We start from the raw sequence: 72,089 nt of genomic DNA, 5'->3' as shown, positions 1-72,089 counted from the left end.
AGTATTTAAGGGCTTTTTAGTTTTGTTAGATTTCAAATTCAAATCCAAAGAGCATCCAAACAAAAAAAAGTTAATTTAGATTTGAAATCCAAATCTACGCGTGGTCATCCAAACGGCATTATTTATAAATTTGTGAATTTTAAAATTCTTGATTTCAAATCCATGGATTTTGGAAATCCAAATTCATCTCCAAATCCAAATCCAAGGGGTATCCAAACGGGCCCTAAATGTCTCTAAAACTAGTCCTATCAGCTAATTGCTCACTCGACGAACAACCCGTAGTGCAAATCCATGCTTGCTCCTCAGGGTCTGAAAACATAAGATAATAATAGTATAAGCTAACAGTAAGTGTGGTAAACAAGTTTCATATAGCAAATGGATCTAGCATGCTATACAACACAACATGACTAAAAACATTTGAAAACAATGATCAACTTTGTAAATGTGCATCATAAAAAGAGCGTTTCAGCAACAACGTTATCAAACTCCCATGATACATCATGTAAAACAACCATTTAAAACCCAACAGTCAACATTATGGTCACTTTCACATCCCTGGTGAAGGATGATTTAGCTCCAATTTCAAATCCCCTACTAGACAAGGTTGGTGATCGTTGAAATGAGGTCTCGACCAGTTTTACAACACTTACTAGCAAAGGTATCCATTTTCACACCCGCTACTAGAGGAGGTAAGTTCTAGTTACACACCCCTACTGGACGAGGTAGTGGACCAGCCTATCGTGACCATGTACTAGTTTCATAGCCCCAACTGGCGAAGGTAAAGGGATAGCATTACATAGCTTGACTCAGGGCATACACGAACAATTCACATCACTACAGGCATACCGGACCAAAAATTTCCATGGAAAATCTCATAATACCACAATCATGCATAACAGCAACACGCCAATGCTTGATCCATAATTTTATACACAAAAAACATTATGAAATAATATTTTGAAACGTAAATCATATGAATAGGCAAAATTCTGAAGCATAGTACGAAATACATGTGCATGCCACAAACATGGTTGACAAAACAAGGATTCAACATAAAGATGCAATGAACTTTCATGAAATTACTTACGTGGGACGTTCAATCAAATTTCCACAATCCCCAAACTCTGTAATTATAATGATTTGTCACCTATAAATCAAGATTTATCTGTAACTAGATTCATAGTAAGAGGATAAGATAAAAGAATATGCCCTAGGTCACATGAAAGACAATCCCACGCCCTAGGCAAAACTTGAAAACCCATACACCGGTACCCAGGATGGTTGACCAAGCCATCCAACGGTCGATTGTTCGCCCCGGACAGTCGACTATCTGCCTTGAAGGTTGACCATACGCTAAAGAACACCTAATTTCGCCAAAAAACCCAACTTCCACTTTGAAAAATACCCTAAAGAACTTATTCTTAACCCTCACTTCCATCCTTCATTGGAATCGATACAAACGATCGAAATCCTTATGATGAAAGGATCCAACAAGTCAAAACAGGTCATCTAAATCTCACTGATCGGTGGGCAGCGACAATAATATTGCAAAGCTAATAATCAAACCTTAAGTTGTTCGTTCTGCATGGAATCGATGTGATTAAACAAGTATCAATGATTCCTTACCGCAAAATTGACTTTCCAGCATCACGAATTCTCTCCATTCAGACAAATCATGCCTTTTACGAGTATAAAGACAAAGGACCCTTCTCTCTTTTTCACCTCCTAAACTCCCTTCATGACAAGAGGGTTGAAGACTCTTTGGCAACAATGTAGAACAAAATCCAAAGTCTTCTCCTTCAAAACTTGGCGAAATTAAATTCTTAAGACGTGTTGTCCAATACCCTTAAGCAAGAATTCTTTCTACTCCTTTATTTAATCAAACCAAAGTGCCTTCTTCCCAAAACATGAAAAATCATTGTTAGGGGTTGATGACGCTCAAAATCTGACTGTACGAACTAGCTTCTCAGAACCTGTAATCCTGCGCTCACAGAAAAAGCGTCAGTGGGCCCGGAGTTGTGGCTCCGGACGGCCACTTCGACACTCAAGTCAGGGATGCAATCACAGACAATGGACGGGGAATGTGAGAGGACTAAGTCAAGTTACCAGACCAAAGGAGGAGAGGGAGAATGGAATGCCCTTTGCTTGAGTGTGTAGAACCCTTTTTATAGGGGAGGAGATTCACGATCTTGGAGATATCAGTTAGGCCTTTAATTTAGCCTACGTGGAGCGTGATGGGTGGAGAATGAGATCGGGGAGATATGATTCCCTGCGATTCCAGGCGGAGATCGTGATTTAGACGGGATGTTTTGAATTCAAAAGCCGCACCTTAAGTATAACAGCTGTCCGGATTAGTTGCTTTGGGGCGAGATCCCCGCGATTGTGTTTGATTACCCCGATAGCTCGGTACCGGTCAAGGGAGAAGTATCAAGGAGGTCCAACCAATGTTCGTTACTGAGTGTTGCTGCGGGGGTTGTATTGATCCAATTGAGTGGTGGAGAAGGGGTTTGAGGGTCGATGCCGGATATACCGATTTTACACCTAACATACTGCCCCCTTACTTTCTTGTCTTTCACTAAGGACTTATGTCATCCTAGCCGTTCTTGTTGACCTTAACAATGTAGCCTTGAATGAATCGACATGCGTTCCCAAAGTAAAGTAAGCGGATTAAAAACAAACACACATAAATGAACTCAAGCACTTGGAAAAATCCACAAAGTATATTCCTTCCAAAAAGAGCCCCATGGGCATGGTACATCTCGGCCCAAAGCCGGCGTAAGAAAATGATGAAGCAAAAAGAGAAGTACATAACAAGCAGAAGTGAGATCGGGATTCACTGAGCGGCGTCACCGGTCCTGAGATCGGGTCAAACTGAGTTGAAGCCGGGAGTTCGGGTTCGTGGACGGATTGACCCTGACCAGTCTCTTGGTCATCTTCGGTGGACAGGGGAAGTAATACGTCCTCGAGGTCCAAATCCGAAAACTTCGCCTTAACAAGGGATTTGCACTCGTCAAAGCCATCCCTAAACGACTCAGCAGCTAGTTCAATCAATTCGTCTTCTTTGGCCTTCACCGCTTTTTCCAGATTAGACTGGTATTTCAGTTGCTGTTTTTCCGCCAAACCAATGGCCTTTTTCGTCAGCTCTTTCTGGTCATTCAGTTCTCCGGTCAGGCGCTCTATGGTAGCCTTCGCCTCCGTAACAACCGTCTCTAAGCTGGCCTTGCCCTTCTCCAACTTACCGACCTTCTTTTCAGACGAAGTCAGTGTCTTGGAAAAATAGGCAGACTTAATCGCCAGATCAGTCCAGTAACATTGGAGCTGAAGAAAACAATACGGACTAAAGTAAGGTTCCAGGTCGTAAACCAAAGGCAGATAAACAAGCCAAACATTTCAACAAGAAGTACCTGATAAAGAGCACTAAAGCCCCCAGCCTCAACCGTCTCGTTCTTCTGGTGAAGGATCCGAAACCGATCCTTGTGCAACAACTCTTCGTAACGATCTCCTGAGCCACCCAAGCATCATCCAAGCCGCAGTCGTCCTTCTTTACTCCCCACTTCGGACGAAAGGCGCTATCCGCTCCAGCTCGGTTAGTAGGCGCTGCCTCCAAGCCAAGGATGGGCATATCATCATCTCCAGAACGGGTGGTTCCACCAGCCGACGACCCCACAGTCAACTTTGCGGATTTAGAAGCTGTACCACCCTTGCCAACAAGGACGGCCTTCTCTTTACCCTGAACAGTTGGAGCAAGCGGTTCAGTCGGCTTCCTCTTCTGGGCTCCGCTCTTACCGAGGACGGATTGGCGGACTTTTTCACGAGCCGATTGCTTCTGCATCTCTGCAAAGAATACAAGTAAATGAGAACGGCCTTAAAAAAATAAAAAATAAAAAAAAAGAGGGTGAAGATGAGGGACTAATCCCGATCTCGACCAAAACCTCCTCCCTGGAGAATTCCGAGCAGTAAATAAGACCGTTCTTATGGATCTCATCGCGGATCATTCCTAAAGTGACCTCATCCTCGTAAAGCTGGTTTGCGACTCATGGCCTTCGTATTCACAAAAGACCAATTGGTGGAGACCGGCCAACCTTCCTCGCAGCTGGCATAGAAAAACCTGCTCTTCCAAGTATGAATTGAGGTAGGAATGCCGGTAATCATCCTCATCTCAGCACGTTGGCTAATATAAATCCAACCTCCCAGTCGATGGCTTTTCAGTTGAGCGCACCTCCTAAAAAGGGGCACAGACAAGTTCCTTTGAAGACGGAATTGCACAAGGTAAACAAAGCCGGCTATAGTCCTCCACGAGTTCGGCGCTACTTGAGCGGGGGCCAGACCATAGAATCTCAGCACGACTGCTATAAATGAATTTATCGGCAACCTAAGACCGGCCTTCATGGCCTCCTCGTATATGCACAAATCGACATTATCATTACACGCCCTATCCCCCTCTATAGCAGCCCTCAAGGTAAATCGGTCAGGAATCCAGTACCGATCTCGAACGTCAACGAGTCGGGCTGTGTTTTCCACCTGAGCGGCTGCGGTACCCTCTCTAACACCGCCCTCCATTCTCGCTGAAGCCAATAACTCAACTACTCTACTCCCAGTAAGAGAGACCGACGCCCTCCTCTCAAGGTTACTTTCCTCATCATCGCCCTCGGCTCCATTACTGTCGATAGTTGGGTTGTCCGGATTCTCAACCCGAACAGGACTCAGATTAAGGTCAACAATGACCTCATCTAAACCTACGTCTACATCCTCCTCGTCACCCACATCGTCTGGCCAACTAGCCATGGACTCTTGCCCCTTCAAATTTGAGACCGATGTTGTCCTCTCCGACGAACCCGAACTGGTTCCGCTTGAGGAGGAAGACCCTCCTGAAGACGAACTAGATCGTGAACCAGACTCCTCCGAACTAGACCCTGAACCGGACTCCGAACTAGAACTGCCACTACTCATATGCGGCCAAAGAAAAATAAAAATCAGACTAGAAAATTACCTATGGGTAATCTGACTCCGAACTCAAGCAAGCCGCACCGAACTGACCAAAGGGAATAAACCGCGCTGGCAGAGCAAAGGTGAAAATAAAAGTTACGGATGGTAAAAATGAGGCCCCGCAGGCCCTCTTATACTCATCCCTATCAGACGGGCGATGTAGAATTTGTCTCAGCGGTTGATCAGTCATAACTTTGATGGTGTGGGCCTGGAAATACGGCCAGAGCTTTCTGGCAGCCATTACAAGAGCGTAAGCCAACTTTTCTGCCTTTTGATATCTGGTCTCGGCCTCATGTAAAACTTTACTGACGTAGTAGGTCGGTTTCTACTGATTTTGGTCTTCTCTGATCAGAACGGCTGCCAATGCTACCGGACTCGACGAAAGGTACAACGTCAGCTCTTCACCGGGTTCAGGTTTGCTCATCAGGGGCGGTGCCGATAGGTATAACTTCAGTTCTTCAAAAGCACTCTGGCATTCCGGAGTCCATGGGGCTGCTTTAATTCCCTTGATTGCGTTGAAGAATGGGAGGCATCTTTCTGCCGATTTAGAGATGAAGCGTCCCAACGCGGCTACCATCCCTGTTAGCTTTTGAATTTCCCTTATGGTAATGGGGGGAGTTAGATCGACCACTGCCTGAATTTTCTCCGAGTTCGCCTCTATCCCTCTTTGGCTAACCATGAATCCAAGAAATTTTCCCGCGGCGACACCAAAAGTGCATTTTGAAGGATTCAGCTTCATGTTGTGTTTCCTCAAGACCTGGAATGCTTCTTCCAAATCGGGTATGTGACTAGAGGATTCCTTGCTCTTCACTAGCATATCGTCCACATACACCTCCATGTTGCGTCCGATTTGTTCTCTGAAAATCTTGTTGACCAATCACTGATATGTTGCTCCAGCGTTCTTTAGGCCGAAGGGTATTACACAGTAGCAATATATCCCCTGGTCGGTTACGAACGAGGTCTTGGGGATATCCGCTTCGTACATGCGAATTTGGTTGTATCCGAAAAATGCATCCATAAAACTAAGAAGCTCGTGCCCCGCAGTGACATCTATCAGTTGGTCGATCTTGGGCAGCGGATAGCTGTCCTTAGGACAGGCTTTGTTTAGGTCGGTGAGGTCTATGCAAATTCTCCATTTTCCGTTGGTTTTCCTCACCATGACCACATTCGCCAGCCAATCGGGGTACTTGATCTCCTGTACGAAATCAGCCCTTAGGAGTTTTTCCACCTCCTCTCTAATCGCTCGTTGTCTCTCTGGGGCGAAATGCCTTCTTTTTTGCTTCACAGGTTTGCAAGTGGGGTCAACGCTGAGCTTGTGCACGATAACATCGGGATCTATCCCAGGCATATCAGCAGGCGCCCAAGCGAATACGTCAGCATTTTTTCCCAAAAACCGGACTAATTCTTCGCGGGAGTAGTCGCTCAATGTTGACCCTATGCTGACCAGTTTTTCCTAGTCATCTTCGTACAACGCGATTGGAATCAAGTCTTCTGCAGGTTGGCTTATCATAGTCCGGGTTTCATCTCTCAAGTCCTGCAGTTCAATCGGTAAGGCCTCTGATGCATTTTTTCCTTTTAGTGCCGTCGCGTAACACTCCCTCGACTGCAGCTGGTCGCCTTTCACTTTCCAGACACCGCAGGGTGTTATGAATTTCATTTTCTGGTGATAGGCTAAGGCGATTGCGCGGAGTAGGTTCTGTCCCGGTCTTCCTAGTGTAGCGTTGTAGGCCGACGTGGCCCTCACTACCAAGAAATTAACCATTGCGAAGGCCTGGTGGGGAGATTTTCCGACTAGGAGTGGGAGTTCAATCTGTCCCTCTACCTTGACTATCTCCCCAGAGAATCCGAACAAATCTGAGTTCGCCGGCTGCAGGCGGTCATATCCGACCATCATTTACTTGAAGGCGTGGTAATATAAGATGTCGGCCGAACTGCCGTTATCCACCAAGATTTTCTTTAGTTCCCAATTAGCAACCAGCATGGTTATGACCAGGGCGTCATCATGGGGGAGTATCAGGTTGTCCAGATCCGCGTCCTAGAATGAGATCTCGTTTTCTACTTTCAATTTTTTTTGGCTGGTATGGACCGTGTTGATTTGCCTAGCGTAGGCTTTACGGGCGGTCGATGAGGTTCCTCCTGCTGCCGAGCCACCGATGATGGTGTTTATGACTCCAGCAGGCTGCGATCGTTGCGGCTCTGACCGCGGGCTGCGAGGAGCGGTGTAGAGTTTCGATGGGCTAGGGGTGACCGTGGCCGCTGAGGGCTTCTTCTGCCTTGAGGACTTCTTTCTTGGCGCTATCTTCTGTCACCGCCGTGCTCAACGTATTTCCTGAGATATCCCCTTTGGATCAATAGCTCGATTTCTTCCTTAAGATGCTTGCACTCGTTAGTGTCATGCCCATGGTCCTTGTGGAACCGGCAGTGCTTAGATTTGTCTTGCTTGTTCCCCTTAGTTAGCATTTTGTCCGGCCATTTGAGAAAGTCTTCTCCTCTGATCGCAGTCAGTATGCGGTTCCTGGATGTATTGAGGGGCGTGAAATTTTGCTCCCTTCGTTCCGGGCTTCTTTCTCTCCTTAGGAGCTTATCGTCCCTACGTCTCGTAGGGTTCTTTTCCTCTTCCGGCATTTTTCGCCTCCCTGAGTCCAGGGCTGCCAACGTTTCTTCTATAGAAATGTACTATTCCACCCCCGCCATGAGATCTGCCAATGAGTGTGGGTTCCGACGAGCTACAGCTCGGCGGAATTCGATTGATTTAGCACCCGCGAGGAATGCATTTGCAACGGTAAAGTGATCTAAGTTCGGGACTTGCAGAGCTTCTCTGTTGAATCGGCTGACAAACGTTTTTAGGCTTTCGCCATCTTCTTGTCTAAGAGCCATTAGCGACGCCGCGGTCTTGCGCGGCCTTCGGCTGCTCATGAAGTGCCTGACCAGGTCGTCCACAAATTCTTCAAAACTATCTACAAAGTTCGGTTTGAGCCTCGAGTAGTAATCTCTTGCAGCTCCAGTCAAGCTGGTTGGAAATGCCCTTTAGAGGAATCCGCCCAAAGCTCGGTGCAAGAGCATCATGGTTCTGAATGTCTCCAGATGATCTACGGGATCCGTGGTACCATCGTATTGTTGGACCGGAGGCATTTTGAATCCTTTTGGAGCTGGTGCGCTTAGCACGTTATCTGTAAAATGATGTTCGTTGGAGAACGGTTTTATGGAGGACCGATTGTGGTTTTTGGCCAGTTCTTCGATCCGATGGTCAATCTCTTCAAACCTTCGCAGTACGGGATCAGCTCTTTTTTCTGTCCGGCTGCATCGTTTGGCCTTCGTTTCCACAGTGGGGCTTGCCGCTGAATCCGAGCGGCTCTCCAGACTTCTTCTGTGGCGGCTGGATCTCTTCCGCTCTGCATGAGTGGCTCAGGGCCGGTGCCGCTGCACGGATCTGGACCGATATTGCTTATGAGGTTCAGTCTACACAAGTCTTGCCCGAGAGTGATGGTCATGTCTCGAGTGAGAATCATGAGTCTGATCGCGACGGAGAGGTGCGGACTCACCCACTGGCGGATCCATCCTTACCTCGGCGGGTGCAGAGACCTCAGGGGGAAGGTCTTGAGGGACCTGCTGGACTAAGCTCTTGTAATGGTCGACCAGCATGGTCATTTGTTGAAAAAGAGTTTGAACCTACTCGGGCGTAAGAGCCGAAGCCGGAGTCGACTGAGCAGGGCCTAGCTCCGCTGTGGCCGGGGGAATGACGACCCTCGATGTGAGTCGTTCTCCCCTAGCGTTTTGGCGTGGTGTAGGTCGGACTGTCCGAACAGGAGGTGCTCGGGTACTCTTCCGTCCTGCCATTTTTCTTAAGACTTAGAACGGCTTTTTGTTCGGGTCCCACGGATGGCGCCAATCTGTTACGCCCTGAATTGGTAACAGATAAGGCAGTGACGTAAGAGCTGATCTGGCGAATCCTGATAGCTGAGTTGATAAAGAGGCGATAACCTGCACGAGGGCACACGAGGTCAGAAGGCCAACCCGGAGTCCTTGCTCCGGACGGACACTTCGACACTCAAGTCAGTGAAACTGAACTGCCAAAGTGATGAATAGTAATTTTTTGGGATTCGAGTCCTTTACCTTGTCTTTATGAGGCTATTTATAGCGGGACTTTGAGTGTAAGTTTACTTGTCCTTTTGGGACAGGTGTCGTCCTATTATTGAGCCAAATTGTGCCTCTGTTTCTTTGCCCTTAGACAAGTGTCAACCCATGGTTGGGTGAGGTGAATAGATGATTCCATCTTGGTTTGGCTCAATGACAAGAATACCCTTTAGGAGATGAGGGCTTTTAGGGGTTTACCCTGGTGCCACGTGTCGTATGACGATTGGGGTTGTTTTGCATACCCCATCAAAAACTATCCATGTGGGGAAGGAATGGATGTATGATTATTAAATAAGGTGGGTTTGATTTAAGTACGAAAATGACATCAACATTTAGTTTTTCTTTGAAACAGTTAAAGGGAAAATGACTCGAGCCTCCCCCATGAAATAGAATCTTTCCACCTTTGAAAACCATGCAATTTTGGTTAGACTTCTCATATGCAAGGTAAGTGTGAAGTATATTTACATTGCATAGTTCATCTTTGGTCTTTGGCGACATAATCCAAATCTGCAACAAGGAAGCATTAGAGTATCAGAAACAGAGCATGAAGTATTAGTCTCAGAAACAGAGCATGATGCATACTGGGGATCTAAGGATGAGAAGTCAACATAAATCAAAGGAACTTTTCTCAACTACAATCTCTAGTTTAAGTATGGGCAATCTGACCTTCTAGGCTAGGTCTCGGGGGATGAAGCAATTGTAGTGCGTTTGGTATATAAAATTTCTGTCTAAACAGGACCATTCTCATCATTCACGACGGACAGAGCTCTGATGTAGACTCCTCTTAAGCATCCCACAAGTATACCGTATTTCCAAGGGCCATTGCTAAGATATTGATATCTTTCAAAGGAGAACCAATGGTTTGTTCTCCTTCTCTTTCTTTGGTTCCATTAACAAGCAATTGGCTATGCCAAAATCCATTGCAGATCCGCAATCTGTCTGGGATGAATCTAAATAAAAGAAAACCAAATGCAAATGGAAGAGATAACTGAAGAAATCAGTAAGCATACACCAAAAGAATAATTTGGTAACATGTTTTAAAATTTATCATGAAATCATCATCCATCCAATCAATATCACTATTAAAACCAATACAATCAACTTAAAGTGAAAGAAATTGCCCACTCTTAAATAGATGTTCAAATGCTGAAGTTTAATTTGTTCAGTGGCTTCTGGAGGACATTGGATATTGACATAAATTATCTTTTTTAGACAGAATTTATCATCTTTCTAGAGTGTCCAAAGGGTATTTTTATCCTTTAGGTCTATGTATACTGGCAAGATAGAAAAGTGCAAACGAATAAATGATGGAATGTGCTCTCCCTGGAAAAACAAAAAAAACAAACCTCCCACCATACAAGAAAAAAGTGAAAGAAAATAAGGTTTTAAGCCTTGTTTTAATATTGTTTGAGAGATGAATAATATTATTCTTGAAGGAATGGTTCTCAGAAGGATGATACAATCATCAGCTCTGTTTTTCAAGCTCCCAACATGGATTCTAATTGTCTGTACAAAGTCCATCTCTGCCTCTTAAGAGAGTACTTTTATCCTTGTCCTTTTTTTTTAATGGGAATAATTTTTTAACATTTTACATGCATGGCCTCTATGAATAAATGGTAAACTATAGGTGTTACCAAAAGTAATTCCTACTGAAAAGATTCAGGGTGAATGTGTAAAGAACACCCAATTGGCATAGCAATGTGTTAGTGTTACAAATGGCACGTGGCAGGATTCTTCAAAACTGAATTTACAAGAACATCTAGTAGGGTGGCTCAGTGTACGAGGCTCCCACCATTGCGGGGTTTGGGGAGGGCTAGATGTACGCAGCCTACTTTGCAGAGAGGCTGTTTCCGTGACTCAAACCCATGATCAACAGGTCACAATAGAGTGCAAGCACACCTAGAATATATAGAAAAATTGTCTCAGCTCTACATCATAAACAAAGAATAGACATAGCATATCAATCTGCAGTTAGCAACAAAAAAGATAAAATCTCTATTGTTCCGGAATTTCAAAAGTCCAAAAATCATTTGATGTTTCTAAAGAGGAATGCATAAAGTTAATCTTCGACTCTACAGGGAAAAAGTGCAAAATTGAATTACAGAAATCAAAATTGTTACTATATGATTTATGATTATTGTTCTTTTATTGATAGAGGCAAGTCACCAAAATTTTACAACCCAAGAAATTGCAATCACAACAAAATAGTCTATGGATCAAGAAATTGTATTTCTCAGAGGCCCAATATCCTTAACCTCCGACCTCACGCCTAAAAGATAGTGTCAATAGAACATAGAAAAGCAAAGGAATATATGTATTTCAAATTTTCAACCTCTCTTGTTTGTCTTTTTTAGTTTTCCCAAAAGGAGCTGTATTATTGAAATGGCAGCATAGGAGCAGAACTGGTAATTTCGAAAATATATAGGTAATCGCGCATGAAGCAATCATCACAATTTGCCATGAGTAAAAACATTAAGACAAAACCACATCCCATTGTATTTTAGACTATATCCTCATTTAATCACATTGCATACTTTCATCGCATTGCATACACCGAAGATAAAAGCTGAAATTCACGAAGTTGTATCCTCAACACCCTTGAAATCCACGAATTGACCCAATCCATAAAAATATTAAATGGATACAGAATACATAAGCTGGAAAACAAGCATAGACTCACTGAGAACCAGTCATTTCCACACACCCATTAACACAAATTTCAGGAATTCATAATAACTTGAGGCATACTAAATTCAAGTATCGTTTCACATCACAAAAATTACATTGATCCCGTGAAAATGAAAAGGCTAAATCAAAGCCAACCACTTAGACACATACCCATCAGTGCACAAAGGCCATGACCCCATACAAAATTTATAGCATCTTCCATCGGATAAAAGTCCAATTTGAGTCAAAAAAGCAAATGGTTATCTTCAACACCCGCGAAAATTAAATTCAAGAGGTGTCACCCGGCCTCGTCGCTCTTGGAGCAAGCATTACTTCATGAAAAAGGATTGACAAAAGCTTTTCTAAAGAGATTTAATTTTGATAGAACTCATAAAAGAATCCAGCTTCAATGATAAACAACCAACCAATATATAACCTTAGTTCAAGTCAATGAATGTAAAAATTTCAGAGAAAAAACCATATACCTGCTGGGCCTTTTATGGATAGGCTAGACACTAAAATCCAACCAATTGGATGATTCTAAGTCTACTTTGTGGTCCTTAAATAGACAGTTAAAAAGTAAAAAAAGGGAGGGGGGGCAATAATCTATTTTCTTTACAAAAAAATTCAACAAATCAAAAGATTAAGATAGTTTAATAGGAGAGACTTTTGTTCCATGGCTCATCCTTATCATAAACAAAGCCTAACAAATACATGGTTTTAATCATTGAGCAAATGGCCCTCAATTTTAGTAAGTCTACTTTTGTGGTCCTTAAATAGACAGTAAAAAGGAAAAAGAAAAAAGGAACAACGATCTATATTCTTTGAAAAAATTTCAACAAATCGAAAGGTTAAGGTACTTTAATGGGAAAGAAATTTGGTCCACGGCCCATTCTTATCATAACAAAGCCTAGCAAATATATGGTTTTAAAGATTACATGTGGCGGGATTATTACAGTTGCCTTGACGGGCGTAATGACAAAAATGCCCAGGAAAATGGGACCGAATAGAAAGATTTACAAACCAAGGGTATGGAATTTAAACAAAAGAAACAGACGACTTTTCTATGTTTTTTGCTTTTTAGAATAACATAAGAAGCAAGAAAAAAACAACACGAAGATGACGAGTGGCCTGCGGAAAGTACAAGTGGCGGGAATGTTGCAGAGAACATCAAAGAGGATCAAATGGTGAAAATGCCCTGAAGAAATTGGACATTGTAGGAAGATTTAGTCTAACAAGGGCATGGAATATTAACAAAAGACGTAGACGAACATTTAGGGGTTTTCCCTTTTAGTAGTGATGGGGTATGAAAAGCAACAACCAATTAGCTGTCGACACGTGGTCCTTAGAGGGCCCACCAGGAATTCGGCTCCTGCCCAGGCGTAGTCTGGTAATCTGCCAAGAGCAGGTAAACCTAAGCCCACAAATGGGCCGACACCTGTCCTGGGGTAGGTAATTCAACCACCCCGGGGCTCTCTCTATAAAAAGCCTCCTAAGGCTAAAAAAGGGGAGAATAACTTCTGAACTGCCACTATTAAAGTTTTTGCTCTGCACTTCTGCTCATACTGACTTGAGTGTTGAAGGGCCCGTCCGGAGCAACGACTCCGGGTTGGTCTTCTAACCTCGTATGCTCTTGTGCAGGGCTTAGTTCCTTCAGCTCAGTCCCTTGGGACCGCCAGATCAGCACTTTCGTCACTGCCGTATTTGTTACCGATTTTGGGCATAACTAGTAAAGGTTTTTCTGAAAGCAGATATACAGAGATTTCATGCATGAAAAATGGTGAGAGAATCCAAAGGCTGCCCATATGTATTTCTCAACATGTCACAGCAATACATTAATAAAATCGTTGATGCCAAGTTTGTGAAGATGAAGACTTGTTAGAATTGGCCAATTTAATCAAATAACTTGTTGGTTCCATCACTGACTCTCATATATTGACCCAATTTTGCTCATGTATGAGTTTCTAAAGATTAGTTTCTTCTGTTTTGGTATTATGGTCAAAGTTTAGTCCTCTGCCCATCTCATTGGGTGAGTGTTGGGAGTTGGGACCTTCCTAACATGATATATTGATATGGCACACTTTCCCTGTTTTGTCATTGGTCCCATTGTTTGCTCTGATAGGAAGGATGGAAGATTTCCTCAGTCTTGAATTTGTTCAGTGTCGCTGCTTGCATATGAGGTGGTGTGAGCTAGCATGGTAGTCTCCACATAATATTCTCTATCATTTGTTTAATTCTTTATACACGAATGGCATGTGAAACAGAAACCAAATGCATGCAAATGAGTGAAAGTACTGCAACTTCCAAGAGATTTACAGGCACTTGATCAAATGTTGAAGTAACAATCAAGTCTTTTTAAGTGCTTAATCGAGAGTCTTTTGAATTTGTTTATTTGGGGGTCAATGGTTCATGGTTCCTTAGGTGGAGACAAGCCATGAAGGCTACAGTTTTGCTGTTGGCAATTGCATTTTTAAACTATTTGAAATCTGTTTAGTATATACAAGGCCTTTTTTGAGTTTTTTTATAAAGAGGAGAAAGTGTGGAGGTGTGTGGAGGAGACATCGATCCATATGCCACTTGAAACTAAAGGCACCATTTTTTCCCATTTTTCTTGGTAAATTTCAGCTTACACAACACTGTAAAGTAAAATTGTAGTAAAATGCACTCTAATCCAGCTTACAAACCTAAAAATGCACTCTAATCCAGCTTCCAAACCTTCAACTCTAACCTCCAAATCCTGCAACCTTTATGATACAAAGCAATATTGTAGTAAAAAAACATCTCATTAATGTAGTGAATTATCAGCTGAATCCTGCTTTCTTCACATCTCAATACAACTTTAAAAAAAACATCCATTTGTTTTTTCTTCACATCTCATTACAACTCTAATAAAAAACACAAAAATCATTAATGTTCCTGTGCTTTCTTCTTTTGGGAGTGAAAGCCTACAAAAATTGAAAAACATAAACAAAGTTGGGCGGCATATTTGGTCAGAGAGTGGTGTCTGCAATCTCTTGCAAGTATTTCACGGATCTGGAAGAAAAGATCAGTCTGCATCACAAAACAAAATGTCACTATAAGTAGAACCAAGATAAAAATGAATACAAGATTCAGCACAAACAGCAACATCAAATTCACAGAAACAGTAAGAGACTATGACACGAAACTGGATGTTTATTTGCAGAACTGGATTTTTATTTAGGCCCTGTTTGTCTTGGTTTTTTAGAACTGATTGTGAACCCAAAACAGTTTATTGGACTCAAAATTATATGCGATTCCGGTTAAAATGCGGAGAAGAGAGATGACAGTGAGTTCAAGAAAAACAAAAATTTTGATTCCAATAATCTGTTTTGGACTCACTATGGGTACTCAAATTCCAAAACAAACAGGGCCTTTGTGTACCTCGGCGAAGAGAGATGACAGTGACTTCAATAAAAACAAAAATAGAGGCACATATGGTATAGACAAAACATATCACTATAATAAGAGGAACCAAGATAAAAATGAATACAAAATTAACACGACAACAACAAAATTAATGGACTCACCTAAGCCTAACTTGCAAGATTTAGCTTCTTTACCATTAAAGAAACGGCAAAATTAGATCTCTACGACAACGAAAGAAAAACAAATCAGTACAAATCACTGAATCAGGTTCTATAATCTAGCTATTATCTACCAAATAAACAGGTCCTAGCAAACAAACAGGTTCTAGCAAACAAACAGGTTCTATAATCCAGATATTATCTAGCAAACAAACAGGTGTCTTCGAACATTTAGACAATTCTAGAGGATGTGGTTGGCAAAAGCTTGGTGCATTTGTCAATATGGATGCAAGAAATAAGTGATTTCTTTCTAACTCATCCTGAATGGAACAAGGTGTTTCTTTCAGTTATTTTCAATATGGATGCCTGCACAAACATTATTTTTATTATTCGATAACACAGATAATCTAAGATTCTTGAAGTTATCATCTATGTTTCATCATTGTCAAGGAGGATCGTGAGTACATGTATGCTGGTAATGGATTTGCCAACTCCTGCAAAAGCTGATAAGATGGAAATGAGTACAACGACCATGATGTTAACCCAAACATGTTCTTAAAGACAGTATTCATTGGAGGAATGGTATGGTTTCCAGAGCCATTTTTGCCAAAGAAAATGATTGGCTAAGTGTTATTGGGGATCAAAGCATTCATTAGTTTCTTCCCATCATGAATAAGCCATGCCTAAAATTCTCCCCAATTAATGATCCTAACTTTACAACTTTGGGTTCGCAAATGGATGGTTCAGAATGTTAGAAGGAAGCAGTGCAAATATACTCATAAATCAGAGCGTCATAATTTTCAAACACAGGAGACTTTTCGTTTTGACAGGAGTTTTGTATCATGAACCCAAAACACCGTTCCTAAAATTGATTGCATAAAATAAAAATCAAAGAGTTATATAAGAAAAAAAGATGAATATACAGATATTACAACTGTAAAAAAAGTTGGAATTTTTCTTCCTTTCCAAGTTACATGGGCCATCTGCCTCTACGGGAGAAAAATGCAATGAATACCGAATTTCATCAGATAACCAGCATTGAAAGTTAGGGTTCTATGGTAGTCAGAAATTCACAACAATCAGAATACAAGGTAAACAATGCAAAGAGAAATAATAAATTTCTTGAACTAAAGATCCATAAACTACCATCTATTTCCAACAGGAGGAAAACAAAAAAAGATGTGTCATTCGAACAGAGAGCCCTAAAAAAAAACTAAATGAACCAAAGAAACCTTAAAAAAACGGGTTTCGTTGAAATAGCATAGGGAAAAACCAAAAAACACAGAAATCCTACAGAGATTCCACGAAAACAGAGAAACCCTAAGAAAGTTTTGAAATGAAACCCTAACCCATTGAAATAGTTCCGAAAAAAAAGAAAAACACAGATAGAGAGGGAGGGAGAGTAGCTTACCTGTTTCCGGAGGGCCATCTTCACGGTCGTCGGAGATGAAGGAGCGTCGTCTTGGCGCCTCTCTTTTCGCGCCCAAAAAACAGAGGTATTTTTGCAGAGAAACCATCGAATAGATTATTTTTTGTTTGGGTTTTGGGAACGTAATCTCGACAAAAGCGAGACTCTTGTCGTTTAATTTTTGTATGGTCCACGTCATAGTGATCTGACAGTGGGAATGAAAAGGCGCTAAAAAGTTAAGTAGGGAGCATTTGCCCTATTTACTCCAGGGAGCACACTCTCTTTTCTCATATATATATATATATATATATATATATATATATATATATATATATATATATATATATGAGGAAAGAGTTGGTGAGCTTAAGCTCACCAAACTTATGGTGAGCTTAAGCGCCCAATCACATGGGGGCCTACTTTGTTAGGATGATCCAAACCATTCATTTGAAAGGCCCTTGCATAGATGGGGTGTGTACCAAAAATCACCTCCATAGGATCATCCTAACCCATCCATTTGTGGAGGTCAAAATGGACAGACATTGTTTGTCCAGAAATCTGCCCATTTTTGTCCTCCACAAATGGACGGGTTAGGATGATCCTATGGAGCTGATTTTTGGTACACACCCTATCTATGATAAGGCCTTGCAAATGAATGGTTTGGATCACCACAGAAAATGTGGGACCCATGTGATTGGGGAGCTTGAGCGCACCATAAGTTTGGTGAGCTTAAGCTCACCAACAGTTTCCTCATATATATATATATATATATATATATATATATATATATATATATATATATATATATCCTATTTACTCCAGGGAGCACACTCTCTTTTCTCATATATATACGAGGAAATAGTTTGTGTGCAGGTGCACAGATAAGCTATCTGTGCATGGCTGCACAAACCATGGGGGGGGGCACATTCTTGGGGGGATCCAAAGCATTCATTTGGAAGGCCCTTCCATGGATAGGGTGTGTACCAAAAATCAGCCATTTAGGATCATCCTAACCCTGCCATTTGTGGAGGGAAAAAATGGGCAGAAACAGTGTCTGTCCATTTTCCCCTCCAACTTTGATTGGGTCAGGATGATCCTATAGGGCTGATTTTTTGTACACACCCTACCCATGGAAGGGCCTTCCAAATGAATGCTTTGGATCCCCCCAAAAATGTGGCCCCCACTATGGTTTGTGCAGCCATGCACAGATAAGCTATATGTGCAGCTGCACACAAACCATTTCCTCTATATATATATATATATATATATAAAGAGAGAGAGAGAGAGAGAGAGAGAGAGAGAGGGAATAGTGTTCCTGCGTAGCTGCTCAGATAGCTTATCTGAGCAGCTGCTTCAAAAACTCATGTGGCCCACATTTTTTGGGTGATCCAAAGCATTCACTTGAAAGACCCTTCCATGGATAGGGTATGTACCAAAGGTCAGCCCTATAGGATCATCCTAACCCAATCAAAGGTGGAGGAGAAAATGGGCAGACACTATTTCTGACAATTTTTTCCCTCCACAAATGGCAGGGTTAGGATGATCCTAAAGGGCTCATTTTTGGTACACACCCTATCCATGGAAGGGCCTTCCAAATGAATGCTTTGGATCACCCCAAAAATGTGGGGCCACATAAGTTTTTGAAGCAACTGCTCAGATAAGTTATCTGAGCAGCTGCGCAGGAACACTTTTCTCACACACACACACATACACACACACATATATATATATATATATGAGAAAATGGTTGCTGCGCTCAAGCACAGAAACAGGAAGGTGGGGCTATTGGGGGGGTGATCCTAAGCATTCATTTGGAAGGCCCCATCATGGATAGGGGGCCTACCAAAAATCAACTCCATTGGATCACCAATGGGTGTCCATTTGTGGGGCCAAAAATGGACAGATATTGTTTATCCACAAATTTGTCCATTTTTTGCCCCACAAATGGACACCCTAAGGTGATCCAATGGAGCTGATTTTTGGTGGACACCCTACCCATGAAAGGGCCCATCAAATGAATGCTTTGGATCCCACCCAAAATGTGGCCCCACCCTTTGCTCGAGCGGAGCAAATGCATGCTCTCTCTCTCTCTCTCTCTCTCTCTCTCTCTCTCTCTGTGTGTGTGTGTGTGTGTGTGTGTGTATATATATATATAAAGAAAGAGAGAGAGGGGAAATGGTTTTTGAGCAGCTGCTCAGATAAGCTTATCTGAGCAGAGCTCACAAACCATAGGGGGGCCACATGTTTGGGGGGATCCAAAGCATTCATTTGGAAGGCCCTTGTATGGATAAGGTGTGTAACAAAAATCAGCCCTAAAGGATTATCCTAACCCTGCCATTTGTGGAGGGGAAAACAGTTAGTGCGCTCAAGCGCACTATCTGTACTCGAGTGTAGGAAACATGGTGGGCCCACATTTTTTGGGTGATCCTAAGCATTCATTTGCAAGGCCCCATCATGAATCATGGATGGGGTGTGTACTAAAAATCAGCTCCATTGGATCATCCTAACCCTTCCATTTGTAGGTGAAAAATGGGCAGATTTGTGGACAAACAATATATGTCCATCCCACCCCCCGCCCACCCACGAAATGGACACCCTAAGATGATCCAATGGAGCTGGATTTGGTACACACCTCATCCATGATGCGGCCTTTCAAATGAATGCTTAGTATCACCCAAAAAATGTGGACCCACCCTTGTTTCCTACACTCGAGCGCAGATAAGCTATCTGCGCTCGAGCATAGGAACTTCTCTCTCTCTCTCTATAAATATATATGTATATATATGGGGCGAGGTTTCGAAGGTATCGCGCAGCCTGAGCAAGCCACTATAAATACACCATCTCCATGTAGTTTGACGCATCCAACCCATTCATTCTATAGGACCCCACATAGATAGGATGTTCCTAAGAAACCATCTCCATACTGTAATCCTAACCATTCGATTTATAAGAGCCTAAATTCTAGTCATCCATTTCAAAACCTCCACAAATCATAACCGTAACCATAACCTATAATCTTGACCATAACCATAATCATAACCTATAGAATGAATGGGTTGGATGACTCTAACAACTATGAGATTTGGTCTATTTAGAGGGCTACTAAGGCTGCACGATACCTCAGAAACCTTTCCCACATATATATATATATATATATATATATATATATATATAAGAATAGTGTTCCTGCGCAGCTGCTCAGATAGCTTATCTGAGCAGCTGCAAAACTCATGTGTGCTGCATTTTTTGGGTGATCCAAAGCATTCATTTGAAAGGCCCTTCCATGGATAGGGTGTGTATAAAAAATCAGCCCTATAGGATCATCCTAACCCAAGCAAAGGTGGAGGGGGAAATGGACAGACACTGTTTTTGACCATTTTTTCCCTCCACAAATGGCAGGGTTAGGATGATCCTAAAGGGCCGATTTTTGGTACACACCCTATCCATGGAAGGGCCTTCCAAATGAATGCTTTGGATCACCCCAAAAATGTGGGGCCACATGAGTTTTTGAAGCAGCTGCTCAGATAAGCTATCAGAGCAGCTGCGCAGGAACACTATATATATATTATATATATAGAGAGAGAGAGAGAGAAGAGTTTCTACATACTAGTGTAGATAAGTTATCTACACAGTAGCTTAAAATACAGTGGGGCCACATTGTTTGGGTGATCCAAAGCATTCATTTAATGGGCCCTCACATAGATAGGGTGTCTCCAAAAAATCAGCTCCATAGGATCATTCTAACCATTCGAACAGTGGAGGCAAAAAATTAGACAGATTTGTGAAGGTTTATACACGTCCATTTTACCTCCACAAATCGTACAGTTGGGATAATCCTACGGAGCTGATTTTTAGGCACACCCTATCTATGTGAGGGCCAATCAAATGAATGCTTTGGATCACCCAAACTATGTGGCCCCCAATGAATTTTAAGCTAGTGTGTAGGTAACTTATCTACACTAGTGTGTAGAAACTCTTTTCTCATATATATATATATATATATATATATATATATATATATATATATATATATATTATATATATATATATATATAGAGTAAAGGGTCTCTGTGCTCGAGCACATAAACATGGGTGGGCCCACATTGTTGGGGGGATCCAAAGCATTCATTTGATGGGCCGTTTCATAGATAGGGTGTCCAGCAAAAATCAGTTCCATTGGATCACCATAGGGTATCCATTTGTGGGGTAAAAAAATGAGCAGATTAGTGGACAAACAATATCTGTCCATTTTACCCCCATAAATGAGCACCCTATGGTGATCCAATGAAGCTGATATTTTGTACACACCCCATCCATGACGGGGCCTTCCAAATGAATGCTTAGGATCACCCCAACAATGTGGCCCCACTCCTATTTCCTGCACTAAAGCGAAGATAGCTCGAGCGCAGGAATCCTTTTCTCATATAGATATATATGAGGAAACTATTGGTGAGCTTAACCAAACTTATGGTGAGCTAGCTTGCCCAATCACATGGGGGCCCACTTTGTTAGGATGATCCAAACCATTCATTTGAAAGTCCCTTACATAGATGGGGGGTGTACCAAAAATCAGCTCCATAAGATCATCCTAACCCTATGATAAGGCCTTGCAAATGAATGGTTTGGATCACTCCCCAAAATGTGGGACCATTGTGATTGGGCAAGCTAGCTCACCAACAGTTTCCTCTCTCTCTCTCTCTCTCTCTCTCTCTCTCTCTCTCTCTCTCTCTCTATATATATATATATATATATATATATATATATATATATATAGAGGAAAATGATTGTGAGCTTGAAGCTCATATAGCTTATATGAGCTTGAGGGCCCAAACACATGTGGGCCCATATTGTTAGGATGATCCAAAGCATTCATTTGAAAGGCCCTTACATAGATAGGGTGTGCACAAAAAATCAGCTCCATAGGATCATCCTAACCCATCCAAAAGTGGAGGGCAAAATGGACAGACACCGTTTGCCACAAATCTGCCCATTTTTGCCCTCCGCTTTTGGAGAGGTTACGATGATCCAATGGAGCTGATTTTTGGTACACACCTTATCTATGATGGGGCCTTGTAAATGAATGGTTTGGATCAACACAAAAAATGTGGGACCCATGTGTTTGGGCCCTCAAGCTCATATAAGCTATATGAGCTTCAAGCTCACAATCATTTTCCTCATATATATATATATATATACACACACACTAGTAAAAAACCCCGTGCGATGCACGGGCCGACAAAGAACTATATGAACCACATCATAGGTTGATCCAAACCTTCCATGTGATGGAACACAACATCAATAGGTTGTGCCCGTAAAATCATTTCCATAGGCTGATCCTAGCCCTCCAATCTATAGAGGTTTTCAAAATTAAAAAAGCATAAAGGAGGGGGGTAGGATTGAAATTATGTGGCTTTAATGGGTGCCTTTGTTAAAAAAGTAAAAAAAAATGACGTGTAATTCTAATAGAATTTTGGGAGAAATTCAAATAATTTTCTCCTTCTCTCTTCTCCTCTATATATATATATATATATATATATATATATATATATATATATATATATGAGGAAAATGATTGTGAGCTTGAGGGCCCAAACACATGGGTCCCACATTTTTGTGGTGATCCAAACCATTCATTTGCAAGGCCCCATCATAGATAGGGTGTGTACCAAAAATCAGCTCCATTGGATCATCCTAACCCCTCCAAAAGCAGAGGGCAAAAATGGGCAGATTTGTGGCAAACGGTGTCTGTCTATTTTGCCCTCCACTTTTGGATGGGTTAGGATGATCCTATGGAGCTGATTTTTGTACACACCCTATCTATGTAAGGGCCTTTCAAATGAATGCTTCGGATCATCCTAACAATGTGGGCCCACATGTGTTTGGGCCCTCAAGCTCATATATGCTATATGAGCTTCAAGCTCACAATCATTTTCCTCTATATCTATATATATATATATATATATATATATATATATATATAGAGAGAGAGAGAGAGAGAGAGAGGAAATGGTTTCTGAACAGCTACTCAGATAAGCTTTATCAGAGCAAAGCTCACAGACCATACAGGGGCCCACATTTTGGGGGTGATCTAAAAGCATTCATTTGGAAGGCCCCATCATGGATGGGGTGTGTACAAAAAATCAGCTCTATTGGATCATCTTAGGGTGTCTATTTGTAGAGGGAAAAATGGACAGATACTGTTTGTCCACAAATCTGCCCATTTTTTCCAACCACAAATGGAAGTGTTAGGATGATCCAATGGAGCTGATTTTTGGTACACACCCCATCCATGATGGGGTCTTCCAAATGAATGCTTAGGATCACCCATAAAATGTGGGCCCCCCTATGGTTTTTGAGTGCTGATGTTTTTGAGTGCTGCTCAGATAAGCTTATCTGCTGCACACAAACCATTTCCTCATATATATATATATATATATATATATAGAGAGAGAGAGAGAGAGAGAGAGAAAGAGAGAGAAGGGTTCCTGAGGTGGCGCTAGCGCTACATTATATGAGGTAGCGCTCACAAAACATAGGGGGGCCACTTCGTTTGGATGATCCAAAGCATTCAATTGATAGGCCCTCACATAGATAGGGTGCCCACAAAAAATCAACTTCATAGGATCATCCTAACCCTTCGATTTGTGGAGGTTAAAATGGATGAGTATAAACCTCCATAAATCTAAACCTCCACAAATGGAAGGGTTAGGATGATCCTATGGACTTGATTTTTTGTGGGCACCCTATCTATGTGAGGGCCCATCAATTGAATGCTTTGGATCATCCAAACAAAGTGAGCCCCCGATGTTTTGTGAGCGCCACCTCATATAAGGTAGCGCTAGCGCCACCTCATATAAGGTAGCGCTAGCGCCACCTTAGGAACTGTTTACTCATATATATATATATATATATATGTATATATATATATGAGAAAACTGTTGGTGAGCTTAAGCTCACCAAACTTATGGTGAGCTAGCTTGTCCAATCACATGGGTCCCACATTTTGGGGAGTGATCCAAACCATTCATTTGCAAGGCCTTATCATAGATAGGGAGTGTACCAAAAATCAACTCCATAGGTTCATCCTAACCCCTCCATTTGTGGAGGACAAAAATGGGGCAGATTTGTGTCTGTCCATTTTTGTCCTCCACAAATGGTAGGGTTACGATGATCCTATGGAGTTGACTTTTGGTACACCCCCCATCTATGTAAGGGACTTTCAAATGAATGGTTTGGATCATCCTAACAAAGTGGGCCCCCATGTGATTGGGCAAGCTAGCTCACCATAAGTTTGGTGAGCTTAAGCTCACCAACAGTTTCCTCATATATAAATATATATATATATATATATATATATATATATATATATGAGAAAAGGGTTCCTGCAAACGTGTGCAGGTAAGTTACTTGCACACGTTTGCAAAAACAGGGTGGGGGTCACATTTTTGGGGGGATCAAAACCATTCATTTGGAAGGCCCTTCCATGGATAGGGTGTGGCCCAAAAATCAGCCCCATTGGATCGTCCTAACCCAATCAAAGGTGGGGGGGAAATGGACAGACACTGTGTGTCCATGTTTCTGCCCATTTCCCCCGTCCACAAATGCCAGGGTTAGGATGATCCAATGGGGCTGATTTTTGGGCCACACCCTATCCATGGAAGGGCCTTCCAAATAAATGCTTTGGACCCCCATAAAATGTGGGCCCCCACCCTGTTTTTGCAAATGTGTGCAGGTAAGCTTACCTACACACGTTTGCAGGAACCCTTTCCTCTCTCTCTCTCTCTCTCTCTCTCTCTCTCTCTCTCTATATATATATATATATATATATATATATATATATATATATATATATATATATGAGAAAACGGTTCCTACACATATGTGTAGAGAGTTCTCTACACACTAGCTTAAAATACAGTGGGGGCCCACATTGTTTGGGTGATCCAAGCCATCCATTTTAAAGGCCCTCACATAGATAGGGTGTCTACAAAAAATCAGATCCATAGGATCATCCCAACCCTACGATTTGTGGAGGTAAAATGGATGTCTTTAAACCTTTACAAATTAGTCCATTTTTTGCCTCCACAGTTCGAATGGTTAGGGCCTTAAAAATGAATGGTTTGGATCACCCAAATAATATAAGAGAAATTGGTTTCTACACACAAGTGTTGATAAATTATCTACACACTAGCTTAAACCATTCATTTGATTGGCCCTCACATAGATAGGGTGTCCACAAAAAATCAGCTCAATAGGATCATCGTAACCCTATGATTTGTGGAGGGAAAATGGACGTGTATAAACCTTCACAAATCTGTCAATTTTTTGCCTCCACAGTTTGAAGTGTTATGATAATCCTATGGAGCTAATTTTTTGTGGACACCCTATCTATGTGAGGGCCAATCAAATGAATGGTTTGGATCACCCAAACAATGTCGGCCTCCACTGTATTTTAAGCTAGTGTGTAGATAACTTATCTACACTTGTGTGTAGAAACCTTTTTTTCATATATATATATATATATATATATATATATATATATATATATATATATAGACACACACCCACACACACAGAAGAAAGGGTTCCTGCTAACGTTAGCAGCTAGCTTAGCTGCTCTGCTAACATTAGCATAAAACAAGGGTGGGCCACATTGTTGGGCTGATCCTAAGCATTCATTTGAAAGGCCCCATCATGGATGGGGTGTGTACCAAAAATCAGCTTCATTGGATTAGGGTGTCTACCAAAAATCAGGTCCATTGGATCATCTTAGGGTGTCCATTTGTAGGGTGAAGAATGGGCAGATTAGTGGACAAACAGTATCTGTCCATTTTCAACCCCACAAATGGACACCCTATGATAATCCAATAAAACTGATTTTTGGTACACACCCCATCCAAGATAGGGCCTTCCAAATGAATGCTTAGGACCACCCCAACAATGTGGCCCCACCCTTGTTTCCTGCACTCGACCGCAGATAAGCTATCTGCGCTCGAGCGCAGGAACCCTTCTCTCTCTCTCTCTGTCTCTCTCTCTCTCTCTCTCTCTCTATATATATATATATATATATATATGTGTGTGTGTGTGTGTGTGTGTGTGTGTGTGTGTGTGCATATATATAGACAGAGAGAGAGGAAATGAAGTATGTGCAGCTGAACAGATAAGATATATGTGCATGGATGCACAAACCATAGTGGGGGGCACATTTTTTGGGGGATCCAAAGCATTCATTTGGAAGGCCCTTCCATGGATAGGGTGTGTACCAAAAATCAGCCCTTCAGGATCATCATAACCCTGCCATTTGTTGAGGGCAAAAATGGGCAGAAACAGTGTCCATTTTCCACTCCAACTTTGATTGGGTTAGGATGATCCTATAGGGCTGATTATTAGTACACACCCTATCCATGGAAGGGCCTTCCAAATGAATGCTTTGGATCCCCCCAAAAATGTGGCCCCCACTATGGTTTGTGCAACCATGCACAAATAGCTTATCTGTGCAGCTGCACATACTTCATTTCCTCATATATATATATATACACACACACACACACACACACTCGTGTAACTAACTTAGGTACACTGACGGCTTAAAATACAGTGGGCCCCACATTGTTTGGGTGATGCAAACCATTCATTTGAGGGGGCCTCGAATAGATAGGTTGTGCCCAAAAAATCAAATCCATAGGATCATCCCAACCCTACGATCTGTGGAGGCAAAAATGGACATGTAAGAACATTCACAAATCTGTCCATTTTTGCCTCCACAATTTGAAGGGTTGGGATGATCCTATGGAGCTGATTTTTTAGGTACACCCTATCAATGTGAGGGCCTATCAAATGAATGGTTTGGATCACCCAAACAATGTGAGCCCACCGTATTTTAAGCCGTTGGTGTAGCTAAGTTAGCTACATGAGTGTGTAGCTTCACTTTTATATATATATATATATATATATATATATATATAGAGAGAGAGAGAGAGAGAGAGAGAGAGAGAGAGGGAGAGGGAGAGGGAGAGGGAGAGGACGAGGTTTCAGAGCTCTAGCACAGCCTGAGCTAGAGCTCTATAAATACACCATTTCCATGTTGTTTCAGTCATCCAACTCATTCATTCTATAGGACCTTAGATAAGGTGTTCCTAACAAACCATCTCCATACCATAATCCTAACCATTCAATCTATAGAAGCCCATTTTCTAGCCATCCATTCTAAACCTCCACAAATCATAACCCTAACCATAACCTATAATCCTAACCACAACCACATCCATAATCCTAACCATAAGGTATAGAATGAATGACTTGGATGACTAAAACAACTATGGGAGATGGGGTGTCTGAGCTCTAGCTCATGCTGAGCTCAGAAACCTTTTGAAACATATATATATATATATATATATATATATATATATATATATATAGAGAGAGAGAGAGAGAGGAAATGGTTTGTGAGCATCTGCTCAGATAAGCTTTATCTGAGCAGAGCTCACAAACCATAGGGGGGCCCACATTTTGGGGGTGATCCTAAGCATTCATTTGGAAGGCCCCATCATGGATGGGGTGTGTACAAAAAATTAGCTCTATTGGGTCATCTTAGGGTGTCCATTTTGTAGAGGGAAAAATGGACAGATACTATTTATCCACAAATCTGCCCATTTTTTCCCTCCACAAATGGAAGGGTTAGGATGATCCAATGGAGCTGATTTTTGGTACACACTCCATCCATGATGGGGCCTTCCAAATGAATGCTTAGGATTACCCATAAAATGTGGGCCCCCCTATGGTTTGTGAGTTCCGCTTAGATAAGCTTATCTGCTGCACACAAACCATTTCCTCTCACACACACACACACACACACACACACACACATATATATATATATATATATATATATGAGAAAAGGGTTCCTGCAAACGTGTGCAGGCAAGTCACCTGCCCACGTTTGCAAAAAAAGGGTGGGGGCACATTTTTGGAGATCCAAAGGAAAAAAAAACCCTTGTGAAAAAATCCTCTTTATCAACCAAAAACATAAAAATTCATTAATCTGAAACCCTACTTTCAGATTTTTATTTAGGGTTTAAATGATGTGGGTTGTCTTTGTTCGAAACTAGGGTCTCTGAACTGGGAACCCTAGTTTTGAACCAAAAAAAAGCCCACAGCTCTCGTATTCCATGGCTGGGGAAAAAATGAGTAAATCCGACAAGAGATAGAGAGGCCTCGAGTAGGGAGAGATTCACCAGTGATGGATCAAATGCCCTTAAAAAAACCGACAGCTCTTACTTTCCATGGCTGGGGAGAAGAGAAAAGAAGAAGAGTAAATCAGAGTTCTTTTAGGACTCACCAGCGAGGGTCGGATTTCCGGTTCACCAGCGAGGGAGAGAATGCAGCGACGGAGAGATTTGATGCTAAAATGGAGTACGGTTCAAAAACCCAGCGAGGGAGATAAGCGAAAAGCTGAAACCCTAGTTTTTCTCCCTGGTTCAAATCCATAAAGAGAACTCGTTTTTCATTTTGAGAGAGAGGGAAAACCCAGGGTGCGTGATTGAGAGAGAGGGAAAACAGACGCCTCGTTTGTTAACGTTTTCTTTTTTTATCTTGAACGGTTGGGATCATTCCACTTAAAATCTGACGGCTCTTAATAAGGGTGGAGTAGATAGCCTTATCTAGAGGGTAGACTAGAATCACTAACCTCACATATATATATATATATATATATATATATATATGAGAAAACGGTTCCTACACATATGTGTAGAGAGTTCTCTACACACTAGCTTAAAATACAGTGGGGGCCCACATTGTTTGGGTGATCCAAGCCATCCATTTTAAAGGCCCTCACATAGAGAGGGTGTCTACAAAAAATCAGATCCATAGGATAATCCCAACCCTACGATTTGTGGAGGTAAAATGGATGTCTTTAAACCTTTACAAATTAGTTCATTTTTTGCCTCCACAGTTCGAATGGTTAGGATGATCCTATGGATCTGATTTTTTGTGGACACCCTATCTACGTGAGGGCCTTAAAAATGAATGGTTTGGATCACCCAAATAATGTGGCCCCCACTGTATTTTAAGCTTGTGTGTAGATAACTTATCTACACATATGTGTAGGAACCGTTCTCTCTCTCTCTCTCTCTCTCTCTCTCTCTCTCTCTCTCTCTCTATATATATATATATATATATATATATATATATATATAGAGAGAGAGAGAGAGAGAGGGCGAGGTTTCTGAGCTCTAGCCTAACAAACCATCTCCATACCATAATCCTAACCATTTAATCTATAGAAGCCCATTTTCTAGCCATCCATTCTAAACCTCCACAAATCATAACCCTAACCATAACCTATAATCCTAACCATAACCATATCGATAATCCTAACCATAACCTATAGGATGAATGGGTTGGATGACTAAAACAACTATGGGAGATGGGGGTGTCTGAGCTCTAGCTCAGGCTGAGCTCAAGCTCAGAAACCTTTTCATATATATATATATATATATATATATATAGATAGATAGAGAGAGAGAGAGAGAGAGAGAGGGGGGGGGGGGGGGGGGGTTCCTGCAAACGTGTGCTGGTAGGTTACCTGCACACATTTGCAAAAATTGGGTGGGGGCCCACATTCTTTGGGGGATCAAAACCATTCATTTGGAGTCCCTTCCATGCATAGGGTGTGGGCCAAAAATCAGCTCCATTGGATCGTCCTAACCCAGGGGGAATGGACAGACATTGTGTGTCCATGTTTCTGCCATTTTTCCACTCCACAAATGGCAGGGTTAGGATGACCCAGTGGGGCTGATTTTTTGGCCACACGCTATCCATGGAAGGGCCTTCCAAATGAATGCTTTGGACCCCCAAATAATGTGGGCCCCCACCCTGTTTTTGCAAACGTGTGAAAGTAAGCTTACCTGCACACATTTGCAGGAACCCTTTCCTCATATATATAGACACACACACACACACACACACACAGATTGCAAGGCCTCTTACAGGACCTCAGGGGGATTCCACACACTGTGGAGCTTCTAATAAGTGCTATATTGGTTGCTGATGAACAGCTACAGACTGAAAAAATTTCATCATTGATACTGAAATCATACTTAACAAGCACAGCTCCATCCAATGGAACATACCTATGGATCAATTCATTTCCGACTTGGACATTGATAGGTCCTGCAACAGAGTGGTTCAAATTTTTTACAACTAAAACAAGATGCCTACATAATCATCCTAAGCTATTGTTTTAAACCAAGCAGCCTAGATTTTTCGGTGATTTACTGTTACCATACAAGACATTGATGCAACTTACAAATTTCAAAAATACTGTACATATCATTCTTTAAAAAAAATCAAGTGGAAACAATTCCGCGGCCATTCCTCATCATTTTAGACAATAATAATAATAATAATAATAATAATAATAATAACAATAATAATAATAATAAAAATAATCATACGAGTTCCTTCACATCTGAGAAAGCAAAGCTGTTAATCAATTCTAATTGGAAAGCAGCACATACCCTTAGCATAGGCACTTGAGAAGGATCCAAACACCTTCAAACAGAGAAAATACCAGGAGGAGATTGTGGAGAGCCGGTCTCAAGTAAAAAGCTCCGACTACAATAGGACCTGGATGTACTTGAAGAAGACTGGAGGCACCTTGCATCACCACTGTGAATTATCATCTCACTCACATGAACCTTTCCCTTGTTAGTCCTTTCCTGACCAATGGCGCCTTCATATTCATCTTCCACAGCCTCTATCAAGCCACTATGCACTGGATCCAGTATCTCGTGCAGAAGCCTGAGAACCTGTTTAATTGAAGGCCTCACTCTTCCTTCTCTCTGGGTACACCACCTTACGATCCTGACCATTATTTGAAGTTGGTCCAAATCAAATGAGTCTGAAATTGCAGGGTCCACCAACTCGGGTAGTCGAGAATCTGTCATCATTAATTTCTGCGACCATTCTACTAGATTTCTATTTTCTTGTATTGCTCGCCTTGCAGTCACTAGCTCCAGCAATAGGACACCATAACTGTATATGTCACTCTTCTGAGTCAGTTCCTGAGTCACCACATATTCAGGATCCATATAACCTGTAGAACATCTTAATTTCAGTATCAATGGGATTACTAAATATAAAAAATCGTAGTTGGCATCTGAAATAACCTTACCTGGAGTTCCCCGGATATCGGTATTTACTGGTTCAAAGCTAATCGCACCACTTCTTGAAGCATGTGCAAGGCCAAAGTCTGCAACCTGAAAATGATCTTGGAATTACCCTCCAAGCGCTTGAAGTCAAGTTAAAATCACAAAGCGTGAACCTGCAGGTATACCTAATTTTTTACCTTTGCAACAAAATTCTCATCCAGGAGTATATTGCTGGACTTTATGTCTCGGTGACACAGAGGAGGATCACAATAGAAATGGAGGTAGTCCTGCATATGAAAACATCAATTGGATTCTACAAGGAGACGTTAAGTCCATAAGACAAAGGAAAATGAGCTACATTCAAGCCACTGTCCTCTGGTACATTGGTTTTCACCAAGAACAAGTTTACTACAATTGAATCTATTGATCCCAGTGAGAAGTATTATACTACAAATTACCAGAGCATTGGCAACATCAATGGCAATTTGGATTCTAGTCTGCCAACTTAGTGGACCTTTACCAGGAACTGCACCGACAGGACATCAATGTTATACAGAATATACTGAACAGCTAAATAAGCAAAATTAACAAAAAAGAATAAAAGAAATAAGTTGCAAGGAATACAATCGAGATGATCCTTTAAGCTTCCATTTTCCATATATTCATATATTAAAAACCTGTCAATGAAGTACACTGTTATATTACACCTGTTCATAAATGAGTAAGAAATAGAACTTGGGAGCAACAAGATGAGGACAGAGGATAGTTCGATTACCTCTCATGTTTTTCAACACAAAAGCCTCTGAGAGAAACAAGGTGGCGATGGTGCAGCCTCCCAAGAAGCTCCATCTCCCGGCAGAACTCATCCTCACCTTGCTCTGAAACTTTATTCATTCTTTTGACAGCCGCTACAAAATCATTACTGAATTGAGCCTTGTAGACAGTTCCAAATCCCCCTCTTCCTATAACAGTGCTAAAATTGCCTGTTGCCTTCTTTGTTTCCTTGTAGCTGAACCGTCGGAACATGGAGGATGGACCTGTAATAATTCTCCTTATAAGACTGATTGCATATCTAACTATTCTACAAGAACAAAAGACCAGTAACATATCTTAAGACCTGCAAAGTATAACATGAAAGAGGCCAGCGAGACAAACCTTCCTGACATTTTCGGATTGGGATGGCAGGGAAGGCTTTCCAAGTGGTCCCACCCAAACTGCCTGAATCCTTGAGCTCTCTGTTTTTTCTAAGTATGAGAAGTATCATGACTATCAAAAGCAGAACAGCCACCCCTGTAACTGCAATGCCAATACCTGGAATTAATGTGAGGTGATAGTGATGTTGATGCTCTGTAATAGGTATGCCCATCACGAGTTGAGTAGAAGTCGGAGCCGATATAGGACTTGGTGAACCATCTGGGGCAAGTAACGGTGAAGATGGCTCTGAAATATTCACTGTAAATGCAACGGAATCATATTCACACAAATGCCCAGTAATAAGGAAAAAAAGAGCAAATGAATCTGCCTAATGCAGAACCACAATAGGTTAAAGTAGCATTAGATCAGAATGTGGAAGTTTCAGTCCATCAAAATAACTCTTTTATAATCACAATTTTATGGCTGCAAATATCTATAACTTTTTTACATACTACACTCAAATGGGACAAGGCATCCCAAGGGTATACAGAGCTGAAATCCCCAATTTAACCCAACCACCAACCTGACTTAGACCCCAACCACACTTTTTCCAGAAGAATGGAGCGGCAAATCATCGGTTCTTCCTTCTCCACTCCTTCAGCCAATTTATCTGCTTGCTCATGAGATGGCCTCAACATATGCTGGAATTCAGGACATTTTTAAGCAAAGATCTCTAATTTCTCCAATAATGTTGGTCAATGTCCAAGGACCTATGGATTTGTTTGTTGGCGATGATGTTTTTAGAATCACCTTCAATGATAAATAGACCATGTATACAATTTGCAAACAATCTCAATCCCCATAGAAGGGCTCTTGCTTCCGCCTCATTGGAGTTGCACAAACCCACCTGACCTGAAAAGTTCAGTAGCGTGCATCCGTCTCAATCATGAAAGAAACTACCAATACACGCAAGACCTGAATTACCAATGGAAGTTCCATAAAAATTGAGCTTGATCCAACCGTTTGGGGGAGGTCGCCACCTTGGAGTAGCTCCAATCTCCATACTTTTTTCTTAAATGATAGTCCTCCAATTTCTAAGTATGTCTTCATACTATAATTGGAGAAATTATGATCCCCTGCTTGCTAGTTCTCTTGTTTTTGGAGAGACAATGTCTTCTTTTCATGGGGAGGGTAGCTGGTATTGTGATATTTGCGCTTACTGGAATTTCAAATGGAGACGATTTTCTCGTCGGGACAATCAACAAAACCAGGACTATGTGTCTGGTTCTAACCGTCGGAGCTCTTGGAGATGGGTAGAAAAAAGAAGTATTAGGGATCGAAGCTTGCAAAGAGGTGATCGTGGTTTACGATTGGGTGATTGGAGTTGTCCCTCTTGTAAGTATCTTAATTTCAGCTGGCGAGCCAGATGCCGGAGATGTCCTCTGGACGTGAGGATTGGTGTAACACCCGGTCAAAATAACAGTTATTATGTATAAAAACTATTCACATGTTACTTTTTCTTTTCTTTTTTTGGGTAACGAAGGGTGTCCTCACCCCCTTCGGGGGTAGGACTATTTCCCTACGGATGCGCGCAATCACCCGGAAACTACGCGCATCAAGCAAGTTCACATGTTACTATTCCTCTCATTTTTTCCTATAAATATAGCAGCTAGGAAGAGAATAGGAAGAAAGAGAAAGAAAAGGGAGGAGGAGGGGGAGAAGAAGGAAAATGCTAGGAGAATCACTTCTCCCTGATCGTTGTCATCTTCAAGGTCAAGAATCTTCAAATTCCCACTTCTCAGGTTTAATAACGCAGGTGATAGCTAGACTTGACTGGTATCTTTTCTCAATGAAAGTGATAGGGATATGATTATATGTTGTTTTATTCAAATATTTCTTATCCGTTTTACTTCAAATATTCATTGTTTACATTTGGGAAATATCAAATCATATTTGTTTCAAAATGATGAAATGTGTTTCATTCTGGAAAATAAAATGACATGTTGGATTTCATATGCACGAAAAGTTTGAACGAAAATGAGAAATGAAAGAAATGAAAGAGGTAAATGTGTGATAGTCTCTCTCGTGTGACGTGTTTGTACCTCTGAGCCGCCGACTTACCCAAAAGCGGAAGCGGGCCAAGTCCAAAGCGGACAATACGAGGGTGAGGCAGATCGTTACAAGAAACTTCAGAAATAGAAACAGTTGGAAACTATTGGGCTTTAAATGGTTTGTTTTACTATTTAGTTAAATTGTTTCTATAAAAAAATCCTATTAGTATTAGTTTTAAATTCACATTATGTTCTATACAAAATACTGCATATTTTTATAGAACTGTCTCTTATTATTGATTTCACCTACTTGTCGAAGCTTCTATATACCTGCTCTCCTAACCAACTTTTTCCCACCAGAACTTGAAAATTTGGATGCGGGAGTATTTGTCAATGAGGAACCTTAGTTATGAGAAGTGTGAAAGCAACTTGAGGAAATACGTAAATGATAAACCTAGTCAATCTCCTTAGATGTAAAAAGGTTTTAAATATGTCATACTTGGGATTTTTGTATATTTAAGATGTACTTTAACCTTCCGCTGTGTAATTACAGGAATAAATATGTTTTGTTGCCCGTAGCGATCTGTGTTGTAAAATATCCAGGTCGTTACAATTGGAATCTCGCCCCTAGATGGGACAAAAAAAAGAAAAGAAGAAGAAGAATAATAAAATGGAATCCAGATTGATCAGTAGGGAAAGTGACAGATGGCCCGATTCTGGGACGATTTCAGTGATTCCTGAAGAAGGTAACCCGGCCCTGTCTATCTCGGGAAAGGAAGTAACTTCAAAGCTACAATCCCTTCAAAATTGTTTAGTTGGGAGGAAAAAGGATAAATCTTGGACCCTTCAAGACCTATGGCTTTGGGCTAAGAGAGCTTGGAATCTCCCCCTGTTGGCTTGCCCTATGTATCTTATCAAAAAATGAAGTATTGTTTTTCTTTGAATCAAAAGAGGAGGCTGCAATGATATTGGACAAAGGTTCGGAGGAGTGGGGGATCATTTACATTCTCTATTTCCTTGGACTAGAGATTTCATCCTAGGCTTAGAGGAATTTTGGGTGAAATATTTTGGCAATCCTCTCCATGTTTGGGCCATATCTACAGTGGAAGCTCTAGGTAATCTCTTTGGTCGGGTATTAGAAGTTAAAATGGAAGGGGAAAACATTGATTGTATGACGTTTGTATCTGTTAAAGTCCTTGTCCCCTGGTGGAAGCCTCCGCCTTCCTCTATTCAAATTCATATTTCCGGCCAATGTTTCCCAATTGGCATCGAGCTTCAGAGGTGCCGGAAATTATCTGATGCCTCGGTTGTGTATCCTCATCTGGGTAGGTTTCCATCTCCTTCCCCGATAATGGCGTCGGTGCCGGAACCACTGTTCTCCATCATATCGGAACGGGTGGCTAGGGTATCCGTTGAACCTTCGGAGTCTATTCCTTCAAATTTGAATTTCAAACCTCTGTCCTTGTCAGGGGTGTCGGGCCCTGCCAGTAAAGCGGGTGATGCTTCCCTTATTTCGGGTAAGGTGAAAAGGAAAAACCTTAAGGGGTCCCATCACAACCGTCGCTCTGGCAATGCCAGCCTTTTTCGTTCCTGGTCTAGGAAGGGAAGATTTTTCAATGGGAAGAAATATTGGGGTTCTGTTGGATCCGGAGCCTCCAAATCAGTCCAAGAAAGATGCAGGTTAAATTCTGGGCTCTCAGGTACGTTCAGACCAAAAGGGAGGTGAAGAATTTTCAAAGAAGGAATTTCCTTAGGACAGGTAAGGGAGTAGGGCCTACCCTGGAACCTATTTTAGAAAGACCAAAAACATTCTTGACCAAAGTCAACACTTTGAGTGGGGCCACTCTACTTTGCTGAACTGGGATGTCCTGTGCATGAGGTACCTTGTTATTTAGGTTGATCCTTGCAGAGATTTGGGTAATGCACTGGGTGAGGGTTTTGGGGGTCATTTGTGTGGTGGTCTAAACATTAGAGTACCTTGATTGCAAGCAGTTGATTCTGAATTGCCGGACTGAACAGATATTCAAAATTGCCTCTACGTGTGAAGCAAGTTAAATTGACCTAATGGCTTTTCGCTTCTGGAGATTGAGCTTATAGGTAACCGCTTAAGCGTAATGATAACCCCAGATCTTTTCTAGGGAAGAGTGGATAAGGAAAAAGATTCAGGAGGCGTTTCCTCTGCCTCTTTAATGATAGCGTGGTGGCGGTTCTTTTTACTGACTTTTGGATTACTTTTTGGGGAAATAACCATCGAGAATGGGTAGTGGGTCTAGGGAGTTGTGTAGGGGCGGTTTTCTTTTTTTACCTAAATGGTATTGACGTCTAATTCCTCAGTAAAGGTAAGTGTAACCTCCAAGTGTCTAGAATATGGCTTCTTCTCCTTCTTCCGCGGGTCCTAAAACTTTTAAAAGATTAAGGAGGGAGATCCCAGACCTTTCCGAGTGGTTTGAGCACCGCCGATGGGTTCGTAGCCTGCAATACAATAGGGCCAAAGCCTCAGTGGAAGCTCCCACCATCCCTGAGCAGGTCAAAAGCACAATTAAACGACAATGGCGACAGTTCCAGGCGGATTACTGGATGATTGTGAATGAATTTTTCCCCTGTTACTGGAACGTACAACTTAAAGGAGATTTGTATACCAATTTACAAATATCCTTTCTTTCATGGTTGGTTAGACTTTGCAAATGAATTAAGGCGGCAAGAATGGGAGGCAAAGAAAAACTTTTGCATTCGGAAAATAGCTGAGCTGATTTCAATTCGGAAGAACCCTGTGGAAGAGGTACCCTTTCCGCAGTTCGCCCCAGACTATTGGCCTGAAGACATGGAACTGGAACTGGACATTGGAGTCCTATCTGTGGAATTGAGTGAGTGTGCATGATAGCTATTGGCCACTGATACCTTCATATTTGTTTAAAAGGTCTTAAAAGATTTTTGGGAGTTCATGTTCGAATACGCCTGGATTGAGAAATTGTGAATATGGCAAAGGAGTAGAATGGAATTCATAGGAATTTTGGTTACTGGTAAAGGAAAAATGATGGGACGATTTGGATGGTGATGGAATGTTGTTTCGAACTCTGGACACTGCTTACTTTAACTTATCTGACTAGTGCCGGCATGTCGGCCTAGTTCACTTTAATATTTTGTATTGCAAAATGGGACTACTGGTCCCAATTGCTATCTTAATATTAATAAAATATATCATATTTCAAAAAAAAAAAAAAATTGGAGAAATTATTATCGTTCCTTTCCTATAGGATTAGGTCGGTAGGATTAGGTCGGTCTATTTTGATTTCTTGTATTATCCTTTACCGTCACCACTTTTTTTCAGTTGAAGATATGATTATTATTACTCTATGTCAATATATGCCAAATCATTGCATGCAGTACAATGCCCCAAAGTACTAGTCTTGATTTACCAAATGGTTCACCACACAAATGAAGGATGGTGATCTTGATCGATCTTTGGAACACCCAAGAGAGATTGAAGTTTCTGATAATGGAACACCATAGTCGGTGAGAAAAGGAAAAATATACAAAAAGACGATCGAAGGACACCCTTCTTGCATAAAATGCACAAACCATGGTTCTAAAGTTCCACCGAACCCGACAGGAAAGAACTGAATGTTTCCATTTTCACCCCCACCAACGCATGCCGAAGCCAAAATATATACTGAAACCATAACCATAAGTGTACTAGTGGTATACTATATCAGTATGTGTTACATAATTATATTTATATTATCCGCATGTGAAATGTAGTATATGTATTGTGAATAAATATTTATATGACGGCTACTTATATTTGCAGCTCCATGTTTTAATAATTGCACAAAATCAGCCTGCCTATTCCTTTTAAATTGGCTTCTGACAATTTGTTGGGAAGTGTATAACCTTTGACAGCTGTCTAAAAGAGAAAAGACAAGTTGAGTTTGTGCAATTATTAAAAGATGGTAGTACCAATAGTAGTAGCCTTCTAAGAATTATATGTGAAATGTGGCATGTACTGAATTATCAGACAAGAGTGACAAATGGCACATGTCATTAGGGACTTGATATTGTCAAACAATTAGAGATGGTTGCCTTTCTTATGTAATGGTTTCTAAGTGTGCACTTGTGCATATTCTAGCATTTCTTGATTCCAGCATTTCTTGAAGTTTCATCTGAAAATTCTATCATTTACACGTTTCTATACGTTTTTGTGGTTTTATGGGATTTCCACCAAAATTTCCAGATTAAAACGAAACGTGTTTGTTTCTGTGACGACCGAAACCAAAACAAAAACCAAAACTGGAATTTAAAACCTTGGCACTAACTGGCCAGGTGAAGTATTCTTCTTCTGAGACGGTCACAAGTGCCAATTGTTTTTGTCACCACTGCCCAAGCAAAGGTCATCACCCGTGGAGGAGCAACTGATTTCAAGAGCCTTGTGAAACGGGTATCTTTCTTGTCATCTCTAATCATGCTGTGAAAAAACTGACGACAAGAAAAGGAAACCTGAGTATTAGAAATCCACATTCTGAAGAATAAAAAAACTAAGGAGACCTAGTAACGAAGTGAGGCATTCTATTTCGCTATCCTTAAGGATGTGTCTAAGCCTAATGGCCCAATCCAGATCCTCATCTCCCCTCGTCTTCATGTAATCACATACGCTAGCCCCCTCTATCGTCGCTAACAGGTACAGGTTTAGAAATGCATGGTACAAAGGAGACTCGCCTATACAAAGAGCTACCCAAAATCTTGTCCCCTCTCCCCTCCTTGACTCCAAATCTAACTAAGGACCCATACAGGGCTCTAGGACTACGAAGTCAAGGAGCAACTGATTTCCAAAGCCTTGTGAAGAGAGTATCTTTCTTTTCATTCCTAATCAAGCTGTTGAAAAAACTAACGACAAGAAAAGGAAACTGGAGTATTAGGAATCCACATTCTGAACAATAAAAAAATTAACAAGACCTAGTAACGATGTGAGGCTTTTTATTTTGCTATCCTTAAGGCTGCACCTAAGCCTAATGGCCCAATCCAGATCCTCATCTCCCCTCCACTTTGTGTAATTACATACTCTAGCCCCTCTATCGGTCGCTAACATGTACAAGTTCAGAAATGCATGGTACAAAAGAGACTCTCCTATCCAAAGACCTACCCAAAATATTGTCCCCTCTCCCCTCCTAAATCCAAATCTAACTAAGGACTTATACCCTATAGGACTACAAAGTACAAATAGACTTCCATGTACTCGAAGCTTTTCCTAAAGATGGGTTCCTACTTTCCCAACCCAACCCATGCTTGTCACCAATAATTGTTTATCAAAAAGATGCTTTCTCCTTGTCATATTTCGAGTCATTTAGCCAGTAATGCTTTGTTTAACAGTCTAATTTTTCTGATTCCAATGTAGTCTTATCACATCCCTCCCATAAGAAGTCCCTTTGTAGCTTCTTTTTTTCTGATTCCAATATAGTCTTATCACCTCCTTCACAAAAGAAGTCCCTTTGTAACTTTTTTATTCACTTTGTCACCTTCGTCGGGATCTTATACAGAGAGAAAGTATACTGAAAGGCTTGCCAATGTTGCCTTAATGGGAGTGATGCTTCCTCCTAAAGATAAGTACTTTCTCCAAAAAACTAGTTTTCTTTCAAAACACTAACTTTATTGACCATCATCCATCTAGAAGAAGATAATGGGGAGAAAGGAAGATGGAGAAGAAGAGTGGACGGAGAGGAGAAGCAATTCAATTGGGTAAGTTTCAACTACATCCCCACGATCCTAATATATACGGTTCCACCTAAAATGTTAACAATAACGCTCATAGGCCCGTCCAATGATGGGCTCAATCAACATCCACATAAAAGACACCTAAAGTGAACTAAGAATTGGGCCCTATCAAATAACCTTTACCCTCTAGTAAATATAACTTCGCATGGTAGGCCCTATCGTCAACCCTTCCCCTCAAGCAGGTTTCTAGATGTCATCCATGCCGAGCTTAGAGCAAATACTATCAAATTGACTCCGTGTGAAAGCCTCAGTATAGCTCAAATAATGTCTGGAAATTGATCCTTGGACTTTACATATAGTGTAGAAATCACTTTAAGGATCACCATTTCATGAACAGACTGACAATCAACTTCTATGTGCTTGATCTTTTCATAAAAAACAAGATTCATGAAAACATATAATGCAGCTTGATTGTCGAAGTGTATCTTCAAAAGTTGAGAAATCTTGAAACCCAATTATTACATCAGATACTTTAACCATATTAAATCAGGCATAGTATGCCATTGCTCGATATTTTGCTTTTGCATTAGATCGAGAGACAACTAATTGTTTTTTGCTGCACAAAGTAACTAGATTTCCTACTTTATTTGCATCCAAAAAACTTTTCACATTTAAGTGATTGTTTTTCTGGAACACAAGTCCTTTTCCGAAGGCTCCCTTAAGATACCTTGGAATACATCGAGCAACTTCTCAGGACTTTTCATGAACTAGCAAACAACATTTACAGGGAAGGAGATATCTGGCATGTAATCATGAAATAGATAAGTTTTCAAACAAAATGCTGATATCGACCAAGATCAACCAACTTTCCCTTGTCCTTGATCAACGTTGTACTGGGAACCATAGGATAGTCAATAGGCTTTACCCCTAGCATACCAGTCTCCAACAAAATGTCGGTGACATACATTCTTTGGGGCAAATTGACGCCAAATTTTGATCTTGCCACTTCAATCCCAAGAAAGTAACGGAAAAGTCCTAAATCTTTGGCTTGAACATGATCTAGTAGGTACTGCTTGATCTCATCTATTTTCCTTTGATTATTCACAGTAGCCACAATGTCATCCACTTATACCGTAAAAGATACCACCTCTTGGAAAGTAAAATGTTGAACAATAGAACAAAATTTTTTTGTCTGTGGATAGCAAGGAAGCAAAAGAAACAAATTCTACAAGTAGATGAAAATGGACTTTTTCAAACAGCGATAAGATCGGATGGAGAATAATAAATAGCAGAATCTTCTGAAACAGGCGGAGATTGGGGGTAAATTGAGTCAAATCCTGTATTTTCCACGCGTATAGATTTTTTGTGGCAGCCACTGATCATTGCTAAATTCAAGTGGTTGGACAAGAGAAGCAGTTGGTTCTGCCAGAGGGACTTATGTAGGCAACAGATGGTTCGAAAAGAGGAAATCATGATTTGCAGAAGAGGATATAGATGATGCAGAAAATGGATATCCTCAAAGAATGTGATATTTGCACATGCAAACTTTTCTCAGGAAGTAGTATTGTGATAATACTATCTCTTTAGTGTACGTGTGTATCCCATAGACACATTTAATGGCACAAGGGTCCAACTTATCAAGATCATGACCTAGAGAATGTTCATCTCTCAGTTGTTGTATTTTGTTTTTGTTTCTCTTCTAGTTCTGTAAGGGGGACTCCCTCAGTCTTCTTTAATATATCATACTACCATTCAAAAAAAAAGAATGAACAAAGCCTATATCAAAACACATCGAGTAAACAAAGGAGCATTTGGAAACAGGACATAATATGGAGACTGTTCAGGCATGATGGAGGACCATCCTGATGGATGATGGATGTTCTAAGATGTTCTAACTTTGTTAGAACATCCACCCAATATGGTTTCAAAACTGTCGTATCGAGCAACAAGGTGCGAGGCACTTCAAAGAGGTGTTGATTTATGTTCGTAGACACCATTTTCCTGTGTCTAATGTGCAAAAAAAATTTGATGAAGAATTTTGTGGTAGTAAAATATCATTGACAGTCTTGTGACACATATTCCTTGGCATTATCCAAACATAAAATACACAAATTAGTTGAAAATTGGTTATGAATCTCCTTACGGAATATCTCAAAGACAAAATTTCAGATATTTCCTTCATAAAGTAGAACTAAGTCATACGGAAAAAATTATCAACAAAAATAACAAAACATTTATGGCCAGACAAGGTAGGAACTCAAGTTTGGGAGGTCAACTGACCGACAGCGTCATCAAGGCAGCAACTTAAATGCAAAGTCAAACCTTAATTGAGACACTGGAAAGCTGTCTCTAGATGAGCTTAATGCGGCGTCATTGAGGCAGCAACTTAAATGCAGAGTTAAACCCTAATTGAGATCTTGGAAAGCTGTCTCTAGAGAAGCTTGACAAGTGTCGCGATTACCTAGTATGTAGATGAGCTGGTGACTCAGCCCCGATAGTGAACGAATCCCAATCAAGAAAAATCAGTGGGGTAACTACGAGGTCAATCGAGTTAGCCCAATTGCGTTCGGTTTGTCGGATGCTTCTCGTTATGAGACGATAAGCTGCTCCTGCTCCCCCTCTAGTTACCCCATGGTTCCTTGAGTGACAGCTTGCTCTAGTCATAGTGATGAAGTGTCGAAATCGTCAAGAAATAATGTATCTAAATCGCTCATCCTCCCTTCCTGTGCCAGCTTGGCTCTAGAAGGCGCACCAAACCAATCTAAAGACCCAATCTGCAGAGATTCTATCATCTCTGGGTGCCGGGGTGGTGATATGCAAAGATGCGGGGCGGAAGGCTTTCGTTCAAACGGGGCTTTTCTCTCAGATTGCTTTGTATCTAGCTCGTATAGTGACTTCGACCAGTCCCCCATTGGGGTGTTCTAAAGGAACAAAAAACTTTCGTCACAGAGCTGTCTCACTCTTGGGTTTCTTTCAGCCAGTGCAGCTGCTCTCGAGGAGCCAGAGATTTCCATCCTGTCGGACTCGTCGATATCCTTGCATGTTCGGATATTGAGTTGTTCTATCTGGGTCCAAGCCCACGATATGGTGGACCTCTCTCGCACTCCTTTGGTTCTGACCAGCCATAGCCGGGACCCCATCGAATTTTTGGGGTCCAGTTTTCTATCTATCTATAGTCTGGTCAAGCTCCCCGGGTTTTTCGATTTTCTCGGCGGCGGCGACAACGGATGTCCTTTAGTGAGATCCCCTCCCTTTGCACCAAGACGATGTTGCAGAGCAATGGAATGTGGGGCCATCGCCGTTGGGTGCTTATCTCAAACGTGGAATCCCAATGGATCTCATCATGCGATGTTGGGCCATCTAACTTCCTCTCCTCTATTAAAGCCAATATCTTTCGTTTACCCGCAGAGGTTGGTGACAGTCACAGCATCCCACTATCCCCTCCCTTTTTCGGACTTCCAGCAGTATAGACGTGTCTCTAGTCATTCGTGGTCAACTTCTTCAAGTACGCCTTTCATTGACTTCACTGTTATTTCTGTTGTTCCTTCCTCTAAGCATTTAGTTGCAGCAGAAATATGTTTCCATTTCAAATTGAATGTGGTGGAGGACCCATCTCAGAATAGTTGTAATGATCAAACCCATTGGACTCATGGAGATCCCGATTCACCACATTGTTTCAACATTGATGTTGTCCAGGAGCAGTCCTTACCGTTTATGGTAAGGTGAGCTCATTATTAGAAACCTGAAAGACTTGGTTCAGTCCAGCGAAAGTGATGTAGTTGTTTCTAATAGTTTATCCGTCATTCTTGTGATAGGGGAACCAACTTCACAGAGTAGTTTATCTATCAATCTTGTGATAGGAGGACCAACTTCATAGCGGATGATACCTTCGAGCTCCCCTTCCGAGAAGAGAAATCTCGAAATTGAGATTTGGATATGAGGAGAAGAATTCGGCATTGGCAGTTATGGATTCTGTTGAACTGCCTATCTCATGTCATGGGTTCCTTGCTCTGGCTATAATGGACAACCTAGAAAAAAATTAAAACAAAGCTCTAAAAGAATTGGTTGAATAACACATGTTGGCAATAAGTGAAATGATGGATTTGTCGTTTTCCGGTTTGAAAAAAAGAAGTCATGGCCTTCATCCTTTCAGCTAAGCTGCGAGATTTCCTCTTCTAGTAAAAGAACAAAGAGCAGTTCTACATCTCGGATGGATAGGGTGATATGAGATTAGAATTTAATGTGAATTACGCGGGTTGTTCGGCAAGTAGGATGCCAGCAGGGAGACCTAGAAGCTAGGGTAGCTCGGCGAGGAGGGAGTTCTACAATTCAATTCATCCATGAAGATCTTTGTAGGGTACATTCGTAGCTTGGGCTCTATGAACAAAAAGTCCCTGTAAAGGATATGCTAAAAAGGAATAAGCCTAAAATACTCCCCATTCAAGATGCTTAGAAGTATTGGATTCACAAAAATGTTTTGCTTCATTACTCTTAATTGCAGGGGCTATTCAGGAGGAATCTTGAACTCTTGGAATGGGCCATTATTCTTCTTAGAGGATAAAGTCGGCAGCTCTTACTCGATTTTGGAAACTAAGATGAATTGATAACTCGCTTTGGCTCTTTTCCATTGTTTAGGGGCCAACGATCGAATCTCTTTGTGAACAGCTACGGAACGAATAGGCCTAATTCTAGATAGAAGGCTTATCTCTTGGTGCATTGGGCTGAAGAGGGGAATTTAATTCCACTCGCTTTCTAGGAGACGGGTTGGGAGCTCTAAAATGTCTCAAGATATAGTAAACTTCTCAGACTTCGCGGGAAGGAATGCGCTAGTCGATCTACCGCTAACCAGAGCACATTTTACATGGGAGAGAAACAATAGTAAAAGTTACATTAAACACTTGGGATTTGCTAGGGTCCATCGCAAAAGGCATTTTGCCTGTTGTCTTCTATCACGACGTGGCTGGTCTGACATGCGACAGACCAGCCGCGAAATGCCTTTTGCGATGGACGCTAGCAATTCCCTAAACACTGTATTAGTTTCCTTCTTTGGAGTGCAACTTTTCAAGGAAATAACGAGAATACTCTCCTGTAACCAATTTCAGACCATGGACCCCTTCTCCTGAACCCTATACTCGGCTTGTGGGTCACATTCACATTCTGATTAGAATTGGGCTGGCTTTGGGAGCCTTTGTTGCCCAAAAAACTTTAGTGATTGGAAGCAAAAGGATCTAGAATGGCTGATGTAAAACTAGGTCACAAGCTTAGATTTGTTAGTCCAAACATAAAATATGGGCGAAGGCAGTGTTTAAAGAAATCAACCTGAGGAAGATAACGATTGTAGAAAATCTAAAAAAGTATGAGTGTATTAACAAACAAAGAAAGATTAATTCAGACGAACCCACGGAAAGGATTAAACTTCAACAAGAATACAATCATATCATACTTCAAAGAGTTGAAATGGAAGCAGATATCCAGATCAAAATAGTTGAGAGATTTCATACTATTGCCAGAGCTGGAAGGCATAGTAATAGATTTCACTACCTGATGATGAACAGCATAAGATTTGAATACCGGAAGCCATAACCATGAAAGTTGTATCCTTTTAAAAAACAACTATATTCTTCGAACGAGCGAAGTCTTCCTGCTCTGAAAAATGAGCAATTTGAGTAATTGGACAAGGAATTCGAGGAGGAGTTGGAAAGGGAAAGGCCTTTTTCAGAGGTTAAAATGTCATTTTCCATGAAAAAAGACAGAGGGCCTTCTACATAGCTTTTAACCAGGTTTGCTGGGAATGAATTTAAAAGAACATCATGGACATGTTCAAGGAATTTCATGAAGGCAGTAATTTGAGCAGATGCATGTGAGACATATTCATCACCCTTGGTCAAAAGAGACAGAGCGGAAAGTGTGACTGACTTTTACCCCATTAGTTTTATTGGGGGATGTTAATAAGATTCTAGCCAAATTCATGGCCGACTGACCAAGGATTGAAATTTCGGTTTCGGTTTCGACCTCAGCGGGCAATTTCAGTTTCGGTGGAAATTTCGGTAAAAATCTTATAATTTCGGCTTCTGTTTTAAATTTCAGTCCCGGTCGAAATTTCAGTATTTCGGCCAAAATTTAAAACCATTTGACCGACTAAGTGCAATGTTGGGGGACTTCATCTTTAAGTCCTAGAGCGCTTTCATTCAAGGCAAACAAATCCTTAACGGAGCCTTAGTTGCAAATGAATGCATTGAATCTTATCATCACTCGGGTAAGTCGAGGGTTCTATGTGACGTAGATATCGAAAAAGCTTATAACGGAGTGGAATAAAGTTGTCATGAGTAGCTTATGAGAAGAATGGGATTTGGTTCTTAGTGGAGAGGCTGAATGTCAACGTGCTTCCATCAAGGAGACCCTTTGCCGCCTTTCCTATTCACTATCATGGATTAAGTATTCAGTAAAATGGTGGATAGGGCTAATTCTAGAGGATTAATTAAAGACTTTTATGTTGGTCACCTGTCAATAGAAATTTCTCATCTTCAATACGCAGACAATATCTTACTTTGAGTAGCCCTTTTTTGTCAAATTAAAAAACTAAGAGCAGTGATTAGATGTTTTGAATTTGAAGCGATATTTGGTCAAAGGGTGAACTTCGCTAAATTCCTAGGTATGAGGGTCAAATTGGAGGATTCAGAAACAGAGGCTCGCGCGAACGTGGTGGGATGCAAGATGGATTCCCCTAATACATACTTAGGCCTTCCTCTCTGTGTAGGGAGACATGCAAAAGCCTTTGGGACCTGATAATTGAGCATGTGGAAATGAAAATCTCCCAAAAAAGTGTGCTTTTTCTTGGTGGTAGAGTTACTCTTATCAAAAATAGTTTTAGCTAACCTATCACTCTACTTCATGTTGCTTTTCTGATGTTTGATTTCATGGAATTGAGCAGTTTCAAAGGAGCTTTCTATGGAATGACAAAGAAAATATTAGAAAGTATCATCCGGTAAATTGGGGCGACAGTTGCAAGCCTTGAAAAGAGGGAGGCCTTGGCATCCGAAATGATGAATAGAGGTCTTCTGTGGAGATCTGTAATAAATGTTAAATAGGGTACCTAGTGGGTCAAGTTCTGAAGGGTGGACTCTATCAAATGATTATATGCTCCATGTTACTTCTGTTTGTAGAGATATTTTTAAATTCTAAACTCTCTTGCAGAAAGTAATTCACTTTAGGGTGGGAGATGGGGTGGAGATAAATTCTGGATGGATAAATGGACTGGGAACAAAATTAAAGAAGGATTTCATATTCTCTTGCAATAATTAAAAGGGGAAAAAGCTTTTTACATCAACAATAGCAGTTACCACATTAGAGGGTTCTCAACGCACACAACAAAACAATTGATAGTATCTTAAGTAAAGATTCAAAGGCCTCAAATCTTGACACATAATTACCTGGAAGTATATTAAGCCCTTGAACCCCAAAGAAACAGTTTGCCATGTCAGCAATTGACATGTTTTCACCATGGCTCGCAAGTGATACAAAAGTTGCATCCCGACAAGTACTCAATGTCATGTTATCCTCTGCTCCTAAAAGATGATGAAGGTATATAATACCAGCATTTAAGCAACTCCTGCAACTACCTTCCAATGAAAGAGGCATCTTACAGTTTTGTATGACATTTTCAAAATTTGGAGAATGCAACATTTCCATGACAGTCGTTCGGCCTTTGCATTGCAAAGTAACTGGAATTTTTGTCCCAAGTCCACAGAAAATTGTTGCATTCGGTGGAATGCCATAAAATTCTAAGGTTCTTGATACAGAACTGACACAGATCTCTGATAATTTTGATGGAACCCCCAGATTGCCAGTTGCATTTGCGTAGTGAGCAATGGAAACTGCAACAAAAGCGTTAATGTAACGACAACATTTTCCTTTGTCGGCTTCATTAGAGCATACAGAAGCTACCAAAGTAAAATTTGACCCGCTCAAATCCAGGGGACAACCTGCATTAATGGCAGAAGAAAAATCAGGGATGGCCATTTAGTTCTTAAGAAGATATATCACTTGCAACCCAGATAATTGGTAAAGTTATAAGGCAGGTTTCAGGAAATTCTAATCATAAAATTAAACGAAGTATTGAAAGGTCAAATTACAGGAACTTTATACGAAAACTTCAAAAGATATGTATCACTTGAAATCCAGATGATTAATGCAGTTACATAGCAGATTGCAGGAAGTTCACTAATAAAATTGAAAGGGGAGATGAAATTGTCAAATTACCAGGACCTAATGTTAGCTTTCAACATACAAAAGATGTTTATTGATTCGATCATGTTTGTAGAAACAACGGAAGACTCAATATTTAGTATGGAATCAAGTAAAATGGACTTCATGCATCTAGGAGAGGGATATGTGGACTCTTTTCGACCTGAAAATAAATGTATATAAGTTCAAGAGTCAAACATCTGCAAACATTTTTAGCAATGTCAAAAGAAAGTTTGATTTCGTGCCTACCAGAACATTATTGTGTTATTAAGTTCTTGTGATCCTAAGGTCTTAAAATTCTTTTATGTTTTCAATAGCATTGAGGTATTGTTGACACCTTAAAAGAGGAGAACACCAAAAGAATCATTTACTAGAATGTGAACACAAAGTGGCTTCCATGTTTGGACAGAATAAGCTTTGAATAGGCACTATCTAAGAAGGGTTTAGAAAGATCGCCCATTATATTTAGGTGGACCAAACCACAGAGCAAAACAATCCCCCGCAACCAAAGCACTTAGGCACCAGAGCCATTTATGACATCATTCACTCTACATAGATTCCATAAAATCAGAACATATGATAAGTATGCTTAGGCTTGGTGTGAAAAAGATAAAAATGCAAAACAATATCATATTGGGGAATTGTGAGATGAAAGTATAAACATATTTCAATATACTCAGGGGAGATATTAATAGAAATGGAATATCTAATAAAGGGAACAACGGTGCGAATATTAGTGTGTGGCAGCCTTAATGCTTGTTTACACCTCAGAGAATTCCATTGTGTCAAATTATCCCCTTGTTACTCGAACACGGTCTGATACAACAGCTTCCTCATCGACCATTGCCAGATCCTCTCCCTCCATGTGGAACCTAAATGCATACTTCTAATTTCATTAGTATTCAGGGCATTCACTCTGAAGAAAAGCAAATAAACAGAATTGAATAATGAGGTAAAGATAGTCGTCACAGATAGAGCCGCCCCTACTGTGGCGAATGCATTGAACCCCAATGAGAAGATGGGAGTTTAGAAAGATCCACTCCCAAGCCACGCTGCGAGTCACAACTACCCTAGAAGTCTCAGCTTTTCCGACCCCATTAGTTCCTTGAGGAAATTCTTACCTTTACTAAGTCTTTCATTGATGTGTGCCCTCAGTTGAAGATCCACCCACCCGTAATGGCACAAGAAAGCAAAGCCTCAGCTATGTAGATCAAAGTGGGTACCAGTAGAGAAAAATAAAAAAGGCATCCAAGAGGTTCTATATGCACTAGCCGTTGATGAGACTTATAATGGATTATGAAGATGAAAAGGCAAACGTTCAAGATTTTTATTTTTTTATTTTTTTTTTTTTTGGAAAATTGACAAAGTATATTTATACCTCCCAAGCCACGCTGCGAGTCACAACCATGGTTTAAAATTTCGGTTTCGGTACTGGTTTCGGACCCTTCAAAAACCAAAATTTCGACTGAAATTCCGAACTTTCGGCCGAAATTTTGTAACATTTTTTTTTTTTTTTTAAATACAATTTCTAGAAATTTTGGACAGAAATTCGAAATTTCGCCAAATTTCGGTTTCGGTCTCCACCGAAATCCAAAATTTCGGATTTCGACCGAAATTTAAAACCATGGTCACAACTACCATTGAAGTCTCAGTTTTTCCAACCCCTTTAGTTCCTTGAGGAGATTCTTACCTTTACTAAGTCTTTCATTGATGTGTGCCCTCAGTTGAAGATCCACCCACCCATTATGGCACAAGAAAGCAAAGCCTCAGCTATGTAGATCAAAGTGGGTACCAGTAGAGAAAAATTAAAAAGGCATCCAAGAGGTTCTATATGCACTAGCCATTGATGAGACTTATAATGGATTATGAAGATGAAAAGGCAAACGTTCAGGGTTTCTTTTTTTCTTTTTTTTGAAAATTGACAAAGTATATTTATACTATGAAAATTACATTGGTGACCAGAGGTCCCAAATTGCATTTATATAGCATTTAAAACGTTCAAGGTATCATTTTCAGATTCCATGTTTGAGTGTTGTTTTGAAATGATTTTGATTTATGATTTGATGATAACACAAACAAACAAAGAAATTCGCTAAAAAAATCAAGAACACGAGATTTGTAGTTCATCATATTCTCTCACAATGTCCCTGGGATGACAGTGTTGTCTTTGACAAGAATGATAGTATAGACTTTGACAGTGTTGCAGGATGATAGTGCTGTCACATATGATGTTGGGACTCGGGTAGAACTCACCCCCAAAAGCTAGCCATTAAGTGGAGGGTGCACAAGCCCTTATAAGCCCATCCACATCCATTTACTTTTCTGATGTGGGATTTTTCCTTTCGCGTGGTGTACACTGTGAAGTACAAGAAAGATGGCTCCATAGATAGATAAAAGCTCGCCTCCTTGACAAATGTTTTGGGCAGAGATGCGAGATTGATTACTAGGAGACATTTATGCCAATGAAAAAAATAAATTCAATTTAAGTCCTCCCTCTTTTGGAAAACCTCTCACGGTCGTTGCATCAGCTTGATGTTAAAAATGTGCTTTCTCATGAAGACTGCTGAAGAAATCCGACAGGCATATCCGATCTAATCGTGCACAAAAGAAATGGAAAGGTAGAAAGAAATAAATCACAAGATGCACACCGATATTTTTACATGGTTCGGCCAACATGCCTATGTCGACAGGCGAGAACACGATCTTCCACTATGAGAAAAAAATGTTACAACGATTACACCGGGATTAATCCGCAAACCATAACCCTTTCCCTTGCCCTCTCAACCAAGATCTTACACGAGAGTAACCAGAGAAAACCCTAACAAGAACCCAAGAGAACCAAAAAGAATCTCTCTCTCTCTCTCTCTCTCTCTCTCTCTCTCTCTCTCTCTCTCTCTCTACATATATATATATATATGAGGAAAAGGATTGTACACTCGAGCGCACCAAGTGATTTCCTATATATATATATATATATATATATATATATATATATATATATATCATTGAGGTAGCCATCACACCCCACATTTTTCTCCTAGTTTACACACATTTAGGCTCTCTCTCTCTCTCTCTCTCTCTCTCTCTCTCTCTCTCTCTCTCTCTCTCCATTGAGGTAGCCGTCACACCCCACATTTTTCTCCTAGCCCGCACACATTTAGGTCGTTGAAGAGAGTTGTGATTTATACCAATGTTACCCGGAATACAGTTCATTCCAATATGCGGCATGGTAATGGGTACATGGTATGATAGTAACCCGATATGCCGTACGATGAGAGTAGGCTTAGTTGGTTATTTGGGGCATGGTTTTAAATTTCCCTGAAATGACCGAGATGTTTCCATTTTCATCCCCATAACACTATTTAAGAGAGAGAGAGGGGATTCATGGGCTTTACTTCAAGTCAGAAGTCTACCACGCTTACCTATTCGGCGAGTTGCCACATATCAAAGGATTGATATCTAATGATGCAGGGGCAAGTCATTTACCAGTAATGCCCTATCTCAAACGATGAGAATCAACATCCTCAGATGTAATTCATCCACAGAAAGCAAATGCTAAATAATCATAGGAATTTCTAATGCCGGGTCGACATTCCTAGGAAGAAATCAGGTGACAAATGCAAGTGAAACAACTCAAAGAATGAAATAAAGTAATATCCAATCAGATCCATACACAAAAAAAAAAAAAAAATACAAAGAAGCAGCCTATTGACTCGCCTCAATTAGGCAAAAACACCATACAACCCACCAACACAGCAAAACCCAGTTCCAAATTCACCATCTTCACCAAAATAGCTGACCCGGAAACTAAAACCCACATCATAAAACGCCCATCATACCAACCAAGAAAATAGCAAAAGAAAAACAGTAAGACAGTTGAAGAAGAGAGTGCTACTCCATATCAAAAGAGCCTAATAATAAGAAAGAAAGGATGAAGAAGAAGAAGAGAAGAGAATGATAGACCTGCCATGACTAGTTGCTGCATTTGGAGAAAAGTCAGCCACCACAAAACAGCGGCGGATCCGTACCCCAGCATGGCCGGTAGAGTGAGGGTGAGGGGGGGCGAAAGAGGGAAAGAGGAAGGGCCAAATAAATACTCGCTATAGGTAAATTGGAACAGTTGAGTTCAGTAGACACCTTTGTACAGTGTATTGACTGAACTCCTCCCTATTTTCAAACATGACAGAGAAAAAGAGGTCTGACGAGACCGGGTCCCATCCCCCCCAAATTTCAGACGGAGAGTCTTGGGTTGGGACCCAGGAAAAACTGGATGTTTGAACTCTGGACGGGGCTCGAGTTTTCAAAGGTTGAAAAAGTATCCCCGATCCACCCTCATTTTTAACAATAATGGGTGGGCCCAGGTAAGAAAAGTGGGGCGAATATATCATTCCCATATAAAATAGAGGATTATGTTGGTCTAGATATTTTATTAGACGGATTATTACAGGCAAGACCATTGTCACTGTTACTCTTCTTTTCTTTTCTTTTTTGAGCAAAAGTCAGTTAAAATCTTGAGGCTTACTAAAGTGAAGGGCGCCCTTGCAAAAAGGGCGCCCCCATTGGTTGGAAATCACCAACTTGCATTTAATGTTCTTAGACTTTTCATCTCATTTAGTGCACTTTGGTGATTTCCAACCAATGAGGGCGCCCTTTCACCCCCTTTTGCAAGTGCGCCCTTCAGTTTAGAACTCCCCAAGATTTATTGAAAGATAGAATTGTCACACTTTACTTTCTTCACCCTGATAACTAAAAGGACTAAGCAGAAAGTCACTTTTATGATCATTGGTTAAAGGCAGGTTTTGGGGTGCTATAAGGGAGCATTGGTAGGCATATACGTGAGATCAAGACCGTTGATCTTATAGAAAATCATGAGGTGAACCATATGGTCTGGGACCCACTCCAAATGGAGATCCCATGCGTGAGATAGAGGTGTACAAAAATCAACGGTTTAGCTTATCTTGGGCGTACCCTAAACGAGGCTTGATAGATCAAGGGCCTAGAATCATTCAATCATGATGTTCCCGATGGCATTTGAGGGGGGCTTATGGCTGCCTTATGAAACGGATCAGATTATTAAGTGTAGAGAGTAAAAGTGACTTTCTTGTTTCCAATTCCCCACATAGATAAGACATGCCAGGCCCACCATCCTGAGTATGAGGTAAAACTTAACTCGATCTCCACCGTAGATGCGGTAAGTGATCCAAACTATTCAGCCATTGATCATGCCCTAGATTTCGAACCTATTAAATAATCCTTGTACAAAGCAAGTGCCCGGAGAGGGACAAAACGACAGAATATGGGCAATGTGAGGGGCGGGTGATGTGAAGAACAAATTAAAAAACATTCTCCCTCAAGCTGTTGTCTTTTATGAAGGAATTTATATATCTAATCTAATCTAGTACAATATAGGAACTGGAAAAAGAGATTTTTTTTATTAACCCTCGATTTTTCTCCTTCATTCTCTCTCACATGCTTTTACCATTCAGCCCCTTAATAATTCATATATATAAGATTGTAAATGACTTTACCACATGCTTTTAAATCTCCACACATCTCTCTATCGTATAGTCTCCACCGCCTCTCACTCTCTCTCGATTTAACACGTCCCAGCCTTTCCATTCTATCCATCTACCCTTCTACAATTTGACAATTCCTCCTCCATCTCAATCTGCACGTCTCTCTCTCTATCTCTATTATGGGTAAAATCGTCCCTCCCAATTTCGCTACTTTTTATCAATTACTTTCTAGCGCATGTCCTCTCTATCGTCAGAGATATTTTTGTATACTATTGTCTTCTTCTGGATTTCTCTCCCTCTTTCTATCACAACTCAAGAGAGACTCGATGGCTCTCTCTCTAGAATTTTGGCGCTGAAAATCTTCCCTACAGGTAAATCGTTTTTTATTCCTCATCTCTCTCTCTCTACAATTTTCCAAACCCTAACCCACTTAGTTTTACCGCCCATCGATCCCCTTTGCAAGACCTACGCCTCCACAGCTTTAGTTACCAAGGTTAGGGTTTCCTCAACACTTTTCCCAATTCTCTCTGCGATTCCTTTATTTTCTTAGGTTTTTGTATCCTCTGTGTTTTTAATACGAATTTTGAATACTAACTTTCTCTGTAAGATTCGCGAATTCACATTATCTGCCCATCTTTTCCAATCTAATGTTTTACTCCTTTTGTATCTGCTTTATTTTGGAAAATTGGAATGATGGCATCCTAGAGCTATGAAAAAGATTGATAATGATGATGAACCCACAAGCTATCGATAAGATTAAAGATTAAAAGCCCAGGTGATAATTTGCTATCAAACACGTCATAAAATTCCTCAACCAATTTTTTGTCAAAGTTTTTCCTTTTTAATGTCTTCTAAAGTTCTACCCCATTTTCCCCAAATCGCTCAACTTTCTGTGAAGCTCTTTCAGTTCTGGAAATGGGTTCATCTTTGTATTTCTTTAAATAAATTATTTTAATTAGTTTAGATGAAAATCTAAGTTTATCATCCATTAATTAGTTTAGATGAAATGAATAACAGAGACGAAATGATATGGATGACTATAATTATTGGGTATGTAATCTCAGGGGTTCACATGGTTTGTTTCTTACATGCACTTCATCAAACTTATTGTTTGTTTTGTCTTTGATTTGAGGTTTGACAGTGGAATTTTGCGAGCCTCAATAGTTTTTAGGGAGTTGTGTATTGTAAACGTTTGTACACACTCTTTCAGAATCTCTTAACCTTTGTCGTTATTTGTTTGGTACCTTCTTTCTTAAGAAATTTATAATAATTGTGCCATCCTTGAATTTCCAAGATATAATTTTAGAGCTTTATATTACATTTTTTTTATTGGAAGCCTGTGACAACTGTATTCTTCCAAGCGTGTATTTTGTGTCAATTTATCTGTGCTAAGCTTATATTGATTTCAACCAATTTCTTGGATGTATTGATGCATCAGCTAAGGACATGACAATTGTTTTCTTTCATTTTGTGGGAAAACACAGTTTCTGGGTTTCGAATTTGGGCTACTATGATTTTGGCTGTTATAACCATGATGTTCTGCTTGCTTTTCATGAAGTTGAAAATGTAAATGGAACTCAGAGAACACATGGCGGGAAGAAATGTACTTTAGGTTTTGCCTTTCACATTGGTGATTGCTATATGCCATGTTCGTAAAATATTATGACAACCGATTGTGGGTGCCAAACAGATTGATGAAGTCAAATTTATACATAACTATGAGTCCAATTATTAGTTTGGCACTCACAATTGGCTGTCATAATCATAAACGAGCAGGGCCCTATGCAATGAAATGCCGGCTCTATGCCATCATTTTCTTAAAAGTGACTTCAAGTCCACCCCCTACTATTGACCTTTTTTCTAGAAATAATTTTTTTCTTATGAATAGACAAATAAAGGTCACTGGAATTATCGGTGAAGTGATGGATATTTCATCTCCCTACACATGCATGTTTATGGTTTTGCATTGTCTTTATTCTTGGGCTTGATATTTTTTTACCGCGACGTGTGGTGCACATGTTGTCTTCTCATTTATATTCTAATAGTTTTACATTTACAAATAATTCACTTAATATTTTTTACATTTTGTTTTTTCTTCCTTGCCATTTTTTTTTTTCATTGGAGCATTATTTTCCATCTCTCAACCTTTTGTAGGATGCCACTCCACTACATTTTCTCCGTTTCAGATTCTTTTAAATCTCTTAAGCATCACTTAAGACACCCAAAACCTATTTGTTGCTCTTTAGTCATAAATTTTTGTTTAATTCTTTCCCTTTTTGGCTTTTGCCGGTATTTCACTTTTTGTTCATTAAAATATTTCTACTCACCTCTTCTTAGGCAGCTCCTCCTCAAATCTCGAATTGTCCATACAACCCAAATGTTGCCGTGGGGTTTGGTTTCCTGATGACTTTTTGAAAATTTACACTTCTATGCTATCTTTTGTTCTTTTACATCAATTAGAAAAGAAAGTGTTCCCAACCTTATGTATACTTGGATGTTATTTGACAAGAAATGATGCTCAGAAGTCAAATATGCAGATTCATAAAGCTGTAAGTTTTAATGTGATAGAATGTGAGTGTTTAGTACATTTTGCCAATGGGATAACTACTTTCAAACATCAAATTGAAAATTTTCTACTGCATAAATGATTTCCCTTTTTCATGTTACAGTCTATTGACATCTCAATTATACTAGGATTCTCCAATAATTTATCCAAAAGAAACAGGTCCAAGGCATGATTCTCTCATTCCTTGGATATTTTTGTAACATTATGTTTTGCAATGCCAAAGCCTTCAAGCTTCTCGGTCATTTTTAGAACGCATAGATCATTTTTTATGCAACCTTATGTATGCTTAGATGTTATTTGACAGGAAATGATGCTCAAGAGTCAAATATGCAGATTCATAAAACTGTAAGTTCTAATGCGATAGAATGTGAGTGCTTAGTACATTTTGCTAATGGGATAGCTACTTTCAGACATCTAATTGAAAATTTTCTACTTCATAAATGATATCCCTTTTTCATGTTATAGTCTATTGACATCCCAATCATACTGGGATTCACCAATAAGTAGCCATCACTTCATATTGTAAATCACTACTCATAAGTACATTGAATATATTTTCCCTGCTTCAGTTTTTCTTCATTTTGTAATTTAACAATGTTGACATGTGAATTTGAACATTCATGCTTGGTTTTCTTAATTAATATTTTATTTGCTAACTCTGTTTTAATTTTAATTTTAATTTTTCAGGCTCTATTGGAATGACATCAAACGATTTACTTTTCAAAGGATTTATTATAATTTGATGTCAGTAAGATGCTAATGTTCAGAATTTTCACATTACGTGAAAAACTACTATAATATTTTTTGTTAACAACTTTGGTTCAACAACTCGATATCATAAACATGTAATGCTTTTACTTGTGTTCTACTCGAGTATTTTACGTATCTTCTTTCATTTCTTCCTTGGATTTCAGAGCATGTTGGTAAACACCGTAGACGCTTCCGTCGAAACACCAATCATCACCGTAGACAGCCTTATATAGTTATAGCCCATTGATTATCTCGCTCATAAGTTCGTTTCCTATGATTCAATCAACGTATGCTCACCCATCACCTTCTACTCCATTGGATTCGGTTTTAATTATTTCATGGGTTATCATTTATTAGGACGACCGTCAAAAATCCAATGGAGTGTATGTTTTACGTTATTCTTAGATTATGATTATATATGTTATAATGATTTGATTACCCGAAACCGATCCCTCTTCCCTCTTTTGGTTGATTTGGACATTTGAATAGTGGACTAATTGTCTTCTGTAAAGTTGATTCATCTCACGCCATTGAATCAAACAAAGATTTAGCTTATCTTTTCCTTTGGAGTTGCGGTTTCCTTCAATCCAAAAATATATTTTCTCTTATATTTTCAATCCTACCCCCTCCTTTATGCTTTTTAACAAAGGCACTCATTAAAGCCACATAATTTCAATCCTACCCCCCTCCTTTATGTTTTTTTAATTATGGACACCTCTATAGATTGGAGGGCTAGGATCAGCCTATGGAAATGATTTTACGGGCACAACCTATTGATGTTGTGTTCCATCACATGGACGGTTTGGATCAACCTATGATGTGGTCCGTACAGTTCTTTGTCGGCCCGTGCATCGCACGGGGTTTTTTACTTGTGTGTGTGTGTGTGTGTGTGTGTGTGTGTGTGTGTGTGTGTGTGTATACCAACCATCCTTCCTGCCTTGCCTTCGGACAAGACAAGTAGCTAGTTTTTGGTTATGAGTAAGTTGTTCGAGTTAGGCAACCCGCGACTAGATTGACTAAGCCCCGCTAGCTTGCTTTAGGGAGAACAACAACTGGCATTAACAACCCTAAGGTTGCCCAATGGCGAGTGTAGCGAAGGTAACCTCCCGTGAAGGGGCATAATTCATAGGGGGCGGAACGGTTAGGTGTAGGGATTCATTCCCCCTCCGGGGGTTATCCTGTTATACAGAAAAAAGTAGCTATAATGCCTTTTTCTGATGAATCACATATTCCTACGATTTGATGGACTAATAAATCCATCAAATGAATCGTAATAACAATTGAGACATATACTTGTCACTATAAATAAGAACCATGATTCCGACAGTAGTGATTAGTATTGACATAATAGAAGTAAGTGGGTCGATCAAGTGTCCGAACTCTAAGGAAAAATCATTATTGATGGTCCAAGACCATAGATATTGATAGATGGAACTGCCATCTATTTGTTGAACAGATATATATATATATATATATATATATATATATATATATATATATATATATATATATATATATAGAGGAAAGTGAAGCTACACCGCCGGCTTAAAATACAATGGGCCCACATTGTTTTGGTGATCCAAAGAATTCATTTGATTGGCCCTCACATAGATAGGGTGTCCACCAAAAATCAGCTCCACAGGATCATCCCAACCCTACGATTTGTGGAGGCAAAAATGGACGTGTAAAAACCTTCACAAATTTGTCCATTTTTGCCTCAACAGTTTGAAGGGTTGGGATGATCCTATGGAGCTGATTTTTGGTGGACACCCTATCTATGTGAGGGCCAATCAAATGAATTCTTTGGATTACCAAAACAATGTGCGCCCATTGTATTTTAAGCCGGCGGTGTAGCTAAGTTAGCTACACCGGTGGTGTAGCTTCACTTTCCTCATATATATATATATATATATATATATATATATATATATATATATATATATATATATATATATATATCTACTATTATATAGCTAGAGGAAAAAGGAATTTCTTTTCTTTTTATTTGGGAATTACATATCAGCATTAGACAATTACATCTGCTATTCTTCTAAATTCTCCTTCAATGACCTTTGCCTCATTTCCAACTATATAGTTACTGTATATAGCAGTGGACAAAATCGGCAAATACATCCTTCTCTCAAACGTCAGAGATCTTTTTTATAGCCGTACATGAAAATGAAAAGCAGATTTTTATCTATGATTTTATCAATTATCATCCTCCTCCACCTCCTCTAAACGACAAACAATTTCATCTCCCTCTCTCTCTCTCTCTCTCTCTCTCTCTCTCTCTCTCTCTCTCTCTCTCTCTCTCTCTCTCTCTCTCTCTCCCCCAGACCGTGGAATATTTCTTGAACTTTCTCATCCCAAAACCCCATGACTGTGGAGGCCGCGGCTAGCGGTGGTGGTGGAACCCCACCTGGCGAGGCTAGCGTTTGAGCTGTGGTATTTGTCCATTTCCCCATCTTTTTTCCTATTTTAGGGTTTGAATCCAGATTCTTCTTCTTTTCGATTCTAGGGTTTGGCTCCAGATGATAAAAAAAAAGTTTTTCTGCTGTAATTTTTTTTACTATGAATACTCTTCCCTTCCCTCCCCTCCCCCCTCTCTCTCTATTCGTCTTTCTCAATCTCACTTTTTACCAGATTTTATTTTATTCATCTGCTTTCATCTAACATGGCGGTTTTTGGCAGATTTTATCGGGCGATGATTTATTCGCAACCCCTCTAGGATAATTCATACCCTTGCGGTTCTCTGCTGCAAAAGTGAGCCAAGAATGAAACAATTTTCTTTTCCAAACAATTCTTGCAATCCAAACAGGGCCTTAATTGCTATTACTTCTTCCCATGATTTATATATAGCAATAGTGTGGTTTTGGTTAATTTAGAGGGATATTATCATAAGTAAAATTTGATTAGGATTGATCCAGCTTATTTATTTTTCTTGGTTGATAAGTTGTATGTTGTTTTGCTATTATTTAATTGCTCCCTCCAGTTCTGACAGCCATCTACTAGGTTTCTGAAATTTGATTTGGTAATTTTATATCCGTATAGATGCTGTAAATACCTGAATTTACCCCTTCCTTTAAAATTCGTCCCCCCTTTTTAATCAAGGGTATTTCGGTCATCAAGAATTTAATTAGAATTAGGGCTTCTTTACAAAGCCTATAAATAACCTCTTAAGGAAAATTTTACAACCATTAAGAAACCCTAATCTCTTTTGTAGCCCTAAAAGAAAGAGAAAACCCAATTGAAAGAGAAGAAGGTCAAGACCAAGAAATTGGAGAAGCAATCGTAGAGCCTTCAACCGCAAATCCGGATAAGAACTTGGAGTATTCTTCGTTTGATACAAACTAAAAACAAGATTGATAGGCTTTGGTAAAGTTTAAATCGATTAGAACTTGGTGTATGATTGGTTTAAAGGATGAATTCTTGGATCCCTAAGAGAACTTTAATTTTAGAAATATAGTTAGGGTTCAAATCGATCCCTAAAAAGATTTGATTAATTTTTATAATTAGATCTGAGAGTTTTCGAGTATGGAATTGGATTAGATGGATTCCTCTCGTCGTTACGAGTCCAACGGATCTAACCATGCACGAATCGGATGTCAAACGAATGAGTTATGACCTTTTTAGTCAAAAAACGGTGAAAAATCGCGCTTCGGGGAAAACCGGGTCCGCGCATGTGGCGGACGTCCGTCTGTAATCAGAGGGATTTCCGGACGTCCTGCGCGACAGTTTTCCCCCGGTAGTTCAAAAACTTCAGAAATTCATAACTTATTTGTTTCTCGTCCATTTTCGATGCTCTTGTACTCTACGGACATGCTGGAAATGAGTATTTTATGTTAAAAATAGTTCCGAGAGGTTTTGAAAACTTTATAATGATGATAATCCCAAAATACTAAGAAGAACCTTATGACGGTTTGCCGATTCTTTCCCAAAGAGGCACCAAAGGGTGTCTCGTGTTAGTAGGAATATGCATATGCCTAATACGAGTGAAATTAGCAATAAGACTCATGGAAATATTCGTACTTTTGATTGTAGGTGATTATAAAAAGGGAAGTAGTACGATTTTAAGGTACGTAATTTCGTACTACTTTAGTGCTGCGATTTACCTTTCGAACAATATGCCATTGTTGATTGTGAATTCCAAATTCTCTGAATTTTTGGAGCCATTGATAAACTTTAGACTTAACTTGGGTCTTGCATGCTAATTCCGTTATTGTTTGAAATCTATTGAATCTTAAGACAAAGAGACTTACAGTGAATGCTTTTCCCAATATATGAAACTTTTATGAAAACTCATTTGTGATTCCTTCACACTTTTGAACTTTGATCACTGTGTGACCATCCACATTGACAACCTTATGAAAAATCCATGTGAATTACTATCTTTGAATGTCATATGAACTCCATTGAACCCTGTTATCTAGTACATATTTCAGATGGAATAATTTGGGCCCCTTTCAGTTTTTCTAATTATATGAATCTTTGAACTATCAGACATCCTCTACTATATGAATCCACTTTGGAACTAATGTGAAACACTCACTTTGAACTGTGAACACCTCCTTTTGGACTATGTGAACTTTGAACACCTTCTTTTAGCTGTGTGAACTTTGAACACCTATTGAGAGGCTTAGGTTATGTGAACTCAGAAAAGACCCCCGCCAGTGGGGCATAGACATTAGCCTATATGTGAACATAAGAACTGTGATCCCGCCAATGGGGGATAAATGTTGGTCCTGTAGACAGGTATGTGAACCTAGGAACTAGTTCCGACATCCGTGAAGCAATAACTCGCTTTTTAGACCCGTTAGCAGTCGGGGTGACAATAGCTTGCTTATTGGACTAAGCCGATGATCTCGGGGTGTTATCGTACCTATATGAGTTTTCCTTCTGTGACCCTCTGAACTTGTGACTCCCTTCGTTGTTACACTATGAGACATCTTTTATGAACTTTGCTTCTAAGCTATTGCTCTTGTGATTACCCATGCCTTGTGTAGCTTGTGTCTACTTTATTCATTATTGGCCTTTGATATTTTGAACAGTGTGACTCTTTAGTTGTGACACTTTGACATGTGCCTTTATGAACCTTACTCCTCAATATTGAACTTGCGTTAATTACTTCACTTGTGGCTTAAATCCTTTTCAGTTATTCGTAAACGCTTCCTTTGTAGCATGCAATGACCCCACTTTTGTAGTGCATTATTATGTACTGAGCTTTTCAGCTGACTGTGGTTATATTATCATTTCAGAGTTTGATCCTCATGGAGGCGCAGGAATGACCCTAATTTCTGATTTTGTTATTTTAGTGCTTTGCATTCTTTAGAGAGTGAGTATTGTTAGGGATATTGGGTTAGATGAGAGATTTGGAAAGAAATTGAGATGTGATCATTGGATGAATGTAAGACATTTAAATTTGATTATTTAGATTATTGCGGTGGTTTTGATATTTGCTTTGCTAGCCTTGTACGCTTGTGAAGCTTGATATGCAGGTGTACGGCGTTGTCGCACCCTTAAGCCTTTTGATGTGAATATGTATGCGTATGTGTGTGGCTTGGGGGCGTGACAGATTCAGTTTTTTTTTGTTTTATATTCGGTTTATGACCTGCCTATTTTCCATGTGTGCTATATCAGATTGCAAAATACCCTCTAATTCCAACTTTTTTTGCAAATTGCCTAGCTTTGTTGAATTTATTTTTTTTTTTGAATGGTATCTGAATATATTAAAAAGGGAGAGACCGAAAAAGGCTTGCTTTGTTGAAATTGATGGTCGTGATTGCAATGAATAACCGATTGATTGTGACAATGTATACGATTAGTACAAACTGGTTTGTAATAACATTAATGAGGTTCCATAGACAAGGATATGGTCTTCAATGCAGGATTAAGTTCTTATAGGACCAGTTTAGGTCACAAATTAAGTGATCTTTTTACCTTATTTTTGGGTAACCAATCAAGTGGTCTTTTTACAATATACAATAGACTCTTATAAACTTTGGCGTTGTAACGAAAATTTAGAGGCTCATTGTGACGTTTTTTAGTGTTCTTGGTTTGAGTTAGAAATACAAAGGATAGTGTTTAATTTTGACAAGTCAGTACAGGAGATCTTTTATTTTACTCTTTTGATCATTATATGGATATTAACTACTATGGTCTCTTGTCTTTCACTCTTTTGATCATTATATGGATATTAAGTTATTAACTACCGTGGTCTCTTTTCTTTCACTCTCTCTCACTCTTTTGATCATTATATGGATACTAACTACTGTGGTCTCATTTCTTTCACTCTTTTGATCATTATTATATGGATTATTATATGGATATTAACTAACTGTGGTTAAGTACTCTTTAGAAAAAAAAACTACTGTGGTTAATTATGGGTTTGTCATACTTCATTATTCCTTCTTTATTACCATTATGTTTTAGCTCTTCTACTAATATAGGACTTCTGCAAGTTCATTCAGCCAAAAATTGGAATCGGAGTGTGCATTAATCAGGACAAAAAAATGAGAAGAAATGTCACACATAAGATGCATCAATTATAGTTTAATTAAGATGGAATTTACCTGCTTTTCTCAGCAACAATAAGAGAATAACTAATACAAAGTTGTTACGGAGTGGAGTAAGGGAGAGTCCTAAAATAAATAGGAAATGAAGAAAGCCGTGCACAAAAAGTTGCAATTCCACAAAAAAAGGAGAAAAAAATGAAAGAATATGGTACCCTCATCTTTTTTAGTCATAATTCCAGCGACTTATGTTTTTTTCCCTTTATTTATAGCTGGATCCATTATATGAAGCTTTTCCCCCTATTTTCTTCGAGTGCTCTACAGAGATTTGGTAGGTTTGGATGACGAATTATGAATGTGTCTTAGTTGATTTGTTTTGGAACGAACATTTGGTTTTCGAATTTAACTAAGATGCTGAACTTTTCAGATTTCTTAAGAAGCTTTGAATTTGAATAATCTGATCATAACGAATTTCTGTATTGTGTCTTTGCTCACAATACTGGGTCAATCACCAAGGTGCCATTTCATTTTGGGACAAGCTATCCCGCACAAGTACTATTGCAGGTTTTGATTGTTTACAACTATTAGGGATAAGATCAATCATAACACTGTCATAGAAAGGTGTTTGGTTTTCTCGTGGGAAGTCTCCTAATAAAAGAGTGGGGTAATTTATCAAAAGCCCAGGGCTGAAGAAAAATTAGCATGCTGTGGGACTTGGGACCAGTGGTGAAGATGAAAAACCCGATAGAGAGGATCTGAAGGCTATTTTGGCACATAACTAATAACTACTTTTAATGCTGATGATTCATGTGTTCCGGCCAGGGGATCATACTGTTTTGGTTGTTGGGTGTCCCTGCATTGTATTTGGCTTCAAAATTTTAATCTCATCCTTTTTGTAATGCATCCAACATTTAGAGGGGCAACAACATTATTAATATCAGGGTTAGTGTTGCATCATTAGTAAATGAATAAATTTCTCCTCACAAGCACCTTCTCAAGCCGACTGCGCATTACATTACTGAGCTGCAAATAGAGGGTTACTATTAGTTTCTCTTAACTAAAGTCAGTATACTTTGTGTTTTAACATTTTTTTTTTGTGTCTCACTGGAATTCAATTTCTGCCCTGAACAAGTTCGGCGACATGTTTCGAACCATATGGGCTAGAAGTACAACTCGGGTCTATTTCTTCATTGATCCAAATTGTTTATTGGCTATGCCTTGCTATAGATGTTTAGTGCATCAAAATTATCTTTAATACCATTTTCGTTTCTCTCCGTCGCCTCGTCGATCCCACGTGTTTCTTATGGGTACGCCCATTCCATTTCCCCTCAATTATCTTTGCCTAATGCTCAATATCAGTTATCTTAAGTGAAATTTTTTTTCTTCACACTGATTAATAAATGCTAATGACGAGTTTTTTGCTCTTTCTTTATTATTATTACTATCTTTTGGTTTTTTGTTTTTATTTGGGCCTTCTCAATGTCCTTTCATGTTCTTGGTTGTCCACTTTCTAGCATCAACTATGGATTCTTTGTTGGGGGCGGGGGCCTCTGGTATTGTTTCGTCTTTTCCTTTTTAATTTTTTTTATCTTGCTTTTCGAGAGATTACAATGATAGTGTCTTTTCTACCATTTTCTATTCATATCTCATTTGTTTCTTTTTGGCATTCTAATCAAGAGAATTCTGTTTATTTGTACTAGTATATATATATATATATATATATATATATATATATATATATATATATATATATATATATATATATGAGGAAACTGTCTCTAGTCTCTCCCCTAGATAAGCTTATCTACTCCTCCCTTTAAAAAAACACAGTGGGCCCACGTTGTTTGGATGATCCAAAGCATTCATTTGATAGGTCCTAACATAGATAGGGTGTGCCCAAAAAATCAGCACCAAAGGGTCATCCTAGAACTTCGTTTTGTGGTGCCTTGTGGTACCCATTTTGGACACATATAAACGTCCACGTCCATTTTGGACACGGGATGAAAAGAAGAGAGTTTTTTCTATTTTTTGGAAAATTACGCAAGAATTACACGTCACATTTTTTGACTTTTTTGAAGAAATGCACCCATTCAACTCATATAATTTCAATCCTACCCCCTCCTTTATGCTTTTAACAAAGGCACCCATTAAATCATATAATTTCAATCCTACCCCCTCCTTTATGCTTTTAACAAAGGCACCCATTAAAGCCGTATAATTTCGATCTTACCCCCCTCCTTTATGGTTTTTTAATAAAAAAATCTATAGGGTGATCTTGACCATCCAATTTAAGAGGAATTATGGAAACATCTATAGATTGGAGGGCTAGGATCAGCCTATGGAAATGATTTTTGGGGCACAACCTATTTATGTTGTGTTCCATCACATGGACGGTTTGGATCAACCTATGACGTGGTCCGTACAGTTCTTTGTTGGCCCGTGCATCGCACGGGTTTTTTACTAGTATATATATATAGCAGAAGAGAAAATGAGAGAATTATTTGAATTTCTCCCAAAATTCTATGAGAATTAGACATCACTTTTTTTTGACTTTTTTTAACAAAGGCACCCATTTAACCCACATATTTTCAATCCTACCCCTCCTTTATGCTTTTCAACAAAGGCACCCATTAAAGCCACATAATTTCAATCCTACCCCCTCCTTTATGCTTTCGTAATAAAAAAGTGGACAAAGTCAACATAGTGACGTTTTTTCTTTGCAAAATTACGGATTGGTTACATATGTTACATAATACCACGGATTTTTGTGAGCATATTACATAATACTACAGATTCAAGATGCCTTTCAAAATATTGACGAACCCGATTATTTTTTAAAACAGAACGTATTCGTTTAGTATATAATACTACGGATTTCGACCACCTTTCAAAATATTCCGGGTCCCACTCAAATGCATGGGTTTGGCTATAGATGGTGCGTGAGACCCACCTATCAAAGCATGAGTGTGAAATACTCCACCGCATCAAATGGGAAAGTGATTAACCAATTATATTTTTCTCACCCCGTGCATCGCACGGGTGTTTTTACTAGTGTGTGTGTGTGTATATATATATATATATATATATATAGAGAGAGAGAGAGAGAGAGAGAGAGAGAGAGAAGTGTAGCTAACTTAGCTACATCGACGCCTTAAAATACCTTGGGCCGCACATTGTTTCGGTGATGCAAACCATTCATTTGATGGGCCCTCATATAGATAGGGTGTGCCCAAAAAATCAGCTCCGTAGGATCATCCCAACCCTACGATTTGTGGAGGCAAAAATGGACGTGTAAAAACCTTCACAAATCTGTCCATTTTTGCCTCCACAGTTTGAAGGGGTGGGATCATCCAATGGAGCTAATTTTTTGGGCACACCCTATCTATGTGAGGGCCTATCAAAAAAATGGTTTAGATCACCCAAACAATGTGGGCCCATAAGCATAAGCATTGTAGAACTCATATGCAGCTTCCCAAGTTTGAAAAACCTAATCCTCAAATGGCTTATTCACAATACTATCATCACCGGCAACCTCGTTGGGAGTATTAACTGTATGACTACAACCCTCATCTCCGTCTTTCCCATCAATAGCCTTCCATACTAGATCATCATCATTGAGATTCACCCCATCATTAACCTCAATTATATTCTCATCCCATACTAAATTATCATCATTGAGATTAAACCCATCGTCAAACTCAATTAAACCATTTGCATCTACTTCGTCAATAGATGGATCCATTTTTTATACCTAAAAATACAACATAGACATGGCCCATTAGCATAATAAGAAATGGTAAAAAATTATGGTTATTTTGTACTGTGTGTGTCTTAAAGTAGGGTTGCAAGGGTACGCTTAGGGTTGGGTATCCCGTGCGCAGTGTAGAATCTATTGGACTATCCAACAGACCGTCTTATGTGGGAATTCCCGAGGGTATTTTGCATTGGACAAGTACGCTCAAGGGTAGGCTCAGGGTTGGGTATCCCGTGCGCAGTGTTGAATCTATTAGAATATCCAACAGACCGTCTTACGTGGGAATTCCCGAGGGTATTTTACATTGGACGAGTATGCTATTTCCATTGTATATTAATATAACAATCTGAAAATTATAAAGACTACTACGTTAACAACCCATTACATAAGAACAATAATTGTACAATCCGTAATAAACTGTTTCATAATCTTATTAATAGAACATTGTAATTAACCATTACATAGACCTAATAATCGTTAACCACAATACATAGACCTAATTGACAACAATGATCAATCAACCCCTCGCACCGCTCCCAGAAGCATCACTTGACTCACCAGTCCCAAACCATTCCCAGAAATAGTCTCTGACCTCTCCCTGGGCGGAGGTGTTTTCCTCTCCAAGGGCGACAATGGATCGCCAATTCCAATCTTTAGCAATCGCACTCACTATCCTCATGTTCTAGGGCTGAGGACGAAAGGAGTCCGCCACCGTAACATTCATTGTAGTTGTGTGATGTTGGGCTCCATAGTACTATCGTAGGATCCACTGAGGGAGGTAAAAGGAAGTGCTCTTGAAACCCATTATACGAATGCCGTTGTGACCAAAAGTCTCAAGAACTGCAGAGGGAATCGACGACCCTGAAGCCATATATCCCAACTGTTGTGGCTATTGAATGAAACCAACACCTCCCTAGTATTAAAACTCCTCATCCAGGGACTCGATCTCGACAAAGGTGGTGGATCCAAAATTCGTAATCTACTTACCAGACCTAAATAAAAAACGGAAGTCGGGAATAATTATCCATAATCAAGCAAATCATACAAGCATTGTTTCATAAATAATTTGATACTTACATAAAGAATGATGGAACTTCCTAGGAAGTCAGATTGTGGAGACAGGCGAGCAGTATCTAGGCTATCAAAAAGTTCGGCCAAGACAGTAGGTGCTAGATTTGCACGTTTACAAACTTTATCAACCAAGTCTACAAAATATAAAGGGATCAAGTCTGATGACTCTGATCGACCCAGAAAGAGATAAACTGAATATATGCATAGTGTTAAGGCATTGTGACTGCAGCGACGATACTTCTGATCAAGGCTTGTATTAGCTGAAAAAAGCTTGTACTAGCTTAGGAAGGAAGTTACTACTCGAATCACGGTAGTAACTTAGAGATTTCTTTGGCAAGCCAATCAAGTGGCTCAGTGCATTATCATAGCCGTCCTTGAATGTAAGCTTGAACATAGGACCATCATAGGAAATGCCGAGCATCGTGCAAATATCTTCATGAGTAGGACAAAGCTTTTGCATTCCAAAACAAAACACATGGATGTTAGGATCCCAAAATGTTATTGCAGCCCGAATCAAACCCCGATCAACACTGACAGAGGCAATATTGTGTAAGCTGCATAGGCCCACTATGCCAAGATTAATGAATTCGACATTTTCCAACCCATTGATCCATGTCAACAAACTACTATTCGAGACTTCAGCCATCCCACTCGAATAATACTAAACTTTAAAAGCAAACAATAAAAGGGAAATGATATCAGCAGTTAGCACCATCATATTTTGATATTTTTAGTTTTTCACTAAGACAGCAACAAAAAGGAAATCCCAACACCAAGCAACTTTCCCAACGCCGAGCAAAGTACAACAAAGAATATAGCTGATAGACTTATTCTACAAAACTATGCTATATTTCACCAAGAAATGAATTTTAATAAGGCTGAAGGATCTAATACATTAAAATACACCACCTTAATGTAATGCTAGATCTAGACTAACTCGGCAACACATTCATCAACACATCTACATAATTCAATAAAACAAAAAGGTGGAGTCAGCAAACAAATACCATCCAGCAATGTGTTGGTGAATGTGTTGCCAAGTTAGTCTACATATAATTACTCAATCACAAAAATAAAGCCAAGAGGGCGCCAACCATTGTAGTATGCTATATTTACTCATGTGCTTGTTGAAGAATCTGCTAACATATATTGATAAACTACTAGTTCCTTTTTTTTGGGTGCTTTCATTAATAGATTGTGAATATCAGCAAAAATAAATAAAATTCCGCATAGCCCCATTGAGCAATTAGCTACATCAACGCATTGAAGTGGCAATGCTCAGAATGTTCGATCCGTAGAAATTAGCATGGTGGCAGTGCCATAAGCAAATCAAAGAATCCAATTCATCTCAGACTTTGGACTCCACTGTTAAAAAGGACAAAATTTCTATAATTTCTCATCCAAGAAGACATATACTAGCAAGGTTGTTTTGTTCTATTGTAGGAGAGCTAGTTCTCTTTCCAAATGAAACAACAGCCAACAAGGATATAGAGGCCACTTCAGAAACAATACATAAATGGTTCACAAATGGATGTGTTTCAGAAAGCCTATAACTATCCAATTTCAAAATTAGAGAGAAGATGAAGTTTAACAAGGTTTGGTCATGAGGGATTCTTGCAAGCCTGAACAAGTGAACTGAGTGACGGAGCCTCAGACATGCAAACTAAAAAAAACAGTTTGTAAAGGCACAATGTGTTTTTGAAAAGTCTTCATGAGGGTACCTTTAGATGGACGCGATCAGAGCCAATTTCAACTACTCTTTTTGTGCAAGAGCCGCAATACACATAATGCTGTAATTCTAATGGTTGAAATTCACACAATGAGAATCCAAAGCTGAAATGTTTCCCTTTAAGAACATTAGCCAATCACCTCAAGTCCAGAAAATTCATTCTTGAAATGGCAAATTCCAATGACTGATCTAGAGAAAAAAATTCCAATCCTATGCTCATGCAATGGATTTCTAATGCATGCAATTGCCTTTCCCAACATGCAACGACATTAGAAGGCATATGTAAACTCCATTAGTAGAACGTCACATGCAAACATAGTAGCTGGAATTCAAATGACCCCAAAAAATGTCCTTAATCTTGACAAATTTCTTCAAGGAATGACTAATGCTGAAAATCATGAGGTTTTTTTTCAAAAAAAAAAAATCCACAAAATTTCAAGATGAGGTTTCCAGGCCTCTCTTCTTCTTCAACGAATTTTTCATAGGAATGAACTTTAAAACCCTTTTAAACTTAGGAAAAAGATTTGCAGATGAAACCCTCTTAAAAACAGATAAAACCGTCTTACAGTTCGAAAAAAAAGAGATGAAACCCTCTCCATACATGATTTGCACATCATTTGCAGCAAAAAAAAGAGAAAAAAGAGAGTAAAGTTAGAAACAAACTAACCTTAGGGGCGGCCGGAGAGGAGATTTGCAGAGGGCTGGTGGGGAGCGGTGATTTGCACCGAAGGGGGAACTGAGATTTGGGCGGAAGGGGAGGGGGAGGGGGAGATTTTTTTCTTCGTTTCTATTTTGGAAGAGGAAGGGAGAGATAGTTGCGATTTAGGGTTTTCTGTCGAGGGTACGTTCGTGACGCACCCTCGATAACACTACTCTCTTTGTTTTTTTCTCCGCCTGGGCCCACTACTAGAACCAATAGGAATAGACTCTCTCCTCAAGCGCATGGAGGTTTGATGCGGTTGAGCGCACACTCTTTTTCCTCATATATATATATATATTATATATATATATATAGAGGAAAAGGATTGTACGCTCAACTGTACCTAAAGTTAGGTACGGTAGAGTGCCAAATCACATGGGTCCTCCATTTTTGGTGGGCATCTAAACCATTCATTTGCAAGGCCCCATCATAGATAGGGTGCATACCAAAAATCAGCACCATTAAATCATCCTAACCCCTCCAAAACTGGAGGGCAAAATGGGCAGATTTGTGGACAAACACTGTCTGTCCATTTTGGCCTCCACAAATGGATGGGTTAGGATGATCCTATGGAGCTGATTTTTGGTATGCACCCTATCTATGATGGGGCCTTGCAAATGAATGGTTTAGATGCCCACCAAAAATGGGGGACCCATATGATTTGGCACTCTACCGTACCTAACTTTAGGTACAATCGAGCGTACAATCATTTTCCTCATATATATATATATATATATATATATATATATATATATATATATATATATATATATATATATATAATTTGTAAAGTATATTTCAATTGGTCACGAGATTATGATTTTACAAAGAAAACTGATATTTTGAAAAACATTTCCAATTAAGGCCATGTTTGGCAACCATGAAAAAATATTCCATGATATATTGATAGGGCCAAATTGTGAGAAATAGGCGGGAGATAGAGAAACTTGAGGGCGCGGGGGAGGGGGGGGGTGTCACCAAATCTACTATGGATCGGATCCACCTATGTCTTAGTCACAATCCATTCAAATCTCTTATCGGTAGGATCAGATTCAGAGTGTTCTTTAGATCTACTTCCAGTTTCTCGGTCACAATCATTTCAAATTAGACCGTCTATTACAGCGTTCTAGCATGGGTTTTAACTTTCCACAGAAACTAGCATGAAATGATTGAAATGTTTCCTTTTCCATCCCAATCGAAACCGAGACCGAAATGATCGAACACATAAACCAAAATCATAAGTGTAATAGTCGTATACTAAATTAGTATGTATTATATAAGAGATATTCTAAACTGAAAGACACCCATGCAGAAATAGACTGAAAGGGCGCCCCCATTGGCTGAAATGGATGGTTGTGCATTTAATACACTTTGACTTGTAGCCATAATAAATGTTGGGTATATAGTATAACCCATATATGTTCTAATATAAGCCCAATAAGATAATGGACCAGTGTAGTGGG

The 72,089-nt window shown here is 39.8% G+C and overlaps 3 protein-coding genes across 21 annotated transcripts; 1 reads left to right on the top strand and 2 right to left on the bottom strand.

Annotated features, from left to right (window-relative positions):
- Positions 1–6,439: 6,439 nt before the first annotated feature.
- Positions 6,440–6,877, bottom strand: LOC143888725 (uncharacterized). Its single transcript, XM_077393148.1, has one exon. The coding sequence runs from the start codon at positions 6,875–6,877 to the stop codon at positions 6,440–6,442; it is 438 nt and encodes a 145-aa protein (XP_077249263.1).
- Positions 6,878–14,569: 7,692 nt separating this feature from the next.
- Positions 14,570–52,325, bottom strand: LOC143882630 (putative receptor-like protein kinase At1g49730). Of its 2 annotated transcripts, XR_013252287.1 has the most exons (11): positions 51,995–52,325; positions 47,218–47,769; positions 32,052–32,348; positions 31,672–31,933; positions 31,521–31,573; positions 31,355–31,422; positions 31,094–31,183; positions 30,920–31,004; positions 30,264–30,841; positions 15,336–15,395; positions 14,570–14,838 (listed from the first exon to the last, which is right to left on the bottom strand). XR_013252287.1 is itself a non-coding variant. In XM_077386094.1 (10 exons), the coding sequence occupies exons 1-9, from the start codon at positions 52,065–52,067 to the stop codon at positions 30,300–30,302; spliced, it is 2,022 nt and encodes a 673-aa protein (XP_077242209.1). In that variant the 5' UTR covers positions 52,068–52,325; the 3' UTR covers positions 14,570–14,838; positions 30,264–30,299. The 2 variants fall into 2 exon arrangements, 1 of the variants encoding a protein (XP_077242209.1); XM_077386094.1 differs by lacking the exon at positions 15,336–15,395.
- A 1,264-nt stretch (positions 52,326–53,589) lies between these two features.
- On the top strand, positions 53,590–62,315 carry LOC143881737 (uncharacterized). 18 transcript variants are annotated; one of them, XM_077385461.1, is made up of 8 exons: positions 53,590–54,040; positions 54,253–54,322; positions 55,885–55,938; positions 56,057–56,096; positions 56,404–56,480; positions 60,087–60,179; positions 60,905–60,938; positions 62,119–62,135. In XM_077385461.1, exons 4-8 carry the CDS (start codon positions 56,059–56,061, stop codon positions 62,123–62,125), a joined length of 249 nt encoding a protein of 82 aa, XP_077241576.1. In that variant the 5' UTR covers positions 53,590–54,040; positions 54,253–54,322; positions 55,885–55,938; positions 56,057–56,058; the 3' UTR covers positions 62,126–62,135. The 18 variants fall into 18 exon arrangements, 9 of the variants coding, with proteins under 9 accessions (XP_077241576.1, XP_077241717.1, XP_077241220.1 ...); XM_077385602.1 differs by lacking the exon at positions 54,253–54,322 and having other exon boundaries at positions 53,590–53,918; positions 55,889–55,938; XM_077385105.1 differs by lacking the exon at positions 54,253–54,322 and having other exon boundaries at positions 53,590–53,918.
- The last annotated feature ends 9,774 nt before the right edge of the window (positions 62,316–72,089 follow it).

The sequence above is a fragment of the Tasmannia lanceolata genome, unplaced genomic scaffold (assembly GCF_043159265.1).
Source record: "Tasmannia lanceolata isolate RefF3 unplaced genomic scaffold, GAP_Taslan_0.1 ptg000002l, whole genome shotgun sequence".
In the NCBI taxonomy this organism is placed as follows: Eukaryota; Viridiplantae; Streptophyta; class Magnoliopsida; order Canellales; family Winteraceae; genus Tasmannia; species Tasmannia lanceolata.
This window is presented reverse-complemented; position numbering and strand designations above follow the sequence as displayed.

Coding starts and splice junctions, on each gene's coding strand:
- LOC143881737 (XM_077385032.1), top strand. CDS start 53,783: ATGTCCTCTCTATCGTCAGAGATATTTTTGTATACTATTGTCTTCTTC. Junction 54,042..56,056: donor CACAGCTTTAGTTACCAAGG/TTAGGGTTTCCT, acceptor TTATTTGACAAG/AAATGATGCTCAGAAGTCAA. Junction 56,097..56,403: donor ATATGCAGATTCATAAAGCT/GTAAGTTTTAAT, acceptor ATGTATGCTTAG/ATGTTATTTGACAGGAAATG.
- LOC143888725 (XM_077393148.1), bottom strand. CDS start 6,877: ATGGTCGGATATGACCGCCTGCAGCCGGCGAACTCAGATTTGTTCGGA.
- LOC143882630 (XM_077386094.1), bottom strand. CDS start 52,067: ATGCTGGGGTACGGATCCGCCGCTGTTTTGTGGTGGCTGACTTTTCTC. Junction 31,934..32,051: donor AATCCGAAAATGTCAGGAAG/GTTTGTCTCGCT, acceptor GAATTATTACAG/GTCCATCCTCCATGTTCCGA. Junction 31,005..31,093: donor ATGAGAATTTTGTTGCAAAG/GTAAAAAATTAG, acceptor GATCATTTTCAG/GTTGCAGACTTTGGCCTTGC.